The following is a 68,713-nucleotide window of genomic DNA, read 5'->3' as shown; positions in this document are numbered from 1 at the left end:
TCAGTGTGATCATATAAACTTGTCTCCATAAGAGAATGTGCTAAAAATGACCCTGGAGCACTTTAAAAAATACTATAATCTCTGCATGATGATTCCGGGTGGGAGTGATTTGTTTTGGTTTTGGGGTTTTTTTTTGAGAACTTGTGGAGTACAAGGGAGGCCCTAGAAGAAGAGAAAGGATGAAAATACTGCCTGCCTTAGGTATTAGAGTTCAACTGGCCTAACTTCCATAAATACTTCATCCATCTCTGAGGGATAATATCATAGGTTATTAGGCAGTTAGTGTATAGGCATGTAGATAACAATACGATAGAAAACAATTAAGCCATAAGACATTAAAATGTAATTTTAGCATTATTATTGTGTCAAACCGCTCTAATTTCCTTCTTAGAAAGGGCAACAGGCCTACTGAACAAGAAGGAAGCAGAAATGTGATATCTGTGCTTTAACAAAGCTTTTAGTTGCGTCCTCTCTAATTTTTCCTGCAGTATGAAAAAAGGTGTAGATGAAATCAAGGAACACTTGATACACATCTACTTAAATATTTCTCCCAAACAGTATTTATTAACAGTTTACTGACAAAGCAGGATGGCACTGCAGTAACATCCTTCAGGGATTTCTCATCCATCCTATTCTATTCAATTTTTCATTGAACAGCTTGGATAATAGAACAGGGAGTAAGTAAGCTTGTAAGATTTGCAAAAAATGTGGGAGGGGGCTGCAAATATATAGGAAAACAGATCAGAATTCAAAATATCTAGATAGTGTGGGAAACAGTATAACTGCAACAAGCTCATATTATGTACAGAGAAACAAGTACTACCCATGACAAAAATAAAACAGAGTATATCAGTGTAATATGATGACACTTTCACAAGGCAACAGGATTGCAGAGAAGGATAGAAAGGTTCAAGTGGATTTCAAACTAAATATGAGTCAACAGCATGAGGATGCTGCAGAAAGGCATTTTACATTCCAGGATGTATTAGGAAGTGTGCAGTATGTGAGATGCAGGACCTAATTATTTTGCAATCTTCAGTGCTGCTGAGGCCTCAGCTGGAGCATTCTGTGCAATTCTGGGCAATGCACTCCCAAGAACAATTTCAATAATTTGGATGGAGTTGAAATGAAATAAACAGGAATGATAAGTTATTTTGAAAATATGACTTACAAGGAAAGGTTGAAGGAATGAAGCTTGGCTTCCTCAGAAAAAGAAGAATGGGGGAAAAAGCATATTTTTAAATGCAGCATAGAGAAAGCCACAATCAACAGTTGCCACCTGAACTATAACAAGTAATTGCTTAATCTGCAGCAAAGAAGATGATGAAAAAATGAAGCAACAAAAAATCCCTCAATTTAAAGTCTAGATTAGATGGAATAGATTTATGGAGGTTGTGGAATCCCCTTCATTTGTGGTTTTTAGCAGCAGCCTCCACAAACATCTATCAGAGATGAGCCAGTTACCCATTTCCTGCCTCAGAACAGGGATGGACTGGGATGACCTTTCAAGGTCTTTTTCCGCCAATCTCCTTTTTTTCCCTCCTAATGCTTTCACTACTAGAGAACCTACTCCCTCTTAACTTGGCTGCTATAGGTTAGACGGTACAGGTGTTGTAGGCAGCAAAAGACTTAGAATATAAAACAAACTGCCATGTAAAATAAGAAATAATTCAGAAAATGAAAAAGTAAAGAATACAAGCTTTTGCAATTTTTAAACATAAATGTGTCAAAAAAATCCCACCAAACAAACCAAACCAGACAAACAGCCCCCAGATTTTTATAATGGCATATTCTATTAACATTTTTTTTAGCCAGCTTGCACATATATATCTTTGCAAAAGCTTTATTCAATACTCACTATATTCTGTTAATAATGATGGTAGAGTTGGCTGTCATATTGAGTGATACAATCAATGACATGGCAAAAATCATAGTACTGTGTTAAATTTAACTAAAATAATATTATTCTTGATTAATTACATTATTTCTTAAAATACAGTTCTGTTGTCCAGAACAACCATTTTATAACTATTAAGATGTTAAATGGAGATTTTTGAACTCTTTTAAAATAACTAAAGGTGGTATATTTTTAATCTGGCTTTATTTAAAGAGCAAAAATATCTATGAATCCAACAAAAGTGGTAACATGAAATATAGAAAAACAACTCACAGAAAAACTGTGAATGAAGCTCTGTCAGTACCTCAGGGTTATGATGGTATCATAAACCACATGACAGCTTTTCTCCTGTGCTTAAGATGCTGTCATCAGAAACCTTCTGTGTTTACCCAAGGTAGCCTTAGGTATCACTGTTACTGGTACTTAGATAATATCAAGCTATGCACATGAACAGAGGCATGAAGTGTCAAGCTATAGTTACAGTTGATCTGATGACACTTTCATCCTGAGAGCTAATGCCATCCCTTTTAAAGAAACAAAACCACAATTTGTGTTGAAGTCTTCAGGGTTACCTTTGAACTTTTAGGTGATTTCTAAGAGTGAATTTTAAAAAATACATATTTTTTTTTTCCATTTTTCATAACTACCAAGAAGGCCTCTTCCAATCATCTAAACATGAAAAAAAATCTGTTGCGGAATAACATTTTAAAATATTTATTTAAGATTACTTTCCTAGAACTCTAAAATGGTTCTGTTTTCAGGCCAAGCTTGTAGTTTACAAAACACACATAGCCTAAGATGGTTTTCATGTGTTCCAACCGATCAATCAAGAAAATCCAATTCCTACTACTGGCCTGCAGTGAGATAAAAGGGAACAAGCTGGTGAATCACAAACATCTGGTTCAAAATGTGGGATGTGTGGCCAAGCATGTTCTACATTACCAAGATCCCCATCAAAAACTCTATCAACCTTTCCGAAACAGCGTGAATTATCAAAACTACACTAAATGGCAAGTTATCCAAGATCAACGTAATTCTTGTGTTTGGCTCTCCCACTTGTGTAGATGAGTGTGCTTAATTCTGTGTGTGTTTCCCAGACACTGCTAGGTGAAAAGGACAGAGAAGGAATTCACTGAACTAGCAAGACAAGAAAGCAAAATGGCCATTGTTTCAGTTGGTGTACGACATTCATAAGGCAACTGAGGAGATTAGCTTTAATTTCCATTCTTGACACACAATTGCATGCTGGATTTTTACAATGCAGAAATATGAGCGGGAGGATATTGCAGGAACACCGACACATACTAATGACTCTCTTTTCATTTTCTGGATTGGGTTTTTGATTGTTCTGCATGCCAAAAGGTAGGCCTTTCACCCCTTTCCCAACCTTGTTTAAAGCACACAGAAGAGATATGAACTATACAATGTAAGAATTAGTGTAACTGTTTGGGAAATACTGAGAAGAAAGTACAATGGTTGTGCCTGTAAAACTAAGTTCTTTACATGCAAAAAACCAAATGTATACACCTAGCTATGCACTTTCTACCTACAAAGTGAAAGTTTGTGCATATAAATACATGCTTTTGTGGGTGCAATGTATGTAGAATTGCTTCTTTTTACACCAGCTCAAATTAAAATTGGATTTTAGGCCTTCCTGTCTTTCCCCCCCTCTGGTATAATACTGCATATAGAATGAGTATCATCATAAGGGAATTTGTTTGTATCACATCTTTTTTTTTCACCAAATTGTATTCTCAGGCTGTTCCCAGCAGCTGTTCATCTAATTCACCAGCAAGAACCATAGAATGTATTCAACAAGATTATACTGCTTTCATTTGTCCCCTCTGGAGAAGCAGAGGGACAGTAGAGAAATAGGAGAGGTAAGATTGTAATACATGACCATATAGGAAACAACAAAATTCTCACAGTCCTGCAACTCGGTTAGAACTTAGCTATAGGCAAAACCCCACAAACTGCCCTTTGATGTGTTAATTGAAATCTGTCTTTCCATGTGGTCCCATTTTCTTCTCAACACAAGGGAGACTAGGCGCTCTTGAGAAAGAAAATCTAAATGTCTGTCATACAGTTTTTCCTTGCCTACTTCAAGAACAAAGGGTTAAGGCAGGCATTGAAAAAGCATCCAAGAGATTAGATAAATAAAAATGCTTATGTATGTGTATATGTGCATATGATAAGACAATTCTTAGACATCTTCCCCTCCTTTCCTTGCTGCAACACAAAAGATGGTGTCAAGCTATTTAGGCCTCCTCCCTTTCTCTTCTACTGCAGCTTTCAGTAGGCACAATGCTTATTAGTACCACAACAAACAAGGATTTTGTAGTTCAAGTGAATCACATTTTATGGGGTGTAATCAAGGCTAAATCAAAAAAAGAAAAAGTTCATAAGTTAAGGACTCAAGCTGCAAGCCAACCCAGAAAGTAACAGCAGATACTAAACCATGCCATAGTATGCAGAGATTACATTGACTCTTACTGGCACCTAATCAAAGCAGCTTGAAGATCAAACTAGACACATTCATCTCTTGCTTGTAATTTGCTCTATGGCAGTCCAGCAGTGTTTCACAGGAGTATTAACGATCACAAAAGCTACAAATGGAAAAGAGATCTGCATGCTCTTCGTCCATGCAGGATTTTTTATTCTGTGGTTTTCACTCCTTGGTTCAGTATCAAGCACTGGTGTTTTTTATTGGTGGATTTGCCACCCAGTAGCTCTCAGTACACTGGTGTATTCTGCATGGCAATGTCAGATTTGCTGTTTTTTCTAGAAGGCAGAAAAAGGTTTTTTGCTGCACTCTCTCTTTAACTTCCCAATTCTCCAATAAATATTAAGAGGGTTGGATTCATCATTCTTGCCAGTTTTAGTAGGAAGCATTTACTGTCCACTAATATTTATATTTGCAGAGTTGTTTTCTGTGTTATGTTGACCCATAGCTGTTCTTTTAGCAAACAATCCATATTTGTTGCATATTTGTGAAAGTCAGTATCAGTATGCAGATACTGAGGAATATTCTGAGGATGTCTTTTGCTGCCTGCAAAAAAGTGCAATTTAAGTCCTCCATTATGACCTCATTTTGTGATATCCTCTATTTCCCATCTATATTATATTTCACTCCCCCTTTTTTAGATTGTCTCCAATTTGTTGGCCCCGTTCTGGTAATGAAGTGTCTTTAACTGAATGCTTTCAGTCTGGTCTGACAGATGTATGCCAGGATGAATCCAGTATCATAGTTCATATATTAGAGAAAAAGATCAAAACTGCATTGATTAAGGGACAGCTTGAATCCATAAGGCATTTCAGGGCATACTGCTAAAGATATTGCCTGTAAGAATAGGGAAATAGAATCTATTGCATGTCATATAAAAGGCTAAATATTGGAAACACGCAGCACATAGCCTGAAACATAGTAGCATGAAATGAGGCAGTGAAGTGGTCTTACTGTGCCAAGCTGAATATCTCAGGATGGTGACATATGATACCACAATGCAGAAATTTGCCCAGTCTTGGGTAAAGCTTCCAGAACCTTCAGACTCTAAAAGGACTCTGTCACCTCATACTATTGGTTCACTTCCTTCTGGTTCGATATACTTTTTTTTTTTTTTCCACTTCATTTTTGGAAATTATTCAATAAAATCCTTTTCTTCTGAAGTTCTCTCTACCACATGCACAAACTCCTTCAGAGTTTTCCTATTTGCAGTCAAGAAAGTTCAAGTTTCTCAGGGAGGATCACGGCAGAGAGATTCTGGGGACAGCTTTAGTCTTGTTTTACCATTTACAGTAACAAAAGAATTCCTTAACACAGACAACAGCCACTGCTGAGCATTAAGCTACAAGGCACCACTTGATCTGAGAGTCAGCTGATTCTAAGGGGCAATCAAGTACAGGCAGGGAAAAACTGACTGATGTGTCAGAGCCTCCTTAATTTGGAATAAGATACTACACAGTGCACATTATGGCTGCTATTGCTGCATATATGTATAAGCTCAGCATAAGATGATCTCCACGGCTCTGGCAGGAGGCACCCAGACACTATTCAGAGAAAGAACAAGTACTTCCATGTCATTAATGGAGCTGAGAGAAGCAATCAGAAGTACAAAGTAGAGATCCAATTTCATAGGGAGAGGCTGAATTAAATTTCAGACTACTCTTAACAGGTATCTGGGGAGCTGCAGGAAACTATTACACAATATAGTTTTATCTACAGGATTCATTCTCATGCAAACACATCAGAGTTATTTTCTTAGCCAACATCTAAACAGCCCTATCAAAAAAAGTATGTTAGTCTTACCTGGAAGATATGGAGTCTTCAATCCATGATTTGTAGGCAACATACTGGCCAAAGACCCTGTGTAATGTTGCTAATGTCCACAGGCAAGACCTGAGGAAGGAACCTAGTACAGAACTAGATAGAACCAAAAAAAGAGAGTTGAAAAATTAAACAGTGCCTTGAAGGGCTTTAAAAACTTACTTAGTTATAAATGTTGTGCTCTATTAACAAAAAGCAAAGAAGCTTTACCACATCTGACATTCATTGACCAGTTAAAAAAAATAAAAATACAAACCCCAAAGTTCCACAAGGAATCCCAACTCATCCTGAGTCTACCTCATTCAGGTATGAAGAAAATAATCTCAACGTAAATCCAGAAAGCTGGTGACTAACATTGACACAGTGCTCAACAGGATACTCACGGCAGCTATTATTGGCTATGGATGTCATTCCACGTTATCATCTTTCTACGCTATCACATTGATGATGTGCTGGCAAAAGCTATATTTTATACATTAGCTTTCCTAGGAAAGCACAAGTACACCTTAGGGGTAAAATTGTGATCCTACTGAAGTCAAGTAGCGAAGCTCTCATTGTTATAAATAGGGCTAGAATTTCACAGTAGGAGTTATTGTATGGAGAGATGTATTAATGCTTTATTTCTCATCTGTCTCTCTAGGGAAAACTTACTCTCACTTTTGCAAAATCTTATATAAGAGTCAATGCTAACACATAAGAAAAGCATATCTATCAGACCTGACCACTAAAAGACAATGCATCTCATTTTCTGCCTTCCAAAGATAGATTCACCATTCACATTCAACTGTCATAGAAACAACAGCAACGCCTGTCTCAGATCATGTGATTCAGTCAAGGTTTAAGGATCCTAGGGAAGCAAAGGGAACATAGTTTGCTCTCAGATTATTTGTTACTAGTGTACTTAATAAAGCTTGCTCAGGAACAGTCAAAATACTTGCTTCATTGCCAACAACTTAACCTTAAAGCGCTAAAATCAGTCGTAAGACTCATACAAGCAACTCTGTATACGAGTTGCATTTTTTCACAGAAAGTCCTACCCAATCTTCCTATCAGGCAATTCCACTTTAGGTAGTAAGGGAAGTGCCTAATAACACAGAGGGCTCCTTTAGCTGCTTGCATGCTAACAACTAATATAATTGTGCCTAGCTTTTTATTTTAAATGGAGACTACCTGCTTCCCATAATAATGGTCCTTCATTAGAAGACCTATTCCATCATGACTTGTGTGATACCTACCCAAGTTCCCAATGGGAGTTGTACTCTGGATAATAAATGTGACTTCTTTGTTCCATACAGATTTTGTGCCAGTTCTGTCTCTTTTTCACTTACTCTAGTCATTATTTTGATCTTCTTTTTGATCATAGTACCACATCACACTCAAAATCTTGTATGCCAAATTATTAAAAAGTTAAAAAAATATAAAAAATACAAAGAAGGAAAGAAATATCACATAAAACTTGTTCCAAATCAAGTTTTCAGATGCTCATGGGCAAAGGATAATCCATGGTCAATTGCACATAATCATTTATTTATAACATTATTTAGAAGCAAACAAAACCAAGACATTTCTGCACATTAATTTCTATTTTTTCATTCTATTTTTTTATGTATTTCTCTATTGTTTCCTGACCACATCTCAGGCATGTGTAAAGCAATATAACTGCTATCTATGCAGTTCTGAGATTTTGTCTGCATGGAGCTGGGAAGTCAGCTTGCTTTGTTTTGGAATTTTTATGTTGTTTTACATACATGTGCCCACAAATATGGGTACTTATGTTTGAGCAGGCATTAAAGATATGTTCCTTTCCTATAGCTTCTGAGACAGAGCTGAACTATTTCCAAAACAATTCTGTCCTCACACAGCCAAGTTTTGCCATTGCTGCAGAAAGATCTGTTGTTCTAGATGACCTATGTTTTCTTTCTGAGCTTTAGTACATTCCTTAAATACTCAAAATCTCATTCTTGGAGTGTCTAGAGAATATAGAGCAGGATATTGATGCTGATTATTTATTCTTTGAACAGGCAGATCAAGGAGCAGAAGACAAATGGGGAGTATCCTCCATCTCTGAGAATACACAGCATTGTTCTACTCTAGCTGTGAGGCTCAAGTACCAAAGTTACTGCTATGCATGTTATCACATCACCTTCCCTCTAACCCAACCATGAGATAACAAGGAGTTGATAAAAGAGTGAGATTAAATGATTATTCATCAGGATGGGACAATTTCTTACATAGCTTCATAGCCAATTACAGTTAAGCAGCTGTATTGAACTCCAGGATTGCAGCCATGCCCTTTTTGCTGATGTGACATATAAAATATCCGGATTGTTTGAGAATCCTTTGTAAATATATGGCTTTAGCAGCCCTTTAACAGGGTGCCAATAACTGAGGGTAGCACACATTCAGAATAACTCAGGAGATCCCAGACTCTGGCTCAAAAGAGCAATTGCAATGTTATTGCAAAGTTCCCGTAAAGAAAGTGTGAGTGCAGAGTTCACAAAGCCATTAGCTTTTTCCTGCTTTTCAGGATCACGATCAAACTATCAGCCTGCCTTAATACAAGGAAGGAGTTATTGCTATGAATAAACTCAGAAATGCTACTTAGGATCTGATATGTCTAATGCTGGCTATATTAAATAGAATATTAAATCCCTGTTACCTGTTAGTGATTATGGGTATTTTTCCACAAAGCACTTCCTGAATGTAATTCACAAACTACATTCATGTCTGATTTCAATATGATTTTGCTTTTGCATAAAAATCACAAACAAATCCCATAAAAATCACAAATCCCAAAACATTACAGGTCTTGTTAAATACCACCTTATGCATAAAGACTAACCTGAGAGATCTACACAAAATGGTGGAACAGAACAGGACTAGAATAGGTGTTTCATACAGAGGTCCCACATACACAGCAAGATTTCTTTTACACTTCTGATACAGTTTTTTGTCTGACCCCCAGGGCAAAACTTCTCATGACCACTATCTGCAGGAAGAATTTATTGTCAACTTATACTGTACACAAGAGGAAAAAAATGAGCTCAGTCCATATTCATACCAACCCCATAGCTCCTTAAGACACTCATTGTCAAAATACTATTATTCAGTAAAATGAGCTTTGTTTCAGGTTTCTTTATGGCAGGTCAGTAGTATCCATGTGAAGGCAGGCTTGCTAACCATTCAAACCACTTCCCTTCTTTTTAATTTCTCCCAGGAATGAAAACTATATTCAGCTTTTACTCCTTTGGCACCACACTCTGCCCTCATAGAAGATTACTGAAACATGAATTTGAGAAGGCTGTTTCAAGCAGATGCATGTTCCCATGTATAGGAACAATGTTAATTCCTGTCACTGAGCATCCAAGTGAGATTGTTGTTAAAGCTGCTTCTAAAGGACCAAGGGAATTTGTGCCACTCAGTTCAATGACTTTCATCACCTCTATCAGACTAAACATAAATGTAATATAACCAAGCCAGATTCCAAAGGTTAGTCTTTCATTTAGGCAAAATACTGGAGATGCAAAAGCTGTGCAGCATTTACAGGAATCTAACACGGATTCAATAAACCGCTTGAACACGAAAGGAACATCCTTTCTAAATGTAAATTATTAAGGTGTGATTTGAGTTCCTTAAAGATTACTCTTCAGTTCCCACTCCCTGTCTAATAAATGAGAACACAGAACAGCTTAGTGTCCTTTTTCAAAATTCTTTGTACTAAGTCATCCTGCTGCTTCTATTACAGGCCTCTTCTATAAGGAGCAGATACAGACTCTGGACTGCTTCTGTCCTGTGACTGCTGAACACCAACATTAATCTCTTACTAAAGCAGTTCTAAGAAGAACTGAAAAACTAATTTTAAAAAGTGAGTTTGACAATGCAGCAATGCACAGATACACTCAAGCTGCAGGATTTTCTCTTTCCTTTTCATTTTGAAATAGCTATTACATTTTCCTGTCTGGAAGAGTAAGATCACAAATATCAAGAAGGTAAAAAGAAAATGTAGCCCAAGAACACTTGATATTAAACTGATCAAAGTGTCAACAGATCTACCTGAGCAGGTATGTACAATAGCTACAGATCTGACTGAAATTTCTTTATGCTATCTTGTCTTGAGTGAAGCCAGTGGCAAAACTTGGTTCCTACGGGTCAGAACAATATTTGGGTCTTAGGAATCATGAGATTCCTATCATACTGTATTATGTTATATTGTCATATTAGAGATGCTTTGAGGGACTATATTCGTGCATAAATTAAACACTGCATAATAGTAGCTGCTGACTAGGAAGCTGCTATGGGCCCTTTGTGGTGCTGGCACATCCATCAGAGAAATCCGTAAGTATAGTTTATACACAAAATTTGCATTTTCTATGGAAATTTAATTTCATCACAACTCATACAGCAGCATCTCAGAATTAACAGGGATGACTGAAACTTCATGGACTTCAGACAAAGAGAAAGAAATGGCATTGAATTCCACAAGAAGAGAAAACCCAAATGGTAGTACTGGGAATTACTGCTACCTAACTGTGTGTATCTGCCTGTTAAAGATACAGGGGAATCATTTCCACTGGAGAAAAGAAGTACTAGCATTTCTGTGCATACAGAAAATATTTTGTACTTTCCAGGTTTCTTTTCATACAAGGTTCAAATGAAACATAGTAATTGGTCAAACAATGTTAAGAGTTTAAACTGGAATTGTTGCTACATGTCAGATAACCTCCAAGTCAGATTTCCTATCTCTGTCCCATCTCAGGTGCATTCTGTATTTTTTTTAATTGCACCAAGGTCTCATCCATTATATATTAATGGTAGCACACATGAAATAACTAGTGTTTTGAATGTTGTAGGTATAAAATAGACAAACAACAGTAAGAAGATCAATTAAAAAGTAAATAAACAACAGAACAGATACATTCTGTTGTTCATCCCGTGCAAAGACAGCACCCAAAATAAAGAGAGTGATAGTAAGGACTAGCAATCAAGTCCTAAATCAAAACCTTCAACATATTGTACCTAATTAAAAACAGGACTCAGCCCTGTCCAAAGAAGATGTTATAAAGACCCAATAAAAAAGGCTGGGTATTTTTTATTTACTAATTTGTCCCCTAGTGAAATAAAATGGGACTTTCTTGGGTTTTTTTTTGTATTTATAACAGGCAACAGACATGCACTTGTAGGTCACATATTAGGTACTTATCTTCTGGAGCCCAGAGATCTTGACTCCATCTACGTGATGTTGAGAAGCTCCACAAGTTCAGCAGGTGTTACAGAGCAACAGACAAGAAGCCTATGGCTAGGGGCAGGCTAGTAAGTACCTTTTTTGAGAAGTGTCAGTGTAGTCTTCCACCCTAGTTTAATCAGAAAGAGATTCTTCTCATCATCCTGCTGTAATATTGTCAAGAAATCCCCTTTTGTTCTAAAACCATCTGTCATTGTCTTACACCAGTTGGAAGGAAACTGATAAAGTTGATTTTGAGCTAGAAGCAAATAAAAAACACTCATTTCAAATTTTAACCGAAGTTGCTAGCCTGTTGTGGTTTTGTAACTCACACATGGCTGACTAGCTTTTAAAACCTCAAACTTTGCATGTTTTAAGTTCTCATAGAAAATGAGGGCACAGTCTCATTTTGAAGCTCACATCTTTTAGCAAGGTAATGACTTTTTTATTAACTAACCAATCAGCTGCACATGAACTACCATTGTACAAAAGCCCTGCACGCTGGATGCAATGGCTAAGCACTGTTGCACCCTGTTAAGAAGTTCTGTTCCTAGCCATTTCACCTACAAAAAATAGCTCTTGAAACACACTCTGGGTACTCAGGATGAGAGTTTGGTACAAAGTTTACAGAAAAAACCCTGTTTTCCCTCAAAACAGTCTTTCCTTTGTGCTATCCACTTGCTAGATATCCTTCTCTTAATTCAAAAATCACCAAGAATTTTGCCCACCTGGACTGTAATCAATCTGAGTAATGAAGCTTCACTTAAACTAGAACCAGGTACTGGTGCACCCCTGGGCTGTACCTGGCCTGCCAGAACAATTACCCATCAGACCTCATAAGTGCATTCAAGGACTTGCTTTCCTGCAAGATGTTGGTAGCTGGGTGGGGAGAAGGCCCCTGTGCCGCAAATGCAGATCTATGCAGAGAGAACCAGGAGCGAGTCTTGGCACCTCAGTGGCACCCCGTGCACTCAGTCGCCAAGGCCTGCCCTCTCAGAGAGGTGTGACACATTTGGCCAAACTGATGTAATTGTTGACTAGACAGGATTTCTCCTTCCCTGCCCCACATTTTCAGGTGGTGAAGCACCCAGCAAGCATTTCCTCAGCTCAGATCTACACAGACAGCACAGCATGCTCTCAAAATAAAACACTGAATCACCAATGCAAACCCTTGCCTTTTTAAGAAGGACCTCCTACTATATAGTACTGGATTATATAAATTTATCTACAGTGAAAGTGAAAGCACCTTTTTGCAATTCTGATTCTCTGCCATGGCATTTTGAATGTCAAAGGACCTATTTTAGCAAAGTTCCCAAACAATCAAAGTGTGCTGAAGTTCATCAGAAATTAAAAGAACCCACCAACCCATGTACTGAAAGCGGATAAAACATACCAACTGCAAAGGTAAAGTTAGTACAGAAGTTCTCTGATAACATTTATTCAGAGAACTGACAATTTCCAGGCATACTCCCAAAATGTCACACTCCTTACCTCCTGAACACAATAGCTAAAACCCAGCTGAAGACTTAAAATTCACCTCTTCTAAGGCTTAACCTGAGCTTCCTTCCTTAAGTTAGGTTACTCTTCTGTTCCCTCCCCCAAGGTCTACTTGTTCCACCTCCTCTGTATAAACTGAGAGGACATGAGCTATCCTGAGAGAGTCTGGATGCTCAGCAGAGACTGAAACTTGCTACTCCATTTCTTTTAATGATTTTTAAATTATTATTTTTTTGGTCATAGGAGCTAGTTTGTCAGGACTGTGTGTACAGCTTTGGTTCTGATAAGAGCACTGCAAAGAATTAAATCATTCAGGTCACCAGAGCTGCATACGCGTGTCCACTGTTCCCAGATTAGGGCTTTAAATGTTCACCTCTATATTTAGAAACCTAAAACCAAATGGCCAACTTTCCTGATGACTCAGCACCCATACTGACTGCAGAAGAATGTGGATCCCCAGCAGGCCCCTTGTATGAAAGTGCTCAGAAAGTCCAAACTTGAAAGTTACAGCTTATACAGTTTTCCAGACTAAAAACTAAAAGTCCATTGATAACTTTTCTTTTACTTCTGATCCCATACTATCATTGGTTTTAGGAAGAATTTCTAAGCATACAGACTTTCTCTTTTACCTTATATCAAATGCTTCTATAAAGAATTTCTTTTTTCTCATGCCTGGACTTTTCTTTAATTGGATGCCAGCCGATTTCCCCTACCTCCCAGCCTGCTGATGTTCTCAATGCTCTCCGTTTTATACACACACATGCACATATATGTATGCATACATGTATATAATCTAAGCCCTTTCGGCTTCTCTTTGGCAATAACTGTTCTGTTGCGTTTAGAACAAAACCAAACCAAAACACAAACAAAAATCAGGAAGCACTGAAGTACTTGGCAGCACTCTTAGAGAAATAAAAAAGGTCTCTCTAGGTTCCTGTGGGGAAAATTTGCACATTCCTCGCTGATTTCGCCTTACTAAGCTGGGGATGAAAATAAAGAGGCCTGAAGCTATCACTGTGCATGTAGTTACACGTGGAGATTTATGTTAAACTTTGTATTTATTCACTTTACGAACACAAATAGTAATACTTAGATAATGTAAGTAATATGTAAGTAATACTCACATTCCACTTGGGAATATCCAAAAGCTTTATTAATGTAAATCAGAAGGTAGAGTAACTGGAAACAAACACGTGAAAATTATATGAAGTATCACAAACATACACATAAAATGCTGGTAGCATAGCAGATAAAACTGTCCTTTTTTTGAGCTCATAGACAGCAGGAAAATCCACTTGAAACAACACTCAATTACTATTTGCCTGCATTATCATCAACAATTTGTGGCTTTCACAGAGTGCTATTAAGTTTGGTTTCTTTTTTAATCCGATGGACTGATTTAGGAAAAGGAGAATAAACAATTGTGAAAAAGACAGGAAGCCCAAAGCATAGTGTAAGTTTAAATTACACTGCTTTACTGGTATTTCCTTAGAAACACATACCAATATGCAAAGCCTTTTGGTAATGGAATAACACAATTTCTATGATATCTAAAAAGGCAGGGAAATATAAATATGAATTTTCACTTCCTGACAATGTGTTAAAAAAAGCCATTTTTTTCTTTCCTGTTTTTTTTCAAAGTCAAAATTTTGTTATTTTGGACTTCAAAGGACTGTTAAGTTTAAGAATAGGCATTCTTTCTCACAAGTACTTTCACAAAAGAAGGAGAAGAGAGAAACATAGGAAAAATTAATGGGTATTAAGCATATTATTGTAAACCACTTATCTTAATTCCTAATACTACCTGTTAGTGAATGTCATAGGATAAAAAATGTAGAATATCTTACAATAAAGTACAAACACAGATATGTGAGCATCTTAAACCCAAACAATATTTCAGCCCTTAAAGAAAGTAAAGAGCATTGGACAGGGCTATTGTCTCTGTGCAACTGATTTTGACTTCAGTATTTAAATGGTTAACATAGATGTTCTAACTGACAGAATATTTTTGTACTTCTAGGTTTGCATTTTTACTTGTACAAGGAATATTAGGGACCAGTTAATCTGGATTCTAATTGCAAACAATTAGATACCTTGAAGCAACTCCATGTCTTCTGGACTTACATTGACATAAATGACATGGAGAATCTGAGACGAAGATACAAAATTTTATTCTTTCAGATTTAACCCTGAGGCCTTTTATCAGCATTAATTGTTTAAAAGTAAAATAAACATTTACTGTTTCTATTACTCTGCCTCAAGTCAATTGATGCAAGAAGAAAAGAGTGTGGTTTAGTAGTTTGTTAACTATTTTAATACTTACATGCTTTGCAGATTGTGCCACGCAGTTTCTTTTTTCATCTGCTTTCATTTGTTATTAAAATAAGTACATGCAAAATAAGAAGAAACTAAAATCAAGGTTGTTGATGACATTGATTCCTTGTGAACTTCAGTAAAAAGAAACACAGACTTCTTGCCCCTACGATTTTGTTGTCTCTTTGTATAAGATAGATCAGGCCGTTTCCAATTTTAAAAACAGACTTGATTTCAGAGTTTGGTAACTATCACTGCGTATTTATTCAACTCACTAATATTCACACCTGAATAACAAGATGAAATATTTATCTAAAATAAGATTATGAGTGTTTGCTGCAATTTTTATCTCAAAGCAAGTCATGCTCAGTGACAATCACGGCTTTGTCACGCCATCTTTTATTAACAAAAACATCTTTGGTTGCTAGATCACAAAAATTGGAAAAGGATTAAATAATTGATTTTGAACAGCACTGTGTATCATCGTTGGGTTTAGCTCAGCCCCTGTGTAAACAGACAGTGTTGTCATTGAGAATTACACCCATTTTTGCCATGGATTAACATGCCAGGGTCTCTGTGAAATCACAGCTCCATTCTAAAGATGCAGCTTCTTGCTACTGTTATTTTCTCTTTAAGTAAAAGCACATTTGACTACAGGCTGCACTTGCAGGGATGGAGATTAAACCCGAGTACAGAAGGTTCAACTCTGCTCCGCTTCAGAGTAAAAACTGTTTCTCAGAGGGATTGTCACCCACATGTAAGTGATGGAATGCAAACCTCCTCCTTGAAATGCCTCACACTGCCTTTTCACTTCTCCACCCACCACTCTTTCTCATCCTCTCACTGTTGAGTGTAATCAATGTCATTGGAAACTAAGCTGCCCGATTCCTCAGAATGACATCTGACTACTGTGCTCTTAATAGGGTATGTAGCAAACAGAAGCCTTAAAATGGCAAAGCTTTTTCTAGTGTAGAATAAAAGACTAGTGGTAGGTTCAGATTCTCTACGCCCATCTACTAAATCCTACGCTGCACAACAACCCTTTATTCAAGTTCAAAGATGCAGCTCCTCCATTTAAAGAGCACTTGTTATTTGGGAGAAAATGGAAGCTAGAGTGTGTCTAACACTAAATAAAGAAAAAAGTCATGATGGCTCTGCAATCAAACCCTCTGATACAGCCAGTCTGAACCAAGCATAATCAATCAATTGTATGCTCTTTTAGCAAAATAATTCTTTTTATTCTTTGGGTTTTGGCTTGTCCACATGCCAGTTTACAGTGATATTGTTGTAAGTGACAGGAAAGTGTGGCAAGACTGATGTCTCCCTCTCAGGCACTGCACTGAATTTGTCATTCTATATAAAATACTAACTGCTGTATGATTGCTACAGGACTATATGTTGTCATGCCAATTAGTATGTTACCTTTTTTTTTTCTACTTCGCCACCACTCCCCTCTTTTCTTAATTCAGTAAACTGTGCCTACTAGACTATGTTCAGGTTTCTTCTCCAGCTCTACTGCTGTGCAATGCTAGGTAATGAGAAAGGTTGTAGGATTGTTGAGGTTTTGGGTTAGTTTTACTGGAGGCATTTTAAAATTGTAAACAGTAAATATGCAGATTTTCTCTTTCACATATATAAAATAAAAATGGAAAAATATAACCCAATTTTGGTAACTTACCAATCTTTTAGCCTTGTGAACAATGTGACTCCTTGTGTTTTTATAGGGCATACTGTATCAATGTAGGTTTGCTGCCTGCCAACGTGACTAGTTCACCTTTTTGTGTTGTGTAAAGGGATAAACTAGATGTTCTAAATAGTATAACATAGGGTTATATGCCATCCTCACATTGTCTAGTATCCATTTCCCTAACCTGCCTTCATATAAAGTTTTTTCATGTCTCCAGGAATTTTCATCACCTATTCGTACTGCATCTTTTTCTAGCTGAACAGGACACACTACCGAGAAGGCTATATGCTGGATTTATGCAGTAGCTATAGAGAATTCTATTTTAAAATCACATTTATAACTATCTAGCATTCTATTTTTACATCATATTTCTAAATTTTAACATTTTGGTTGTTGTTATAACTAGCAGCATATATCACGTCTATGTTTTTTATGAATTTATAAGCTCATTTAGTATTGATACACATGAACGCTCAGATTATTCTTTGAACATTTATTAAATTGTGTATACCATTAGTGTGTTTTAGCCATCATTAAACTAAGTCACTTGCTTTCCTAATCTTTCATGTTCTTTTCAACATTGTAGTAACCTGATCAATAAAATACCCTCTGAAAATGAGACAATCTTGTTGCCAACTAGTTTTTCATGATAACAGTTGACAAGGTATCTTTGGGCAAGTTAAATAAACAAAGCTTCATAACAGATATTAGGTTTAGTATTCTTGATGATGTACCCTATACCTCAAATAACCTAAATTTTCAGCCTCTTGGATGAGTGTTCCTCTGCAGCTGTGAGTGGGTTTTAAAATAATAAACATATTCCTTCTCTAAACTGTTATAATCCCAGAAAGCCTTCAGATTATTCTCCTATTTTCCTTTTAAATTGTATTTCCAGTTCATATAAATTCATTTAAACTCTATGGAACAGATGCAAGTATAACAGAGACTGAGATTGGGAGGCACTTCAAGGTGATAATCTGCAGATTTGGTCTTCATTGAAAGGGGGCGACATCAGAATATATGGAGTAAATTTAATTGTTTTACCTTGACTGAACACAATCAGGATGCAGACACTTCTGTTATTCTTTTGTATTTGCTTCCCAGGAGGTTAGGATTGTGGCTTCTGTCACTATAGAAAAAAGGTAAAAACATTGTTCTCTAAGGAAAAAAGCAAAAGCAGGTGTATCATAAACCTGCCTCACTGTTGCAAACATGTACATAGCCTATACAAACTACAACAAATGAAACATTCCATCTTTGTAATAAATTGAAATACACTGTGCACATATGGATGAAAGACAAAACCTATATAATCCACCAAGATGTGAAAATATAGTACCACTTGGAAGAAAAAGACTTTGAAGATAGGTCTTCCCACCTCCAATTCTTACCCCAAGTCCTTTGTTTACCCAGGTTACACCCTATTTCCTCTCTTTTTCTTCTTGGCTCCTCAATTTTATTTCACTGATTTTTCTTGGCCAGTAGCCTTACCCTGCCACATTGTCTCCTGATACATCTTCTCCCTATATGGTGCCCATGGTGTTCTCAGTTCTTCAACTCATTTCATCTTCATGTCCAAGCTTCCTTCTTACTCCTGTTCCCAGAGGAAACACTCAATCCTCTTGTCTGCCTTTGTGCTGCATCATCATCTTCCTCCCCTTCTGCCCATATGGCTCTTGCTTTCCAATTAGGCAAGCTGTTCTTCTAGTTGCTTAATGCTAGCAAAGGGTAAAGGACAGTTGCTGGACAGAGAAGTTCCCTTCTCAGCTCAAAGGCCAGTCTAGGCATGACCTATATGCCTGGACCACCAGGTACAACAAAGAATCTGCCAAGATGCCCACGGCAACCCATGTTGTTCTTACTGACTGTACACTTACTGTAACTGCATTTAGCAGATTTAGATTTATCCAATTTTTGGCCAATTCTCAAAAGGATGGCAACTGACACATAACTGGTGTAGAAAACCCCTCCAGTATCCAATCTTTGTTCCAAACATGGAAAGAAGTTTACAGATACTGAAACGCAAAGTGACCTGTATTGTGAGCAATAGTGGCGATTAATATTTTAATTATATATATGATTTTTTTCCAAGGCTGTTCAATCACCCATTACGAAGACACTCTATGAAGAAAGACAGTATGAGCTGTCTGCTATTATCACTGCCATTACAAACAGCATACCCTAAATTATATTTAGCTTAAAAGAATTTAAAAATACAGGAAATACTGCTATATTAATTTATCATCTATACAATTCATTGCATTCACACAAAAATAAAAAGCAATCTGGCCGGTACAGAAGGAAACAAAACTCTTTTGCTTTAATACTAGAAACAGCCCAGACAGCAAACTTTACTGCAAATGTTTGTGTATATAGCTCCTGTGGAAACTGCTTGTCTACTATGCACAGGAATAAAGGGAAACAAGGCATATGTCAAAGATGAAAGGACACTGCAGAACAGTGAATAAAGATGACACCACAAATCAAAATGAAGTAGCAAAATTTATGTGATTTCCACTGGTGTTTAATACAAATTTCAGGATGGTTTGTTACAATTTCTTAGTCATTATTAAACAGCAGAACCCGCAGATTTCCTTGTCTTTCACTTGCAACTCAGCTAAAGACAGAACAGAAATAACAGTCTCCAATACAAGAAACTTTTCCCTACTGTCACTAGAATTCCTGCTGTCTCCCAGTTTGCCCTGCATTTTGGTTGTCCTCTTCAGATTCAGTGGTTTTATAGACAAGGCACAAGCATCTGTCTTGGTGTTGCTGTAAAAAAAAAAACAAACAACAACAACAAAAAAACAAATAAACATTTTTTTATATGATTTGTTGTTGACTAGATACTTCAGAATTAGCCTAGGAAAAAAGGTTCGTTGCTTTCTTTACACCTCTCTTGTAGTTGCTTAAAATTACAAGTTCTAAACCAGTAAGTACCATTCTCATGTACCCCTGTATGTAAATGTACTGCAGTACCAATGGAGATGGGCAAAAAGTATACGCTATTGATAAAGCAAGCCAAAGCCAATGGGGCCAAAACTCAATTCTAACAAGATTATCTTCCCCTAACTGCCATTTACATTCACAAGTCTGTTTTACCAGCACAGGGAGTCATGCTGAACCAAAACCAGAGCAATTAACAATTAAAATGTTTGGTATTTATTTAGAGATTTCAGGTACATATCTGACAAGAGAAATAACTTCAGATTTCAAAAAGTGAAACTTACAGCCTTTTTCTATACTGGTATTGCAAATGCTACACTAGTGCACACTTTGTTTGCAATGCCTTAATTTCCTACCCCCCCAAAATTAATTAACAATAAGTTATTTTAAACTGCATTTCCTATATAGTTGTCTGCATCTCCCTTCTTTCTTTTACTTCAGTAGTTCTACTCGCCTTTCTTTTGGCAGTATTGTAATACTAATTTTCACAAATAATACAGATAATATGAAATACTTTAAAAAACATGTCTTCGCTTCAGCTTTTTGAAAATTGCAATGTCACAAAGCCAAAACACAGAAAGTTCTACTCAGATTCAAAAGTTCTTATTGGGAATGATGGCTCTGTCCATTTCCTCTTCTATCAGTCTTACAACTGTTCAGAGTAGTTACAGTTCACTTTAGAGTGGATATTCTACACTTACAAATAGTAGCCGATCTTATTACTTACTTCTAAACCAGGCACCACTATTCTAAAAGAGGCAGCCAATACTTGCACTCCAAGGTGTGGAAGAGAAGCAGCCAATTTTGCTCAAGGCCAAAAGAGATTTCAGGGTTTGGTTTCTTCTGATGTCACATTTTTGTTAAGCTAACAACACAGCATATTAAAATCTTGCCAGAATCAACATAGCAGTGTGAGAGCCAAAGCAAACGTTTCATTAGCTTCTACACATGGAAAATCTACATCACACACATGAATAAGATTGTGTGATGCTCAAGAGCTTATCATCACCATCACCACCCTGGAAAATTCTACAACTGAAAATGCTTTGCACTAGACTAAGAGCTATGCATACTCAGAAGTCACAGTTAATAGCACATGGTAGCAACCTAATTAAAACAGATACTTATTTATATTTCCCACAGAGATGCTACAGTCTCCTAGGGCTCGAAAAAAACCAGCTTACATTTTAACTTCTGATTTATATCAGAAGAGTTTCATTGCAGGCTACAATAATGCCATTGCTAACCAAACTTCCTGAGCCACTTAATTCATAAAACAGTTTCTTACTCTAATGGTAGTGCAGAAACACCAGAAATGCAGCACCAAATTCTACCTTCAAAGACTCCTTATTACACCTCATTCTGGGAACAGATCTGGGTTTACAAAATTAAGCTGGTCTCTCATCTTGTCAGAGGGAATGAAGATACTGAGCATCTAAATTTAGATCATTAATTTTTTTTCTAGAAGACAGTCGGTTCTACTTAGCTTACCAGATAACTATTTGCACAAAAATGGGTTGCCAGCTGTGACATGCTTACCCTTCAGACTAAAACAAAAGCAAGAAAAGAGACTTCGAGAGTGTCACTGTATTAATGGCACTCAAAGCTGCAAGCATGTTATAGATCACATGCATTCTATATCCTTGTTGAAGCAAGAGATTTATTTTATTTATTCACCTGGTTCTTGTACTCTCCTCTTTGTAGCTGAGTGATTGTAAATTTACATTGAAATAGCAGAAATGGCATCTTTAAACGCCAGCTCAACAGCCTCAGCATCATGGTCTGCATCTGAAAACAGTGTGTGAATTTTGTTTTTCTTCTTAAAAGCACTTGACATACTAGTGTAGTCCTATCCTCCTAGGGTCAATGCAAAAGCATTTGTCTTTTTTCTAAGACTCAAGCCCTAAGAAAGAAACCTCTCTCTGTAAACAACAAAAATATCCCAGCTGCCATTTTAGTGTGATTACATTCTGCATAAAAGTATTAACAAAATGTACTCTGGAGTACTCTTGCCCCTCCCTCTAGCATATCTGACATATCATAAAAATCATGCTTGTATTTATCCAGGCAAATTTTAACTATTTGGTTTCAGCACTGTTCTGGCATTTTGGTAATTCTTTTCTACATGATATTCAGTTTACAATCTATGGCACTTCAAAGTTATTTATCACTACGCTGTTACAGACACTTGAGTTTGGCATGTTTCTGATGACCATAGAGATGAAAAGTGGACACTTCAGAGGGATAAATCAATCAATGGAGGATGCCAGTCACTGACTGATCTGAAACCTATGCATACCACATGCAGTTAGTATGAAAGGATAACTTACATGCAAACCAGAAGGAGATTTTGTCTTCATTATTTATGCACCATAATATTTCCCCCCAAACAGGAAATACAGTTGCAAGACGCACAGTAGTTAAAAGACACATGACCCAGAAATTAACACAATAGTAAGAACAGATACTCCGTTTCTCTAAATCTCTCAAACAGTTATGTTTCTTCTAAAATTTTTACATATTGTGAATTTCAACAGGAATGAGTTACATGCTTCTACTTACTGACTACTCATATGCATGGAAATAAAATAGTACCTGACCACATGAATAAATAAATGCATATCTCTTTACTGTATATAAAGCAGAAGAAAGAAATGCCTTCCCTTCCCCCCGCCCCAATCATTTTCACATATATAAATTTACAAGAAAATCAGGAGAATGTTCTCAGTTCCATGTTTGCCCTTTTCAACTGATAAACACAAGATTTATGGGAAACATACATACCAAAATTTGCCTCAGTTTCTGGAGCTTGTGGTACAATTAAGGGCACCTTTTGATGTTTTCTGCAGAATCATTTGGAGACAGCAGCAATGGTTTTTGGAACTTGCTTTGAATCCAAACTCGCTGCATTTTCACTTGTTTCTTCCTGTTTACTTGTAATCGCCGATCGACTAAGTTCTGTACTTCAGTTAATCCAGCCAAGGTGAACATGTTCCATACCTCATCTATTTTCTCATATGAAGAATTATTATAATTAAAAAAATATATTTGTAGAATGTTGTAATTAACAACCTGCAGTTCAACCAAAGATGGAACTAAATCTGGTGTGAGATTTGAAAGATCAATGAAACTGCCTGCAAAATGTCTTTGTTCGAAATTCATTTTCACAGCTTTCAAGCTGTATTACAGTAAAAAATGTTACGTTGAAGCCCAAACCACATTGGTTATTATTCATGGCTTTCATAGGTCCCCTTTCTTCAGAAAGTTCAGTAGGCCAGAGTTGAGGAAAACAAAATGCCATTTGGTTACTGTTCACATATTATCAAGCTAAAGCTAATTCACCTGCCAAATGACAATCCACTCATTTATGCCAACGTAATTATCTCCTTCTTGTCAGTCACCACTGGAAAACTTTAAGCTTCTTTGTCATGAGTAAGTACAAGACATCTAAAATCTGAGAAGGTTCTTTGAATTCAAGTGGTTTCCCATACATGTCCCAGATCCACCTCACGTCTAAAATTACTCAGACTGGGATAAATCCTGATCCACCTCTATTGCTCAAAGCTGAGGTTGCAGAGCATAAAAAAAACAAAGTACTGTGATACTCACTTTCACAGTTTCCAGTAGCCGAGCTAAAATACACCAGTTTAAGCTGACTGCCAACAGAAGTAAGTGACTGGGTGGGCAAGCAGCCTCACAGCTCAGAGTCACCAACAAAGCAGAGCAAAAGATCAAAGCACTGCTGCCAACTGTCCTGAGCCTGCTTATCTCAATTTTAAGAAAGAAATCAAGTACCTCTTTAAATAACAGAATTTGAGCATACTATTAGACGCAAGATACTTAGACAAAGTTTCCAGTGATGTACTGCAAGATTGCTTACAGACAACAAACACAACAAGTGTACACAGAAGAGGAATTATTTTCTTAAAACAGTAAGCTTTGGGCTTTGTAAAAGCAGAGAATTAAAGAAAAAAGTAAAAAATCCTAAAATGAGCTTTTATAGCCCAAATCATCTTGAAAGACACGCAACCCTTTCAATAAAACTACACCATTTCATACCTTTGGTAAAGAAATATACTCTGGTTCCATCTCCTCGTACATAAAAGTTTTCTGATAAGCAATGACCTAAGAAATTAGAGCAGTAATGAAAAAAGATAGGTCACTTTTTTTTTTTTGCAAAAAGAGTTAAAATGAACAGCGAACTTCAAAAGCATTCAGGAATTACCTTTTTTAAAACGAAGCTGAGCTGTATCGTACCTTCCATAGTCTCGAAATAACAACATTCCTCCAGGTTTCAGTAGTTTAGCCAACCTATTTACAACACCTTGCATCCTTAGAAAATAGATGGGATACTGGTGAAATTTGCAAGCATAACTGCTTTTTTTTCTAAATGCTAGAAATATACATAGATTTCTGAAACTACAGTGAGAAGATGTGTCTATATTTACCACAAAAAGGCCAAGAACTAGTGAACAGCAAGAATTGTACAAAAAAAGCCTCGAAATCAGAAGTTTAAAAGGAACTGTAAGAGAATACAAATTGGAAAGAAAAAAGAAGCCCTTTTCCTTCACTTGAACAGAATCTCAAAGATGGATTATAACAGAGTTTTTGAGTATGTGGGTCATATTGGTCAGGCAGATAGATGACAATGAATGAACAGCTAGCTGTGTGCACTGGTGAGCTAGACTCAGCCTTCTTACTGTACATAGCAAAATCCAGGGCCTGAAAGGCAGATGAAAACATCTGATTTCTTTATGGAGGTACTGATCATACACACAGAAACAGTATCTCCATAGGTAATGGTTGAGGATGGAAAGAAAAAATCTGAGTAGCATCTCAGGAGAGGAATCTGGCAGAACTCCATCAAAGGATATTGCTAGTTAGATCAGCAAAGTCTGCATACTCCAAAATTGTGTATCTAACATCAACTCTTCCTTACCAAGATTACACCAGTCTGCTGCATGCATGATAGGGATAAGTAACATACACAGACTCTTTCCCCTTCACTAGACCAGAGCATCTTCATTCTCACTTTTTAACCTTACTTTGGAGCTTCATATTTTGCAGAGTCATGAATAATGGCTTAGGTTTGTCTCACTCTTTCAGAATAAACAAGGATTTAGGCTACAAAAGGCAGTCTGCACGCTTGCTTAATTCAACCCTTCCTCCTGCAGGGAAGTGGATAGACCATGTAGAAGATGTGGAGCCAGAGTGAATGCAAAATGAATGGAAAGGAAAGGCAGGATGTAGTATATGAAAAGAGCTAAAGAATTAAGTCCTACTTAACTATATAAAGTCAGCAAACCATTACTGTGTACTGTGAACATCCTTACACCACCCCTTATCTATCAAGCAGCCCTACCTCCTTGCCCCAAGAAAGTTAGATCTCCAGCACTAATGCAATTTGGTCCTTATGCAACAGCAGCACAGGCATTTTACCTTCATTTTTAATGGACAGAATTAGGATGTAGTTCAGCAGAAAATAATATCATGTCTACAAACAAACAAAACCAAAAAGCAGCATACACTTTTAAAGCACATAATTCCCTGAGAGGAGGCCAAGTGCTTCAAAAGTTGTCCTCTTTGCCTATGCTCAACACAGACTTTGCCTATGCTCAACACAACGCATGCTGTCACAGACACACAGAAAAGGCAGCACCACCTAAGATTAAGAGACTGTTCAAGACAAGTATTACAGACTTTTCCCATATCAACCTGAGTTTTGTGAATACAGAAAATGTTTACATGCACAAAATGTGAAAGTGCTTTGAGAAATATCATCTGTATGACTACAGCACATTAATAATACAGCTTCAAGAAGTTCAATACCTTACAAATTCTGCAACCAACTTTCAGAGGGATTTTCTGGCAGAATTTAAGTGTGTACAAATGGGGTACAAGAGTAGCAATTATCAAAACCTAAGCACAACAGCCTGAAGAGAAATCTCTAAGTAACAATTGTGCTGAATACAAATGTGTCCCTCTTATGTATTTTCCAGGTCTCCAAAGTACTTAAGTTCTGCATCATCATTTTCTTGGTTTTCTTTTTCATTTGTGACTTTCAAAGTTTCCAGAAAAAAAATGTGTACTGAGCAAGATGAACCTGGATTACAGTTACCTTTATGAAGTCATTTTAATTCTAGGAGATGACAGTAATGACTAACAAATCTTTGGAAAGCGGGTTTTACAACACAGGTAATTACACAGAAACCTTCATGTGTGTATACACACACACACAAGCATCCATGTCAGCCTTTAGATTATGATATAGGGAGGAGAGGAAAGAAAAAAAAAACAAACAAAAAAAAAAACATCAACAAAACAGACAGACAAACCAAACACATTCCCAAAAGGCTAACAGGAAAAGGTCCACAGAAATTCTGACAGAGCATCTGATTACTGCTTCTACAGGCAAAGCAATTGAATGAATGCATCTCTATTGTCCAATTCCTTCCTGGCAGTATCACCGCAGTTACAGAGATCTGAAATCTACTGCTTGAATTGTTTTTGAAATCTGGACCCAGACTTTGCATGACTCATGTGCTCATCTCTGAACAAACAGGAAGAAGCAATATCCTATATGGGAAAGATTTTTCTGCAAAGCTAATCATTAATAACTCAGGCAGGGAAACGGTTCTCAGACTTAGGCAAATACTGTTGTTTGCCAAGCCCATTTTAATGATGTTCTTAAAGTAAATGTACTACAGCATGTATTTCCCTTCATATGATCTAGTTAAAGGAACAGTCAAAGGAGTTTAACTTACATGCCCTCTTTTGCATTTTTCCCATTAAAAAGGGCATTTGCACAATCAGGCAGCCTTAACAGTCATAAAGTTTTGTTCATTAGACATTGACAGGCATTAGTAACAAGGCTAACAGTACTCAGCATAACATTATGCATGAAAATTAGATCAAGTTTTCTTAATCAAAACAAGTTACAAAATTCAGAATGCATTTTGGTTTAAAAGGCCTGCATGTAAGCATTTGTGTGTGGATAAATCAGCAACCTAAGTCTTTATCAACATATTGTAAGATGTCAAATCAAGAGTGTTTGGTTTTGATCACTAAAACCAATTTCCTTCTAAAAGACTAGATGTCTGGTTTTTTTTTTATCATAATTGCCTTGAATCACTGTCACTTTTAATAGGGATGTATTAGTTACAATACACCCTTGTATTTTGATGGAGAGGGGAGGCTCGCTAACGAATTAGCCTGACCAGGTTTTCTCTTGAAGCCTGAAAATGGGAAAGAGCATTTAGAATACCTTGTTATAAATATATATATATTGCAGTTTTCTAAATAATATATTAAGGATTCATTATCTTATTTTGCTATTCTTGAAAACCTCTGGTGATAAAAGAGATTTAACCCATTTGCTTTGCCCTTTTGTCTTCATTTACCTGTCAGGATGAATAGTAGAAAGCACAAAGACAAGGAGAATGACATCCAGGATCTCATCTGGAAAAGGATAGGGTAAAGCATCATCACACACATCATGAACAAAGGCAGAACACCAGGCTGAATTGTAGGACGAATGTGACTGTCAGGAAAAAGATGAAAAGAGACACAGAGAGAACAGTAGTAGTTAATACGTTTACTGTGACTCAAGAAACTTTTTTCTTCAATTTTCAGCATTGTAAAACATCTCATATAAAAGTCTATTCTGCCTGGTATCATACTCAAGCTGAGAAGCAGGCTCACTGATGGTATTCATTCCTCTCCACATACAGTAAGACTTTGTTCTTTGGAATATTGAAAACTTCAGTTAAAAGTTGTCAAAGCTATTACATTCTTTTTTCATGAAGACGGCTTCCTGGCACCCTCCTGAATTACAGGCTTACAAGTTACTCTAAAGCGAGCATATGAATTACCTTTACCAGCTCCACTGCTCCTGAAGCAAAATCACAACAGTACAGAAATGTTCCAGGTGTATTGCTAAGAAAACAAAACCAACATGAGTTAAAAAATTATTATTGTAAAAGATGAAAGTCTACATCAGTGTTCATGGAACTACAGAAGGCCCTTTAGGGTTCTCCACAGGCTTGATCAAGCATGTCTTATTGATGTCTACCACATGGAAAGCCACATAGGTTGTAATGAACCAATAGGGCAGACAAATTCATAAGAATACCAACAGGCAGCTAGTATAAAAAGGAGAATTATAGCCTTGTCAGGGAGGAAGTGAAAAGGCAAAGAAAGAAGGTCACAGAGGGCTGTCAGGATTGATGACAATGTCCTAGTGTTGTATTACATAAATGCACATTAATAGGTCACATTTTCTTACAGAAGCACTGCTTTAAGTCTCTATCATTAGCCCCTGTACACAGTTTAATTAGCAATATGATTTGGGCAGGGGTGGGGGTGTTGCAAGTCATCCAGTTCTGTAGACGTTTGGGTTCCCCCATGCCACCTTGCTGTGCTTCTAATTAGATTAAGCAAGCAGTATTGGTTGTTTCCCTCCATTATCCCCTTAGTTTTGTCAACCAAGATGAATAAGAGTTTCCTGAAGCACTGTTTTCTCTTCCTTTCCCATCCAAGACTAAGCCAGCTGCAAATTTTCTCGTACTATTCATGAGATACCAGTAACTCTTGGGAGAATTTCTTTTTACCTTAAAAATATATATTTAAGAGAAACTGAGCAACCCCCTCAAAACCGACCAAGGGATGAACTCACAGCCAGCTCATGATCAATTAATCTCTCTTTAAAAATATTTGAGGTTTTGGACAGATGGCTTCATTAGAAAGCAAATCAAACTCTGACAGCGTCTATAAGATCTCAGTACATGCAGCTGAGTGACATCTCTCTGAGAGCTCAACAGAAGAACTCTTGTGGACCAAAACATATTCCATCCTTGCTGCTCAGCAAAAGTTTTAACAGCTTTGTGCCTACCATGAGAGTTGAGGAGTTTAGATATTTATCATGGATGAGGACAAGCAGCCAGGCTTTGGACCCAGCCAGTCCCTCAGGAAAGGTTAAGCTGATGACCTAATTGAATTATTAGGATGTTATTCTATTTTTTTTTTTTTACAACAGAATAGGAGCTATGTAGAAGGTCAACTTAAAACAAAGACACAGCTTGATCTGGATGGTGATTTCATGATGCATTGTATCAAAAAGCATTAACTTAAAATTTAAGGGGGACAGGGAGAAGCAGTTTAAAAGTTACATTACGAACCTAAGTGGAAATTTTTTCTGTAGCCAGAGTACACTCATACTTGATACTGGCTTCTTTTTATAGGTATACAGGGGTGAGTTTTGTACTATTAAATTCAGAGTAAAACCAACTGTTATAAAGCCAAGGCTGCTAAGAGATGTTTCCATCAGGTCATATACAAGACAAGTGTGTGAGTTGTTCAGTGAGCAAGTTGTTCAGTGAGCCAACTGATTTGATTGATCGAAGGATTTGCACAACAATAGAGATCTCCAAGAAAAATATCTAATGAGTGGATTCTTAATTATCAAAAATGCCAACCTATGACTAATGCCTCACTAATGTGATGAAAACACAGAAGTTTGTCTCCTCTTTTTTAATACAGCCACATGATAACTTTTATATATATATATATATATAAATCGTTATTTTCCAAACTTTTCATATGAAACGGGGCTCCCCTTTCATTACATGCTGACTAAAGCAAAGCATTTGTTGTGGGATGAAGATGCACTGCTAACACTGATAAGTTTCATATACAAGCCTGGTGCATCTCTTGATTCCTCCCGCTCTGTTTCCCTATCTGCCAAGTGGAGTATTTTTGTACAGTAGTGATGCAAGCAATTAGAATTCATTTATAGAATAATGAACTCTGTTGTATTCAAGCTTTTGGAGGCATGAATAAAAGAAATCTATTTCAACCCTTGATACATACTAAGCCATACCAATAAAACCTTCCTGCATACATGGAAGGGAGGACATGCTGTCATAACAGCTTTTTCTAAAACAGGAAGATAAGTGTATTAAGATGTTTCAAGGAATTAAGTAACGCAAAGCAGGACTTGTACCTGCCTTGACACTAAAACCTGAGCAACATGACAAAGTGTACTAGCCAAATTCAGAAATAATACAACTTATTACCAGTAGATCGTATGCCATTACCTACTGTCTCTGATTTTGGCTTTTTTTGAAAAGATACCTAATAGCTTTACAATGGCATATAAGAAAAGAGAGTATTCACCTGCCCAAGATTAACTATGAGAAATCGGTCTGAATACACCTGAAGACAAACCCTGTCAGCAAATATGGTCCCCCAAAAACTAAGGTTGACCAGTATGAGGAATATCTTGTATTGATGTTACCAGCATTATCTATGATCTGCAAACAATCCAAATTTCAGGGCTGGAAAACAGTCCACTTAACACTTCCTGCAGCATTGGTCTAGCACCAACAACTGAAGAAAGTAAATAAGATGAAAATAGAACTTTGACATTTGAAAATCCATACATACCACTATATACTACATACCATAGAACTTTCAAAATATAATCCATACTACATACCATAGAACTTTCAAAATAGGAAAGACACTGTTTCCAGCACCACAACCAACCTAAAATCAGAAGAGAAACAGAAAGTTAAAATAAATGAACAAATAAGACCTCCTATGTTTTTTATTTTTGTCTTATTTTTGTCTATTGGTAGGTAGGACCCATTAGACATGAAGGTATGTTGGACAGAAAAGGTATAAACATATCATACTACAGTTCTCAAATCACTTCTATGATCATGTTTCTTCTGTATGTCTTTCTAAAATTAGTGAGGATCCACCTCTCCATCTGCACAGGAAAATGCAGTATTCTTGCCCAAATTCACCATTTGGCAAGAATGCATCAAGTACTTGCACTTTAAGAAATAACTTTCCTTAGGAAATTAGAAACCCAGCTTCCAGTGAAAACTGACTCAAAATCTAGCCCTAAATTCTGATTTGGAAGAAACTTTATGGGGAAAACAAAGCTCAGATCCTAGGTTTCTCTGAAAGTTTCTGCCATAAATGATTGTAGTCTGTCAAATTCTAAATGTTTACTTTCTTGATACTTACTAAGAGTCTTTACCAGGGTTTTGAGAATTAAGTGGAGTTCTACATGAGGGGTAGGAACATGTGCAGTGCATTACCTCTAATATTCTGTAAGTGGCATCACTACCAGGGAAGGATTCAAGCCTGCCAAGTTCTTCTCCATCGTTTTTACCCTGAGGATTGTCAGTAAGAGACTTTGCTTGGGTTTTATTATATACATCTCCTTGTACAGAAGTAGAACCACCTTTGTAACTTTTCTTCAAATATTTTTCTCCCTCTTCAAACATTTCATCTTTGTGTGAAAACCTGTTGGTACTCTTTATTTTTGTGAGTTCTGAAGATCTTTCTTCTGTTTTCAATCTTTCTCTCCTTTTTTCTGGAAGAATTTCTGGAAACTCCAGGAACAGCCAATTGCGATCCTTGAAAAAGTTATTTTTATGAGTCTTGTAAAATTCATTCCAATATTTACTGGCTTGTCTCTCATATTTATCTGAAATTAAAACAAAATAAAAAATTAGTGAATATGAGCTTAGCTACAAATTACTGTAAAGCAACACGGAATTTGGACCCCAAATTTACATTTTAAAAATCCATTGTTTTCCACAGTGTACACATTGAAATAAAAACATATGGATTTGGGGTCTGAACTTAATCTGTACCCAAAATAACTCCCATGAAGGTTTAATTAGATTTTATGTCACTTAAGATGGGGCAGACAGGCTTTCTGATCGTCTTTCCCTCCCAGCTCTCTAAATGTAGTGACATAAAGGAACTGCATCACTGAAATATGCAAACCTAAGTTTCTAAGACATGCTTTCATGTCTCAAATTATAAAAACAATGCATCTTTTCAATTAAATGTTCTCCATGTTTTTCCTATTTAAGTACTATTAAATTGAAATTAATTTAATGATTTATGAAACTCTATGAACAATTGCAAATTTGTGAGTAGCTAGTCATCTCTCAATAAAACCATCAATTAGAAATCCAGTTCTGTGAACTGGAGTGATAAATGCTACCACGTAGCCAATAGACAGTAATTCATTCTTAACCATTCAACAATGCAGTTTTGACAGAAAACAACAATACAGTCAGAAGCAACATACTGGCTTTCTTACTTTCAAAACACTTCAGAAAGTCTTACAATAGACCTTTGTTTTAACTTTTAATTCACAAAACATTCTAACTGAACATTAGAATGACAAAGAACAGGACTGGAAGGGATTTCATGCAGTCAGGGAATTCATACCCCTTCTCCATGGAAATTTGTTCAACTTGTTCTTAAAATACCATCTTTCATACAGTTTGACAACTTTCTTCGGTAATATATTACAGTCCTTCACCATCTGTACAGTTAGAAGCCTTTTCCCATAGCTAACCTGAAATTTTCTTATTGCAATTTAAGTCTAGTAATTGTCCCATTAACCAAACAAATACAGCAAAGACCTCTTTGTAAGACCTCTTTATTTATTTGAGGTCGTTTACTATGTCTCCCATAAACAATCTCTTTTCTACATTGTCTAAACCTAACTCTTTCCTTTTTGCTACAGAAGTCATGACTTTCAGACTTCTGATCATTTTCATTTTTCTCCTCTAAATACTCTCCAACTGATTTAGTACTTTCTGTTGCTGTATTCTGGTAAAGGCATTATCAACACAGAGCAAAAGGACTATTTTACAAGGCTTACAGGCTGTAATCGTGTTTATAACTCCCAGTTTGCCATTTTGCAACAGCATGACACTGCTGATTCAGCTAGTGATTCACCACAACCCTCAGATCTTCTTCTGTAAAATGACTACCTAGCCAATTGTTCCAGAAGCTAGTATTTTTTTTCAAGGAATTATTCCTAAGCCAAATATTCTGCATCTATTTTTAGCAAATATTTGTCTTTCAGATCCTTCCTCCCCGCATTTGTCCAGATCTTTCTGAATCCTAATCTCAACCTTCACCATATTTGAAACATCTCTTCACTTAATATCATCTTCAAGTAGTCCATTTCCTGAGGTCACTAATGAAAAAAACAAGCAGAACTGGACATGGAACAAAAAATTTCCATGCCCAGCACCACTTTCCATTCTGAAACAATCTTTCTAGGCATTCATTCACACAAAAGCAGTTTTATTATCTCTTGCTTGCCTAACTTGCTTATGAAAATGTCAAGCAAAGCAAGTCAGAATCCTGACTAAGGATAAATTTCAAGACGTCTGCTGTTTTTTCCTTATCCCCAGGGCCTGTAACCGTCTCCAAGAAGGAAATCAGCTTGATTTTACATGATTTATTCCTGAAAAATATTCGTTGGCCAGTATTCATCTCCTTTGTTCTTCCAAACCCAGTGTCTTGCAAGCTCTGGATTAATTCTTCCAGTATTTTTCCAGGAATTGAAACTCATTATCTGACTCTTCTCTTTTACGCCCTCCCTTTTTAAAAAAGTAAATATTCTCTTTTCTGCTTTCCCAGTCATCTATGTACTCTATGGATGTACTTTGTAACATGTTCTTTCTCAGTATAAGAACAAGATCTTTCTACCTTCTCCCTAGCACTAACTGTGCTAGCCACTGGACTGCAGCTAACTCTTTCAAAGGAAGGCTGATAAAAAGATAAGAATTTCAGCTTTCTCAATGTCCCTTTTGTTCATGGTTTTCCCTTCCTCATCCCTCCAAATCTTTTTCTTGCTTCCCCACCTCCCCATTCCCCAAGCATTTACAGAACTATTTCTCATTATTCTTGATACCTCTTGCTAAGTGTACATCATATAACGTGTTGCCTTTTTTATTTTGTCCCTACCCACTTACACTGACCCAATCGTTCTTTGAATATAAAGGCACAGAATAAATATATGGTGAATTTCTCCTAATACTCTCGTTTAAATCTTAAAATACTACTTCCTAAATCACTACAGCTTTTCAGAGATAAACAAGGCTGGGAATTATCATTAGAGGCACAGACAGGCAGTGGGAAGTGACAAGGAGGTGGCAGAATGCCTTGTCCTAGAAATCTGCATAATTTTCTTAAATTTAACATTTAATACATCCAATTGCATTATTAAAGGGCAAGACCCAGCCATGCAGAGTAATTGGACAGATTGGTTTTATATTATAAGTGCAGTGTTGAGTGAGGTCATATAGACCACATTTCAATAGTGCAAGTTGCACATTCATAGACTGCTCAGAGTTGGTATAAAAAAAACCTGCACAACTTCCACTCAAAAGGTTCTTAAATCACTATCATCTCTTGTTATAGTCATTAATTTTCTACAAGTCTGGTCAGACTTGTAGACTGTATTTAAATACAGTATACATTTAATATTTAATATTTTAAATAGACTTGTATTTAGATTCCCATCAAGTCTTCCAGATTTCAGAATTGAAGGAAAGCAACGGCTTTCCTGAAGGAAAACAACAGCCTTCCAAATTGTGTTAGTATGGTATTAGGTAGGTTCAAGGAAAAGGGCACTACTTTCAATTCTTTCACTGGTCACTCCTGCAACACAGTGTAATAACCATGCATGCAGTTGTATTATCCTTTTTTTGCTTCATTCTGCATATTTAAGTAGCCCGACTACTAAATTTTCCAAAACATGTAAAAATGACAAATCTAAAACTTAAGGCCTTCAGACGAAAAAAAAAAATCCTTACTTAGTCAATAGATTTTTCTCTAACAGAATCTTTTGACACTAGCAGGCATGTTAATAAGTGAATCAAATCCCTAAAGGTAGTACCATGAGTTCATTCAGTTTAACTTTTCTTGTTTTAACAGGGCTCACCAGAATAATTGATCACTATTTTAGTGATATAATAAAACTGTTGAAATCTGTCTTCTCTTTTTCCCCTTGCTGCAGTTCCCAAAGCCCCAAAATAACCTGCTCATTACCTTCAGTCTAGCTCATTGTTTACCCAAATAGGCCAAAATGTACTTCCACTTGCAGAATGAAGCTGATGCTTTCTGAAGGGACACTATCAGCAATGCTCACCTATTCAAGTTCTAAACAGAGGGGCATTCATGAGAAATGTCTGTGGATTCTTGTATTTCTTGGCAATAGACAAATGCCTGATTATTCAATTTCTTGCCAGCACAAACTAAGTTCTAACTGATTGTAGATGAAGAAAGATTCCATGAGCCACATGGTTACACAGCTTACTTTTTAATTATGAGCCCTTTTTCAACTTTTTATACAAACCAAATGAAAATATTGGATGTAATTTAAAAAAAAAATTCTGTACTCCTGTGTTTAGGTACAGGATGTGAGAAGCAACAGAAAAGGACAGGATGACTATCCCAAGGTATTTAACGTGATAAAGGGCACACAATCCAAGACACATTCACAGGTAATTCAAATGAACTTCAACATGTGCCCTAGTTACACCAATGAAACTGAGCACAGGATCATAATGATACCAGCTAATTTGATAGGTTCAAGACACACTAAGTAAACTGAGGCCAAGGACATCCAAGTAATTGTTCTCAGAATATTTTTCTAATAAAGGAACAAATTAAGAATCCAGTCTTCTATGTTACTATCAAGTTGATACTCCATCTTTAGCATACATAACTATCCTACAGTTTAGTCTAAGTTTTAGTTTGCCAGCTTGAACCTAGAGCTACCATTCTTCAGAAACGCAGAACATTGTTTCCCTTCTGAAGACAGGCACAAAATTCCTTAATAACTTACAGAGCAAACTCCTCATGGTGTATTGGAACACCTTCCATACAAAGTGAACACACTGCTTCCTGAATTCAGCACTCCCAGCTCAGTCTGGCCAAGGCAGCAAGCCAGGACCAGCTGGGACCAGTGCAGCTTTCATAGCACCTAACTGAAACATGGCGCAATGTACAAACACTAGCTCTCTAAACAGTCCACAGATCACTAAAAAGCATTTGAACTTGGGAACTTTCATCCCCAGCATCCTAGCTGGCTGCAAATTCTTTCCCTTTGATGAAGTAACAGTCCTATGTAACAAGAAATAACAGTCCTGTGTAGCATTCAGAAGAACTGCAGAACTCAGGACTTGTAACTGCATCATACTGATGTATTTGTTTTACATAAAGCCTATTGCCCCCCAAAATACAAAATTGCTCAAGTAAGTAACTAAAATGCTAGAAAAATACACTTTGAGACAATCTTTTGAGGCCACCAAAAAAAAAAACACAAAAACAAACAAAAAACCAAAAAGAGGGCAGGGAAGAAAAAAGCCCACAATGAACAAATTTTGATATGAAAAATGTACAAATAAAAAGAGTTCCTGGATTTGAAAGGATCTTTCCTTGCTTGAATAAATAGTATTTTAAAAGGAATTTTTAAGCTATTAGAAATTTGTTACCTTGCTCTTCCCACTGGACTTTCACAAGTGAGTTCTCTGTCGCTTTTTCCTTGGCATTGTCCTCTTCTTCTCGTGACCACTGCATGTGATCCCTGCAAAAGAAGATTTCTTCAGTTGAAGAACCAGCCTTTAAATAGGATTTCCCATAACATTTTTTTCCCAGGTAAAACAGTGACAAATGAACTATACTGTCTTAAATACACCTTTTTTTTTTTTAATGCAAGCAAATGCCCACAAGGAGACTGACAGAACACACACACACACACACACACTAAGTTTCAGTGTATGATAGATAAAAATGAATTACTAGTTAGGTAAAACTGAAGGGATAAAGAAAAATCTGCTAACTGCAAAGAACCTGAAGTAGTATGCTTTTTTTTTCCTTCATAATCTTATAATGGTCTGGGTTGGAAGAGACCTTAAAGATCACCTGATCATCCAGTTCCAACCCCCCCACCATGGGCAGGGACACCTTCCACCAGACCAGGTTGCTCAAAGCTCCATTCAACCTGGCCTTGAACACTGCCAGGGATGGGGCAGCCATAGCTTCTCTGGGCACCCTGTGCCAGTGCCTCGCCTCCATCACAGTGAAGAACTTTTCCCTACTATCTAATCTAAATCTACCCTCTTTCATTTTAAAGCCATTAAGAAGATTTAACACATATCTTGCCAATTTAGTACACTTATAGGAATGTATTTTGAGTGTCCCATTAGAATTGTGTTTAGCTGGATATAATAATAGACCTATCAACAAACACCCTGATGGAAGAAATTTTTCACATTGCTAATGTTTATGATGAGGAACAAAGGTCATTTATCAAAGCAATCAGCTGCTCCTGAAAACAGAGAGGATAATCCACTTATTCAAGTGGAACAGGTGGAATTGATGAACAGGATTTTACTTACTTGGGGAATAGAGATAGGAAACATTTAGAAAATGAAGAATGAGATATTCATAAGAAAAGACAAGCAGCACTTCAATGGTTCCAGAGTCTTTGCTATCTATATTTGTGTAAAGTGGTTCAATAAATGTTATATTAATCTATTAAAGGGTTGAGGAACCAAGCCAAGATCTGACACTGATGACTAAACAGCCTTTCCTGCAGATTCTGTGTTTGGATCAGGCCACAAAGGCAATGCCCAAAAATGTGCTGCTGGCAGCTTTTAAAAGCAAATTAGCTGTCCCTATAAATTGTCCAATTTGAACAGCTTCAGAAATCAGATAAAATTAGATAATATAATTCAAGTAATCTATTGGATCCTAATCCTACTGAAATCAATTAACTGAAAGCTTATGACTAAAATTCCTTTGGTTACTATGGGAAAAGGAACAAGGTGCCAACTTGAAAAGAGTTGATTGTCTCTAAAAGCTAACAAGCATCTTCCTGTTCCATGCTTGGTGACATACAGATAATTTAATTCTTAGACCCTCACTGTTCCTCTTTTGTTAATTGTGGGAGACTAATTGGTATGTATTTGTCTGCTTGCCTCAGACTTGATTTCCGCATTTCTACTGAAATATTTCTCATTATTGTCTCCAGCAGGTTGCCTCTCCCCTTCCTGTATTTGTTCGTATAGCAAATGTTCCTGTGCAGTGTCAAGGCTCTGACAGACGTGCTGTAGTAGAATAAAACTGAATGACCCAAGCATTACCAGGCAGCTATTCCCTTGGAAAGACTTGCTACTCTCAGTGCTATCACTGTTTTTGACCTTGCCTATTCCAGCAAGCTAAAACCAAGCACTATTTGGATTACAATAATATAAAGTCAGCCCTTCTGACAGATGACTTGCTGTGGTATAAACTTTAGCTGATAAGTTTTAATCCATTACTGTGTGTTTGTCTCTGTAGGTGCCTGAAGTCCTCCATCTTCATCAATAACATTTTTTTCCTTTTTGTCCCCCTTGGAAATTCATAATGCTGAAAAAAGACCTTTGGCTCTTTCCTAGAAATTGCTGTATAGAAGACCCCAAACAACAGGACTGCAGCAACACTTCTTGATCAAAATCTGCAAAAGAGTGGACATAGCATAGTTCTTATGCAAACTATTTACATAGTTTGGATGCTTCTAATGAGGCAGCTCCTTCAGCAACACAAGTTGGCAGGAACGCAGAAGAATTCTAACTACATAAGTGTTTAAATATGGAAGTGTTTTTTAAGATGAACACTGCTAGCAGTAAAGCAAGCTATCCATTCTAACCACACCAGAAACTGTTAACATGAGTAGGCCTGACATGAGATCAAGCAATGCTACTTTCAGTTCAGCTTATTCAACTTAGCCCTTTTCCATTAACTTGTTTGCTAACATAGGGTTTAATTATCTCTGAAAACTAATACATGAAAACTATGTCAATTACTAACCTGAATAGAAGCAGACATTTCTTGCTCCAGTGTTTATCATCATTCATTATTTCTCTCTCAAAATGACAGAAAAGCACCACAGCAAGTATCTAAAGCATTAGTTCCCAAATTTAATTTGCTTAGTATTCCTAGCAGCAATGGTAGCAGCTCTTGGCTCCCTTCCAATCCACCACAGGCAAAAAGAAGGATGCCACTTTATGAAGTACGAAAGAGTGGAAAACAAAAAGAAATAAATCCTTATACATCAATACTAGGGAAGATGAATATGTTATCCTCACCCTGCACGATCTACTTAGCTCAACCATCATGCATCCTGATCCCCCTTATCTCCCTAGGGAGAACCATGCCAATTCTGCAAGTTTCAGATCCAAGGACCTCCTCCCACTTCACAACTAGGTTCTTGATTTATCAAGACCTTCACAACTTCCATGCAACCTCCACTCCAACTCAGTTTTACTCATTTTCCCTTCTGAGCTGCATGGATTCATCTGCAGATCCACTTTCTGAGCAACACTGTTCCTTTAAATCCCACCTTCACATTCCATCCCAACCACCTGCATCAGAGCCTGACAACTTTGTGTTAGACTGTTACTAAATGCTAGAAATAAAAACTGAAGCTACAATGATCAGTTATTTGGAAGGAAATTAAAAAATTAAAACTGAGTCTCATCGAGGTACAATGTTAAGAAAAAGGCCACCCTTTTCCTGTAAAATCTTTTTCTACCTGTATAGCCCACATTCGAATCAGCATTCACACAAGTAAGGGATTTTTCCACCTAGCAGGAGGTACCAAGTCCGAAAGATGCTCAAGAACTACACTGCATATAGATTTATGACACCAAGATACTCTCTTTTAACGCAATAACCAGTCAGCTTCCTTGCCCAAGGAACCTACAGAATCATGGAATGGTTTGGGTTGCAAGGGACCTTAAAGATCATCTACTTCCAAACCCCCCCGCCACAAGCAGGAACACCTTCCACTAGACCATGACTGGTTATCATTAGCCATATCCAGTGTCTTTTCTAAATTTTGCTGAATTAAATCCTTGTTCTCAAAAATGGTGTGTGGCATAATTCAAAAACATTTTAAAATTCTGTAGAAAATAATTTCTTGTATAGCTTCTAAAATCTCCACTTCTCTTTTCATCAAATATTCCTTGTTCTTAAGTTATGAACTATAGGAATAAAAAATCCTGGTCTTCCAAATATCTTTGGTAGATATTCTTCTACTTTCTACATAGATTTAGATATTCTTCCATCCTTCTAGCACTTCCTGTATGACTTACTGTTTGGTATTCATCTCCATTCCACAGTCAAAAATCCTAGCCTTTTCAATGTCCGTTTTCCTGCTGTGTTGACTAGCATTCCCGCTCTTTTCTGAGCCCATGTTAATCACAAGAATACCTTTTAGTGAGGGAGCTGTACTGTTGTGAATCAGGGCAATTCTTATTCTTGTTAACATTTACATGTTAATGTTTTCTCTGCAATTACATCCCTTATTTATGTTAAGACACAACTTCTTTTGACACTTGTGCACTGTATGGAAATCTCTGCTGAACTTTCTGTAACACCTTCAGTACACCTTCAGAAGGACACAAGTAATTTACGCGTTCCTTTCAAAATGTGTCCATTTTAGAATACAGGACTAACCCGGTATGCAACGTTATTGTATCTAACTAGTAAATTTCTGCCATTATAAATAACATGGACTATCTTACCTCTACGCTGTCTTCTAATACATTACTGGATCTGTAACAGTATTTTGTTCAGCAGCTTTTTAGACAAGTCACCAAGCACTTGTAACTGTGAGGTTACTTGTGACAATCTCAAATTCTCTCATTTACACATATATTCTGGCCATCCATTGTAACACGCACACCCACACACCATTATTCATCATGGTAAATAATATACAAAAAAATATATGAAAATCAGCATTGGAAAAATATCTCACCACATGTTATGCTCAAAAACCTTAGAAGGATCAGTTAAAATCCGTGATCCAAGTGGAGCAGTTGGTCGTCTACTACTTTGGTGCCTCTGTTGCATCTTGCTTTTCTTCAGACAAAAAGCAGAAAGCCTTGTAATGAAATCCATTTTGTTCAGAGACCTGAAAATACAATTAACTCAAATTACAGTTTTGCTGTAACTTAATTGTTTATGTCACTTACATGAGAAACTGGTCAAATAATCAAGCAACAATATCAGCTTTAGCAATAATCTTTTACTATAATATCAATTTAAAAGCTTTTTAGAAAATAGCAATATCCCTTCAGCGTGCTGAAAGCCCAAATAATCCCAAAGCAGGCTACTGGAATGAAACCAGTTGAAATATAACTGACTTGGTATCATTTCAAAGACCTGTCAGGCAGGGCAAGGAGAAAAACCAAGAAATACACAGTAAAGCAACAAACCAAGTCTGACACTGTACATTTACAACAAGGAAGAAGAGATCAGTAAAGTTCTAGTGGGTACATACTGTTATTGAAATTGACATTTTTCACCCCACTCACCAGGTAACAGTCTTCAAAAGATTTCATTCCAGAATTGTGACTGTGGCTTTACACTTATAGGTAAAAAAGGATTATATTTTTTAAGTGTAAACATTATGCCCCAGAAAGGCTTCCAAAATTTCTGCGATGAGTTCTCCTGATCCCTGCTTAAAGTGCCCTTTGAAATGAATGGCTTTAAATGTTAAGCTTCTATTTATGCAAATTATAATGTGCTTGAGATTTTTCTACTACATGTATAATTCTGTCCCATATTGCTTTATTTTACTGGGAATCTTTTCATACAGTATTAAGAGTGAAAGATAAAATGTGTGTGTAGCTACTACTAACATTTTGTCTTGTTAGGCTTTTTTGGAGGTAGTTTTTGCATATTCTCATTAATGTTGGCTTTCTAGGAGATGGGTAAAATGAAATACCCCTCCTACGACTTTTACCCTGATGTGCCTTTGTTCTTTTTTCCATTCCATTTTTTTACGAGTGCCACTTCTATATAAACCACACATACAAATTGGAAATACAAAATGTTGTTACAAAAGAACAGGCACAAGACATTATTAGAAAACATTCTGTGCAAAGTGGATACAAAATGAAGATTTTTATCTTGAGGAAAACAGTACTACTTGATCACAAGTCCTGTACTGTGAATAAAAAAAGATTAATTTGTACACATCAATACAAAGCCTGGCAAAGGAACCACTTCGATGAAATGAACAATTGCTCATTTAAGGTGTAGTTTTGAATGAGTCATGCTTTAAAAATGGCATTGTTTGTTCAGTTTAAGCCTACAGAAAAAAAAAGGGGGGGCAGGAAAAAGATTAAAATTTATTTTTATTTGTCAAAATTTAAACAAAGTGGGGTTTGCTTTTGGCTGTCACAGCCAAATAAAAACACTGATAAATTTGGGCTGCTGCGGCTGTAATATTAACCGGATATGGAGCATCAGCATACAGTGAAAATGTAACATTCAGTCCTATTAAAACATTAAAACCTCTTCTAATGTTAACGAGTTCATTATGGCTTTTTTTTTTAAATGCGGCTCAGCAACAGTTTATACTTTAATTACTACAAACTGTTTGTGCTTTGTCTTTGAAAATATGTATGCATTTTTCATAACATAATGCATAATTATTAACATACATGGGGTATTATGAAATAATAAGACACGAAAATTAAGACATCATGACAATTTCTGCAAAATGTGTTATTTACATAAAGGCAATGTTCTTGAAAACAAAAACAAATAGAAAATCCCCCCAAACCCCAAGCCACAATCTGATCTAAAATTATTATTATTAAATTATAGAAGCGTCTGGATAAAGATTCCATGATTACATTGCAAACTGTTTACAAATCCTCTTCCTCCTTCAATCATTCAAAAAGATCTGAGTTAGTATCTTGCATTTCCTGTGCCAGCATTGATATTCAACATTAAACACAATGATTCAGCTGCTAGGCTAGTCACATAATTTTTCTTGGCTTTCTAAATATCTCAGTAAGAACATGAAAAGATGCACAGATGGGAACTATAGTCAGATGACTAAGATGATCTTGCATCAGTAAAATCCAGAGATGCAACTCTTTTTATGAGAATGTGATCCTTTGAGTGATAATTGCACAATTTTAGCTGATAAATTCTGAAACATCAAGAAAATGCAAAGGGTAGGTGGGGGAGTTAAGTTTACTGTTGCTTCCAGTGTTAAATGTGAAGGAACCCTTTGGAGACATGCTGTATATCCCTGAAAGTGTGACACATAGATCATCAGCCTGATCTAGCTACTAAAAGTTCAAAAAATATCTAAATGACTTGGATACCTAAATCTCAGAAACCAAACTTTCAGAAGCCAGTCTGTGTTTGATTGTTTCTCTAAATTACTTGGTTAATGAAAGGCCAAACACTCTTTGTCACATATGATGATCCCACCCTGGAGCCATGACAGCAAGAAGTGTTATCTGAAAGAATTAGAGGTTATCTCTTTGTTCAGAGCCAGTCAGAAAGGCTCTAAGTTTGATTGTTAATCAAGGCAATTCAGCCTTAGTCTTTACAGATAATGAAACTGCATTATATTAAAAATGCTTGTATTTTGTGGCAGCATAACTATCTTCAGAAAAAAAAAACAACAAACCTTTAAAGAAACAACTCACTTGGTAACATGGAAGCAACATAGTAAACTTTTTTTCCCCATGGAGTACTACCTTTCAGTCATTCAAATTTTGTCATGGTTACAAACATTGATAAGGGCCTTGGCTGAGTTGAGCAGCTTTAAGAGAAGAGCCTTGAAACTCCTCCTATCCCCAAATAATCTAATACAACACCCACCCTTAGTACAGCTTTTTAAAGGTGGACCAGCAGAAGGAGGTATATACATTTTTTACCAAGAACCCAACTGAATGAACTTACTGGACAAAAACAGTCTGACATTTGACTGACACCCAACTACAAAGCTAACAACTTCTTCCACCCCAGTCACTAAGCCTACTTGTAGGGTTTCTGTTAAAAAGGAAAAAAAAAAAAAAAGCCTATATTAGAAAGAGTATGCACAGCTTATGTTACATTTCTGGTCAGAAAAGTATTCTGGAAACAATGAACTTCAATACAATTACTTCTGCTTAGCACTTGGAAGCTTATCTACACAGCATTTGACAATTAATCCCCAACACTCTCCTGTAAAGCACAGCTCATCTGTTTTATCACCAAACACTACAAAACCTCAAAACACCTTACAGTAAACAGATGCAAGAGGCAATCATAGGCAAATGATTTCATGAAGTAAAAAATTCTTCGAAGATAATGGTAACACAGAAGGTGTAATTATGGATTGCCAGTGATTGTTTTTGAAATACATACATATTAATATTTCGTAATAGTTCAAATCGAGGGGGGGGAGGAAACACACTTTACTGTCAACGAGACTCATTCATTAAGTGAATGCTTAATGCTATTCTGTTCTGCCAAATGACTAAACATGCCCTCTTGGGGCTTCATGACTCCTCTTTCAATGGTATCATATTGTTTCAAATGTATTTTTAAGTATATTTCACAACTTTCCAAACTCAGCAGATCTAAACTCTCAATTGTTTTTCCTTCCTCATTACCAGGAATGATGCAGACCTCCCTGTGGGCACCCAGCAACTTCAGTAAAGCTACTCAAGAGCACCGACTATGAGAGGAAAAAAAAAACAAAACAAAATTATTTTTATTTATTCTGACTCCTGTAGACACAACACAGGTAACACTGGTTAAAAGGCAACAGCAGATAAAAACCAACCAACCCCACCAGATATGATTTTAACCACACCTACACAAACGTTGAGCAAGAGGAGCCTGCTCCTACACTACCTGCCAGGCAGCCTGTTAAAAAAGGGCACAACAAAGAGAAAATAGTTCATACAATATTAGAGGGAGGGAGAGAAAGACATAGAACTGCTCATATATTGAAAACATTTACTTGAATCACCATATATGCAGAAGATCAACAACAGAACTTGAAGGTACATTATTTGGGCAAAAATAATGTATGCAGGTACTACATAATCATTCTGAAGGTAAGAAAGCAGACAAAGAGCTATCAGGGACAAGCAGAGAGCTAAAAGTCCTTGAGAGCTTAAAATATATTATGTAATTTCCTAATTTTGCATTCACTGAGAATTGCTTCTTGGCCGCTATTCTCTATCGTAATACTCCTGTTGGCCAGGTGTTTTGTTGAAACTGCATCATTCCAATTTATAAGAGATGTTCTGACTTTGCTATCAAAGACTATTTTGCCTTTTCAAGGAAGTGTTTTAACATAATTAAAACCACTTCAATTTGTGAAGAATAGTTTTATTCCAACTGAAGGTAAAACTATATTTTTATATCCTAGAATCATTCTTGGAATGGAACTTCTACTTTTCTAATTAATCTACTTATAATAATAGTTTCAGTGTTAATAGTTCTACTGTTCCCTATGTCCTAACACCTATTAAAGGCACACTCTGAAGCAGTGTAATTATAAATATTATTGACTAAAATAATTGGAATAATAGAAATTAAGAAGATACCAGTCACTCTGTGAACTTTCTTAAATACTGCACAACATAAAGAGGCAAATTCACAAATAATTCTTCAGGCTACAATCCTGTAAATACCTGTACACTTGTTTAATTTTACAGACAAGTTGTATTTCCACGTATCAGTGAATGTTTGTACGTAATGGAATTTAAATACGTAAGTACTCTGTTCAATCCTTTACCTTTTCCCTTCATTTTCCCCCTTTTCCATGAGGTAATTCCCGTATTTCCCATGTTGTTGTATACAGCACGATACAACGAGAAACTGATTTATTAAATCAATCTACTCAAGTTTAACACCAGGAGGAAGCCATTCAGTGACAACCACAGCTCAGAAATAAGGCTTCCCAGTTAACCTGTGCACCCTCTGCTGGCGCGTGCTTACATGGGAAGAACAAAAAAAAAAAGCAAATGAAAAAAAGCTGTGGTGACTTTATGTATACACGTACATACATATGCACAGTGAACATACATCTAGGTCTCCAATTAGATCTTTCAATTACTTAAACTGTTTTTCAACCTTAATTTCTACAAAACACTGAATATGTAACTGTATCACCTAACAAAAGATGATTTGTCTCAACACAAAACATGTTTTTCTGTTATTAAAGATGCTGAGCACAGAGACAGAGCAACATGAATTTTACTGCTATCTATGATTTACATTGAAGAACCTGCTTCATTTACACCCCTGCCAGGCTCTAGATGTCCACATGGGCTTTGCTTAGAGGCAACCTGCCCTGTCAGCTCTGATGTCACTGGCAATGTTGTTGATCCTCCTCTGTGGAGGTGTGACTGCAGTCACTGTTTTATATGTTTAGTTCGCTTCATCCAGTTATCTGCAAAGCACCAGAAAATGACAGGAATCTGTCTTTTGTCACAGTATCAGCAAAGATTAAAAGTTTCGCTCAGAAATCCTGAAGGACAGACATGGAAATATAAAAGATCAGCAACTTTCACATTACCCCATTTGGGTGCCTGGCCTCTGGGAAGGAAGAGAAACTAGTTTTTCCACAGACTTCAGTTGCTCCACTGGCCAGCAGCTGTTGATGATTGTGACAACTTCTGGGACATCGTTCTAAAAAATATAAAAATGAAGTGTCATATATTTCAAGAAGTTGCTGATGTCTGGAGTTTTAAACAAATCCCTTCATACAGACACACACAACCCCCCAGGCTCGGATACACCCATCCAACACGGAGGCGGCCAAAGACACTCGCTGCCGATACCACATGCGCACTGCTGCGGCTGCTGCTTGACGGAGAGCGCCGTAGGACCCCCCGCCTCCCGGCAGCCCCTCGGCCTGCAGCGCCCGGTCCCACCACTCAGCTCCGAGGCGCGAGAAACGGTTAGTCTGCAGCAGGAAGACATTACAAGGCAGGAGATACAAGTTCCCACTTTTACTGGACTATCACTAACAAAACTTCCTGCCTTTATTTAAAACAAATGACCCGTAAAAAGCTTCCATTCACACACGCCGACGCGCACTGCCTTTAGTTCAGTCCCTCAAAGCGCAGCTCGGCCCGGGACACAGCTCCCGGTGAGCGGGCGGCTCCGCGGGTACCGGTGGGCGACCACTGCCGGCGTCTCCCACCGACCTCCGCGTAACTTCCCTCCTCCTGCGCCGCGGCCCCCCGCAACACCCCTATACCGCGGGGATTACGCTGCTCCCGCCCGCTAATTGCGGGCAGCCACGCACCACCCCGCAACACCGACCAGGCCCGCTCCTACTGACAGCCGCAGCGCCTGAGGGAGCCGGCCGGCCGGCTGGCTGCTGCGGGGCATGGCGGGAGATGCAGGCTGTGCGCCCACGGAAACTACAATCCCCGGCGGGCCGCGGGGAGAAGGTAACTGTGTAGGGCTGCCGCCGGGCGTTCGCTATGGCTCGGCCCTGTGGTGGTGGTGGTGGGAGGCACCGTGCGTACCTGACCCCGCCCCGGGACGGGACGGCGCGGCGGCAGCGGGATCCTGTCGGAAGGCCTCGGTTTGCGTCTCTGGGGAGTCGGAGAGTGAGGGGCCTTTTCCCGCTTCGCTTCACCTCTCGGCGGCTGGGCTTGGGCCCTGCACGGCTGCTCGCCCCGCCAAGAGCGAGCTACAAGTAGGGGCTTACGGCGCGCCTGCTCCGAGGCCTGGGAATGTGCCCGCAGGCAGCCGCCGCCGCCGGGAGGAGGAGCAGGGCCGCTCCTAGGGCTAACAACGTCTGCCGCCTCCTTACCCGCAGGACCCTTGGCTTTTACGCTAGAGATGCTGGCGTCGCTCACAGAACAAACCTGGGCCTTCTCAGGCAGATAATATGTCAGGTAATGACAATGCTTTCCGATGCTGGCCGCACCCCTGCGTGTGCCGGCTGCCAGCCGGGTTGGGCTGAGCGTCGGTCAGGTGTTTGAGCAGTCCCTGGTCCACTGACTGACGCGTTTGGGAAGAAAAACGGTGCGGTTTTGCTGAAGGGTGTTATAAATACTTAAACTTATTTCATGAGGCTCAGGCCTAGAACTGTAGATAGGACTATGCTGTGGAAAAAACTAAAGAAGCACCTGTAAATCTGATAATCACATTAGAAGTAGCGTTTTCCATCACTTATTTCATCCACGAAAATGGCTTATTATTTAATACCCATATTAAATTCATAGTGTTTCGGGGAGCATCAGTGTTAACTCTGAATGGAGTTCTCGTGACAAAATAAGATAATCAGTAGAGGTCTTCAGGTAAACACTCCCCTAACGTGTCAGTGAAATCTCTGTTACAGGATAAAAATTAAAGCAGTTACAGAGTAAAGTGAACTCGACTTTTTAATCAAAACGATTACAATCACTGCCATGCAGTAGCTGATAGAAATGCATTGAAAGTTAATATGAGGAAGTGAGTTGGCAATTGTGTTGTGTTGAAAATAGATGTATTGGAAGTCAGCTGAAGTGTCCACTTACACAAATAGATCAATGGGCATGCAAAGGTTATTGGAATAAAAATCAGTATGCCTGACTTACACAAATACTTTTGGTTTAATTCTTTTTGGTTTTGTAAGACTGGGACTGTTGTTAATAGTATAGAGCTTCTAATGTCTTTAATGAATGCAAGAAACTTTATGTGAGCAGTTTCAGGCACTTTTTGCAAGTAAGCACATTTTTCTGTCTTTCACACAAAACACCAGAAGCAGAATAGAGTCAAAGGTTAAATAAATTCAATTAATTACATATAAAAGAGTCATGTACTTATTTACATTCTGAGTTTTGTCCTTGATTTTAAAAGTTGCCATTAAAGTTTAGTTGCTAGTTTTAATTTCAATGCAGGCAAAATAATGAGAAAATATCCATTACCCATGCTGTCCATAATAGCTAATAAAAGAAGACTTTGTTTCTTTAAAAAGACAAAATTTCCCTATAAAGGTCTTCTAATTTGTTTTGAAAATACAAATCAGATTTTCCTTTATGTATTCAACAGTAAAGGTTCAATTAAAGTAAGTTATTAAGCTGCAGGAGCTAAATATTTTCTGAAAGCAAGGTTTGTTACAAAATTCGTCACTGTTCTAACCACTGTCTGTTTCAGGAAAGTACTAAATTCAAGAATGTTTGGACAACTCATTCTGCATCTCCTATTGCATATGAAAGAGGAAGAATTTACTTAGACAATTACCAGTGCTGTATTAGCAGGTAATAAATTTACAATTAGAAGTTACCCCAGGTTACAGTTTTAACACTGTGGTTCTGTTTTGGACATTTTGGCAGTTTTACTCATCCAAATAGCGCCTGTGAATTGAGTGGAATTTGTGAAAAAAAAAAAAAAAAAAGCCTAACCAGGAGAATAAATATTTTTTAAATTATACTCGGGTGCCACTGTGACTTAATGTGACACCTTCTGTGAAAGAAAGTCTGACCTTCCTGATGCTGTATAACTTCAGCTTTCAGAGCACTTTAATAAGGGTGGAAGTTTATCACCATTTTATAACTTTGCACTAAAAAGCCAAATGAACAATAGTTCTTTGTGATCTGCTAACTAGAAGCGTGCTAAGAATGTATCACAAAATCAGCCTATGTAATAAGCTTGGTATTATGTCTACAAATTCTGCATTGAAGAAGTAAATTATTGTTCATGTAGAAGTATGGTGTGTGCAGTAGTTGCTGGTTTTTGTTTTTGCAGATCAGTTCTCTGATCTGATGTACTCTCCAGTTCCATGATCAGCTGCAGAGACACAGCTTAGGAGGCAGCACAGCGCAGGGCAAGGTGGAGGAGGGAGTCCTGCATACACCAGTCATTGTCCTTGCCCATCCCTCCTGTGAGGGAAGTAGCAGGGAATTGGAGAACTGCAGTGTTGAGTAAGTTGTGAACAGAACAGTTTTGAGACAGTGTCATATGGTACATAAAAGACAAATCACTGTCGCTGTAAACCACTGAAAGTTAATTAATCTATCACTTACAGCGGAGATCCAAATTTACTTAGCCATGTTTTGTTCCTATGCTTTCCAGTGCTTTCCAGTACTGACTTACCCTGTCTAACATCTTTCAGGTTTATCTTTGTCTCATCCTCTCCCTGAGGGGAAAAACTGTGCACAGTATGAAGTTTTTATTCTAGTAGTAGGGCTTCTTAAAACAGTATCTGTGCATGACGCCTTTGTGTTATGAAAGGCAACACTGGAAGTGCTGGAGGGGAAGGTTCCAGGGTGACTGTTAGTTTCTAGAATATGCTTTCTTTTTAATGTGTATCACTAAAGTAAGAATGTTACTGTTTGTTATTTAAAAGCAAGCAAACAAACAAGACAACCTACAAACCACAAAATATAGTGAAGGTTAGCTTTTAAATATTATGTTATACTAATTATTGTTTATCAGGCCTTATTTTGAGAGCAATTTCAGGTTATATTTGCAAAGTAAAAGTAAGATGTTTAGACTTCTGACCTGCCTAAAGAGAAGACAGGATTTATGAAACTGCAAAGTGCAAAATGACTTGTTTATAGAAAGTCGTTTATAAAGTAGACTAATGATTAGCAATCATTTTCCTCCAGCATTGCACAAGAGCCAAGAATACTTTATCAAAAGCCAAAGTGCTCTAAGTCAGAAAAAATAGAAGATGCTTTATTATTGGAATGCCCACTGGTAAGAATACTTTTTACTAGAGCATGGTTGTGCAAAAACCCCAAGTTAATATCTTTCAGCGAAACCTACTTAGAATAGAGTGTTCTTTCCCTGCAGAATACTCTCTCATTGCTTTTATGGAGCTAGGTCATTTAAGGTTTGCAATATGCGCTTATTTATTTTGTCTGCATGTTTAGAGGTGTAATAGTGCATTCAAATGCTTTTTTGAGAGCTTTCATGGAAGATTTTGAAGAGTGCCTTTATGCTTATGCAACTAACTCCTTTAGAACATAATTGCTGTTTAAACTTTTCTTTATTTTTTAATTACCAAGGGCAGTTTGTATTCCAAGCTAAAGGTAGTTCTAGTTTTTACCAGCTCTGTTGACATAGAAACCCCAGCAGATATACTGGAGACCCATTGAAGCAACTCTGCCCAAAAGCTGTTCTGCTGTTTCTAGCTAATAGGTTATATAATTTCCCTCCTCCTTGAGGAAGTTTTCTCTTATCCAGTGTTCACAGAGCTTATGAATATTATTTCCATCCTGGAGTTGCCTGAAAAAAAAAGCACTATGAAGAATACCATACTTAGCAGTTACAGTTGAGTTACCACTGAATGTCTTATGCTTTAATACTTGAACAGTTGTCTCTTGAAGACTGGTAGCAGTTAGATCAATAAGCATTTACATGTCATTCTTGCAAGGCAAGGACATTTTAAAGGGTGCCTTTTCCAGAAAAGGTAACTGCCTTGCAAAAAGTATGACAACAGATTAAGTGATAGCCAGATAACTATTTGGCACAGACATGAGCTTAGAGATCCTGATGTGATTTAACAGGCAGCTTTCTGCCTTTAGTTTTTGAGGAATGTGTATTAATTTTTGTTTTCTTCATACTATGTCAAAATGTTATGTATCTTCCTGGTACAAACTTTTTTCTGGTAACCTTTTCTTATGTAGGGGGAAATGCTACCAAGTCTGTCGGACTATAAATCTTCCCTGATAGTCTTGACAGTACAGAATTGGCTTCTACGTCTCTCTGCTGATAGTGGAGAAGTACTGGAAAAAATATACCTAACGGGTTCCTGTTGCAAGTTCAGGTATTAAACATTGACTAGGCTTTATATAATTGACAATCATTAGTACTGTACTGAAGAAAGAGAATCATATTTATTTTAGGACTATCCTATGGCTGACTTCAGGTTTGCTAGTCTAGCATACTACCTGGAGTACTGTTCCTGCATGCTGTTTTCTGTAGAGGAGTTTCAGCAGCTTAAGCATTCTGCTCTCAAATTTAGTATCAAGTTTCACAAAAGCCACACAATCTAGGCTACTCTTGGCTTTTCTCTTCCAATTTTACAGTATTTAATATTGGAATAGCAACATACCAGGAGAGGATCTTTAAGAGCTGCAGAAAGAACTTCATAAAATATAAGAAACACACATTTAAAATTTAAGCCATTTTTAACTTGCAGGCATCTTTCTCCATAGGGTAGCCATTTTCTTCTTTAAAAGCTGAGCAGTTACTGCTTATGGTAAACTGCGTCTTTTTTTCAGTTCTCAGAAGGAATAATTTTCTTTAGAGTGAAGGATAAGAAAGCAGTGATTGATGAAGGGAAGGAGAAAAATTAAGATCGTGAATGTTCATAGTATCGGATTTTTTCTCACCATTCTGTATGAAATAAGCCATTCCTAGTTCCATGCGTTTTGCATTGTTGCAAACATCACACATCTCAGGCACCCTTCCCAGTTTGCCTGGACACAGGGGTTTGCCTAGTTACAGTAGCTTATATTTTATGTGAAATAATGTACTTATTATTAAATGATTTTAAAATTATTAAGAGAGGCTCTTATTGTCACAAACAGGTATCTGAGCTGGGATATTCCTCAAGAGCTGATGGTTGTAAAGTCAGCTCAGAATAAGCTCCCTGCAGCAGCACGGCAGGTAAGTTTGTTGAAAAACTCTGTCATTCTTAAATTTTTGGAAAATTGATCAAAAAACATCTGCAAGGACAAAGATGAAGACATTATGCTTTGTTTTATGGTAAAAGATGAAGGTGTCCTACCATTAATAAGTACCTGAAGTATGATAATTATATTGTTGTTTTTTCCCAGGCAGGTATCCAGCAGTCTGTATTGTTCTATCTTGCTGTATTCCAAGTTTTGCCTCTGTCATTCATTGGAATGCTAGAAATAAACAAAAAGGTAAGTTAATTCCTCTATTATGATATAATGTATAATACATAATAGGATATAATTGTGACCTGTGCTGTAGTCATTTGAGAGGCATAGTTTAGCCAATTGCCACCGAATTTCAGAAATCATAGTTAACAGCGTATAAAAACATATTGCCGTGAAACATTAATTAGCAGTAACGTTGGGTTTAGGTCTCATAGGGGTGTTGGGGGGAAGATTCTTAACTTGAGTGACCAGAAGAGAAAATACTTATGCATTCTATCGGGTTATTCTTTTTATATATAGGAAGACTTCACCCTTTACTTATAGCAGTCATAAGAATCAGGGAATCCTAAAGTCTACAGACTCACCTCTTTAAAGGAAGATAGATGGGCTTCTGACCCACTACTAGTAATAGTCTGAATTCAGTGTGCAGTTATAAATGTTTCAGACTTGTATTATCATTGATGCTGAATGGCAAAATATAAATACGTGTCTTGCTTTATCAGACAAGAATGAACAACCTTTCTGAGGCTGGTTTGTGACCTGTAAGTAAGGGTGGATGTATCAGGAAATCTCAAGCCAGATGGCAAGTTTTACCGTTCTGTCAAGAGAGCTCTGGATACAGCTTACAAATGGAATAGTGCAAACATGGAAACTGTCTTCAAAGCTCTGTGACCCAAGTCTCATTTGGGGTCTAGAGCTATTACTGGGGTTTGGCTGGTGCTGGGGTGGGTTGAGTTGAGGCTGTAATTGAGACTAGGCTGGCAAGTGAAGGAGTGGGTTAAACATTTTTCATTTGCGCCCATGGAAGTTTAGGGACACTCTATTGTTCTGTTCAAAGTTAGTATTTAGGAGTGGAAAAAATGTTACCAGTATCAAAGGTATTCTCAGTCTGGTTAGGAATGGCATGCCAGATTCATCATGGGCATAACAAGTGAAGCATCTACACATCTACTTCCTCAGTTGGGCCTGTACGGAGTACTTATCGGAGTAATTGTTACAGCTAGGAATAATATCAGGATAGAGTTTGGGATTTGAGAATACACCCTGCAGAGGAAGCAACCAGTGAATACAATGCCAAGCCTGATACAGATCAGTGGAATGTTAGTTAGGCTGAGGGTTAATGTTTGAGACTGCAGAATGCACCTAATGCATCAGCTTTACTGAGATGGTACACCACAATAAATTCTGAGTTCAGACTAGGTAAGGTCTCAAGTTTAGAGTTGCAAGATTATCAAGAGTTTGTTTCTGGAAGACACTGGGACCTAAGCTAACAAGTGTACTGAGGAGCCATACGACTAAGTGAAAGGCAGGATCTCAGGAGTGAGGCTGTCTTTTGGGACCAAACTGATCACAAGACCATTGATAGTGTTAGGACTTAGAAGTATTACAGCTTTAGGGTGGTGGTTTTTTGGTGTTTTGGTTTTTTGTTTTGTTTGTTTTGGGTTTTTTTAGTTGTTTTAACTCTGTTCTAAGAGTTTTTGACATAGTGATTCAGAGTAAAGAAATGAAAACTAAATTTCCAAGCGTCTCTATTAAAAAAAAAAAAAACAAAAAAACACCAAAACCCCAAACTGAACTTCACATGTTGTTATTCATTAAATATTCAGAATTGGTTTGTTGAATTTCAGTGGAGATGTGTTAAGCAGTGGCACAAATGAATACTGCATAATTATTAAAAGGAGTATGTCAGCTTTTCATGTATGTGTCTAATTTGGATTCAGAGAGGATCCTGTGCTCTGTGACAGCTGGATACTGTAGTTTTAGTACAGCTGTACACAGTCATAGAGCCATGATTGACTAGTATTTTACCCAGGTGATGACGAAAGAATGAAAGATCCGAAATCAGTACTTTTAGATTGTTTGCTTTGCTAACATTCCTGTGGGATGCTACGTAATATAGTCTATTCATATATGATAATAACTGGATAACATGATATGAAGATATACTAGAATTGATTAGAGAATTAATCTGCTTCCAGAATGTGGCTAGTCTTACTCCAGGTGTTACTACAGTGCAAACTATTACAGGAACTCAGCAGAGCACCCGAGTTACAGAACACTTCATGAGCTAAAACACTGCTCATAAGGTTTGGTCAGAATAAAAAAGAAATTGATTGCAAAATTTCATATTAAGTATTTTCATTGTCTCTCAATTATTTTTTCCCTAATAGAATCTTTTTCTCTTCCTTTTTTTTTTGTCCAGATATTTGGTAATAGTGTGACGGATGTTGCTGTTTCTAATGGAATACTGATTGTAATGCATAGCATGGGTCTGGTCAGGCTCTATAACTTCCAGGCTATCTTGGAACAGGTAATGAAATATGAAATCTTTCATATAGTCATGTTATTTTTGGTCAACAAATAAATATTCATGTAACACCACGTGGGAATGTGGCAAAAGGATAGAGTTCTTGGCTGAGTCTATTTACAGTAGGAAGATTTGAAAGGGTTACACTATCAGAAAATTCTACCCACACCAGTTACAAGTGGCTAAACATAAGAGATACAGGTTCATACAGGCACTTCAGCACATACAGAGAGGAGCTATGTAAATGCCAGACCAGGGTGTGCTGCTCTGTACACACCTAGTCTGTAGTTACAGGTGAGTGTTAAGGCTAGAAAATGATGGGCATGGAAGGTTGTTTGATCTGAAACAGAACTGCAGTGAGACTTTTGAGTTTATTTTCTTCCAACCAAAAATCAAATGTTAATTCAAAAGTAAGACATAAAGCAGTATTTAACAAGATCAAGAATGCAGTAGTAACAGAGTAGTAAAACTAAATGGCAAGTAAGTAAACCTTAATAAAACTAAAATGTTTTGATTTTTGTTTTTTTTAGTTCATGGAACAGCCATTTGATCTGGGACATGAATTCAACTGGAATGGTCAAGTGGGAGTTGTAGGAAAGTATCCATTTGGTCTTCCATGTAATGTTAAAATAACAGGTATTTACTATCTTTGTATTATCTTGGCTGGTGGCTTTTATGGATTAATTATTACTTATTTCACACCTAGAAAAAACATTACAATTACTCTACTCATTGTGAGTGTATCTGTAGCTATATTTCTGGGTTTATGTGTTATTAGAAATGTACTTTGCTTGACTTCTAATTACAAGACTTAATTACGTAGGATTTAACTAGAAAATTAGCACAGCAACTAAGCTATCTGAAAAACTTCATAAACGATGCTTGAAGTGGAAATCTCTATCAAGAACAGTTGTGCCTCAGGACCAAGGACAAGCGGAAATGCTAGGACTGGTGTTAGTAGCACTCAGAAACAATATATGGTATGTAAGCAGAGCATGTAAGAACATTTAATCCGACCAGCAGAGGGAATTCAAGGAGCCTGAATACGATTTGTCTTAGTTGCATTTTGATAATTCTGAGTTGTCAGAAATGTGCCATTTTCAATAAAATTAATTACTGAGGAGAGAGCAAATTAAGTATTGAAAACAATTCTTATGCCTCAAATCAGTAACTTTCAAATGTTCTGATTTATGTAATGACTTTAATTTCTCTGAAACCAAGCAATCGTTTCTGTTAGTGCATTTGAGATTAAAATTTGGTGCTAAGAATCTTAATGACCAAAGACTGAGACTTTCTTTGAAACTTTTTTTTTCAACTTACTTCCAAAAAAAACAAAAGAAAAAAGTAGGTTTTACCAGTAGCAAGTAGTGGTTTTGTTTCTTTAACTTTGAATGTTTCTGTATTAAATGGTTTTTACAGGGGACTGTCCACTTAAAGCATTCTTTTGATCATTCTGTCTGCAAACAACATCAGATAATAACAGTCAAACCAGACCAGATTAACGTAAACCTGAGGAAATACACAAAGATAAAATACAGATATACATAAAGAGGTCTTTCAGTTATAACGCAGTGTTTTATCAAAACAAAGTAATAGGCTGCTATAACTGATGTGACAGGTTCTGGAAAGGGAAATTTCTCCTCATTTTCCTCTCTGTCTTGGTCTGCAAAACCACAATTTAATGTTAGGGGCCCTGTGGAAAACATGCTGTGGGAGCTTAATAGGAAACCTAGACCAGATTTGCTCTCATGTCTTACAGATCATTGTATTTTTAGTTTTGAGATCTAAAACCAAGGTACTGGAAAAAACATTTCTGATCTTGAATCATATTCAAGAATTTGTAGTTAGGAAGTTTTGAATTCATGACAGACGTTTGGCATGGCTGCTCTTTGCAGATAGTTACATTCCTGTGGTTTTTGAGCTGTTTTCTTTTAAGAATGCAATGGCTGACTGACTGTTCAGTGTAATGTAACGTTTCAGTGAGTGAGATTTTAACAGTTTCAGAGTTTGAACTTTGATTTGAGGATGTCATAAAAACAGAAAGTAAGATGCTTTGCTGAGATCTTCTCTTTTTTTTATGTTTAGCACAAATACTTGTTAATGCTGCCAGGAACAGCTTTATGGCTTTATGTTTAGATGAGGCTGGAGAGTTTTTAAGGAAGTGGACAAAGAAGCTCAACTGGAGACTGGAAACAGGCAATGCTAGAGAAAGGACTTACAAGCAATTAGAACAGGGAGTGTTGAGCAACAGTAAGTAACACATAGCAGGAAAGAGGGAATTGAAGCAGCGAAGTCATGCTATCACAGTGGTTTATGTGGCTGTGATTTTGCAAGTCTTTGCCAAATGAACATAAAAAGAAAAGCATATTTAGCAGCAGCCTGCACTGCTTAGGACTGAGTTATTATTGAAATGCATTTAAATCTATCATTTAGTCTACCTGCCAGAATTTTTGAGGGGCCTTGCTCTATATGCTTTATTTAAAAAGTCAATAGGATAAGATGTTAACAAATTTTATTGACCCATTTTTCATTTTTCATTAGGTCTGCTTATGCTTGCTTCTTCAGCATTCTGTACATTTGCAGCAGATTCCTCAGTTTTTTTATAACCTGTACTTTGTATATCTTGCACGGAATCTGCCATTTCCTGTGTGTTAGTCCCAAAGATGACTGGAAGACAGCCACTTTCCAGCTTAGGAAGGACTTAATTTCCATGGGCAGTGAACTAATTTCTTTCAATTTAAATGGCTAAGTCGTTGTTAACATGAATGAAGGAAAAACAGAGAAGCACTCTGTAAATGTAATTTCTGATGTCATGTGTCACTGGCTAGCACCAGTGGCTAGGATCTGGATAATTATCTAGACTAAGCAGGACAAGAACAAGTCAAATTTTGGGTGAGACCTTTGGGACACAAAAGTCCAGATAAGAACCTTGTTTTCTTCACAGCAGTTCAGCTTGGGTTTTTATATTCTGCCTATTTAAATGCCTGTTGTAACTGCAGGTTTTCTTCACATTTTACCAATTTATTTTTTTTTCCCTAGCACTTCTCTGTAGTGTTAGAACAAGGTGATCTTCAGTTTAAAATTGATTTAGTCGTAGCTGCTGTAGAAATTGCTGTTATTTAGCTAGTTGGTAGAAGTTGTAAAGCTCCATGTGGTCCACTTCGTTCAAAGATGCTTCTCTCACTTAGTACACAGAAGACTTGTAAGAGTGGCATATTATGTCTGCATAATTTATCCCAACTGATCTGAAGGGAAAACCGGATACCTTTTGCCATTAATTACAAAAATTCCTAGATTTATATTGATTTTATTGATTTTTATGAACTCGGCTACAGATTGCACTCTTTGTGGTCCACACTATTTTGTTGTATTATGGAAGATTACTGCCTTCTCAGACCTTCATGCTGAACTGCAGATGTATGCCTGCGTGCTAGGTGAGGTAGCATAGCTGGTTCTAGAAAAAAGGCCACAGCCAATGTATTTCCAAGAGTCTTCAAAAGTTCTGAAGAATTAATTGCTTTATCGGCATTTAGAATTGTAAGGATCAATTAAATTATGATTGTTCTACTACTAATGGTGTTAACATTACCAAATATTTGCAGATATCCCACCTTTGCTATTTGAAGCATCTTCTCTGGAGAATGCATTTCAAATTGGAGGTTACCCTTGGCATTATATCATCACACCTAACAAGAAAAAACATAAAGGAGTCTTCCATATTTGTTCTCTGAAAGACAATACTTTGGTAATATGTTCAGATAGCACCTTCTCTCAAATGTATGTGTATCACATTTGTCTTCATGTCTTCTGAGTAGTGCTTGAGATAACAATGCCCTTGTTTTCCAGTATGGTGCTCTCATAGGGATCACCCCACAGTGTTGCATCTACTGTCCAGTGGAGTCGTGTGTAAAATGTTCTCTTCTCAATTATTAGTGACTCTGATATTTCATTCATTCCAGTATAATCTTAGCATTATTCTCTGCTTAGAAGTTAAGGCTAAAGCAAAATCTCATTACCTGATTCCTTGCATGGTAACCTCTTAACGCACTTCTGACTAGTCAGCCTACAAATGGCATGACTAAAGAACCATTTTAAGAAATTGCAGAATAGGTTTCTGTAATATTTGTAGTTTATCCCTGATTTGTACCTTCTCTCTCTTCCTAGAAAGGTTTTATTACCCAGTTTAATCCAGCATTCCTATTATTTGTGTTTATGTACTATTCGCATATATTCTTTCGTGTGAGCTCTCCATCACAGTTTTTATTTGGGATCTGGATATGACCTGAAGATACTTCTGTAACACAAGCAGCTTCTAGGCCTGTTAGTTCAGGGTTCTTCACTAAAAAAATTCTCATCTGTAAATGTCCTCATCTCTTTTGCTAGCCTGACCAAATCAATGATCTCTTATTTTCAAAACAGATCTTTCATAACAATAGCTGAAGATCAATTTTGATTCAGAGGGGCTTGTACAATCCTTTCTTGCCTAGCTTTTTTCTGTGCGGGTTCATACATTTGAAAATTTGAATGATCAAGGTCAGCTAAATTTAACAACAAAAATCCACTGCCAAAATCCAAAGATTTTGATCAGCTTGCAGCTGAAATCCCAAGCTGTTCAAGGCTTATATGCTCCACAGATAATTTGTACAAAAGAGGCTGAGCCTGAGGTTTGAAGCTCAAGTCAAACCTTGTGCTAATGCTTTCCTTTGTTTTGACGTATCTCATGTCTTCGACACTCATGTTGATGGACATGTTGAAGTGTTTGCAGAGTGTACGCTAAATCTTGATTTTGTTTAGTTTCAGGAGAGGTAGGACATGTATAGCTGTGGTACAAGGTTATTGCTTATTGCAAATGAAAGTTGAAACTGTTCCATGGAATATCTTGAGACTTGGAACCAACTCTGTTGTTGTTGTTATTACTGTTATTCCACTGGCATCCTTTCTGGTCATGATTAGGAGCATTACTTAAAAACCTTCAGAAGTATGTGGATAGGAGCTCAGTGTTTCCTCTTTAATTAGATCTTTGAGACTTTCAAAATACTAATATTAGAGCTTTCCCTTCCTTCTTCAGGCAAAAAATGGCATCCAGGATATGAAATGCTGTTCACTGGAACCTGACTGGATATATTTCCATCCAGATATGTCAGGTAGAATAATCCACGTGGGACCAAATTTGGTAAAGTACGAGCTGTTTTTTCTCAGATCTTATTTTACTAGAGGAGAAATTGTGTAACTGCATAAATTCATTAGTTTGAAAATTTGCAGGCCAAAAGACTCATCAAGCCCTAGAAACTGTAGAATTTATTAATCTGTCAGAATCAGAAGTTCTGGTAGAAACATGCAGATTTCTGCACATGAATATGGTCAATGGCAGGCAACACTAGATTTTGTTATGAAAAATGATCAAGGACCACTCTTAAAATTTTACTGATAACTGAAATGGAAATAAATTATTTTTTAATTTATTTCTGATGTTTTAATATACCTGTTTTTTTAAATTATAGAAGTGTTGTAGGTGGATTATAATACATGACTTATTTTGTAATTTCTGTTTTTTTTTTGTAGGGTCTTGAAGCTTAAAGAAGTTAAAAATAATACAAATCAGATGGAGATTACAGAAGATTTTACAGTTATGGCCAACAGAGAAAACTGTGTGAGTTTAGAGTCTGAGATCGCCATGTATGATTTTGAGCGATCCAAAGGGGATTTGTGTATGTGATTAACCACTGTGGTCTATGTTTAACTCAAAGCTTATTGAAGGACTTTAAGCTGAATGGAAAAAAAATCTGAAAGCAGTAACACTTTCAGGATGGCTTTCTGAAACCTCCAGTCTTTTCTTTAGTTTTCAGTATCCTTCATTGTGTGTAGTATAGTCATGTATCATTGACATAAAACATACTTCCGTGTACTTGAAAGGTACTGACAGCTTTCCTTCAAAAGAAGGTGCCACCAAGTGATAGTTGTGTGAATCTCCGATGCTTGGGTAAATCGATCATGCAAATGCTATAAATGTTTAAAGTCTCGTAACTTACGGGTAAGTCTCCATAAGACAACAAGGACAATACACTGCTTCCAAAAGTCTATTTCTTTTCCTGGCCAAACGCATCTGTCACTCCCGTGTGATGGATTTGGCATTCATCTAACCCTTGGTGAGCTGAATCAATGCACTAAAATAATAGAATAATAACCTAGTGGAAAAGGTAAGTACTTTCTTGCTTGCTTGTTGTGTTGAACTGGAGGTGGAACAGAATTGAATCATCAGTGGATGAGAAGAGTGCAGAAAGGTAGAACCGAGTGGCAAGGGTATGATTTAAGCTTCCTAATAGAAATGAGCTGTTAAATCACCCAGATTGTTTCCTGAAATCTTTTGTGATAGAAAATCACAAAGACAATCTAAATGTCAAAAAGGTTAAAGAGCATACTCAAGAAGAGTTTTTGGCAGTGCATGGAACTGTAATATTGCTTCAGCACACAATGTCTTGTCTTACATAAAAGCAAGTTTTGATAGTTTGAGTACTTAAAGTCCCTGGAAGTTAGCGGTACTAATTTTGAAGCTTCTGCAGAAAAAAGCTTGTGTATTAACAATCTGCACTGTACTAAGGAATGAAACTTCCACTGAATTCAGAAACTATAAGCTTTGTCATCTAATGACCTTCATACTTATGGGGTTGTAGGGTTTCTTTAGATAACTTCTGTTGCAACAAGAGCAAAGAAATAACAAGTACTAATCCCGCCTGTGCTGTGCCTTTTCTTTTTTGACTTCTATTAAGACTTTGATACCCCAATTTTGAATGTTTCTGCTGTTACTGAAGCCCAGTGGAAGCAGCTGCGATGGTTTAAGATGCTACTTTCCCCATCTTCTGGAAGTAAAAGTTTAAGAAACAGATTGGTGATGACTTAGCTGTCAATTGTCGCTCCAGCTCTTTGGCTGCAGATACTTCTGTTCTGAAAATTACAGTAGCTGAGAACCTTTGCCACCTTTATACGGGACTGAGAACCTTTGAATATGAGTAAATATAAATGTAAATGATACCTCAATGAAAGCTCCAGAGTTCATGAACCCTCATGAAGAAGAGATAGCAGCATTAGAGCCATGCATAGCTAATGAGTAAAACAAGACTGGAGAGATTAAAACAAGGTCAGGAAGCAAAAGATGTGAAATAGATACATTGTCAAATAGATAGGGAAAAACTAAAATGATTCAAAGTCTAGAGCCACTTTTTTTCTTTTTCTCCAAAGGTAAATAACACTATTACTGTAACAGCTTCTGGTCGAGTGGTGAAAAAGCGTTTTAACCTGCTGGATGATGACCCAGAACAAGAGGTAACTGATGTAGTGAGTCAGAGCAGTTTATGGATTAAGAAGTTTAGCTAGCCAGAAGTCATTCTTACTTCAGGTGCAGTGGCTGTAACCATTAGTTGTGTTAATCTTTTGAGTTCTTTATTCCTCCGTCTTTGTGACTGTCTTTGTCTTCTTAACTTCTAATAACTTATTTTCCCTTCTTTGTCTGTCATCTTTTCTCCTTGGTTGACATTTGTGCTTTGGCATCAGTTTTTAAGAACTGATCTTATGCCCCATGATACTGTCATAACTCCATGCAACTTCTGTGGCATAGAAATGATATATTAGTGTGATGAACTTACTTCTTCAAACATTTCTTTTAAATATTCCTTTTAAAGCACTTTATGAAATGAAAGAAAAATATTTCCGTTTCTTCTCTGCTTTAGGTTCCTCTAGTCTTTGATATAATATCTCTAAATTATGTTTTTCTCTCACAGTTACTTTGATTGGATTTCAGGATAAGGTATTTAACATTTTAAGTAACTGCTTCTTGAGTGAAAATACCATATGTGTTGGTGCTGAGTCTTCAAGAGGTTATGAAGAATATTTTGTAGCTATCTAGAGCTGGAGCTGTAATTGACATAAGCACAACAGTTAAAATTCATTCATTTCTGGCAGTCACTTTTTTCTTAATAGATTTTACTATGGTAAAAATACAGGACAGTCCAATATAACCCTTAAGATTTGCAATTCATTTCTATCTACTTTTTTTTTTTTAAAAACATAATAAAAATTAGAGTCTGCACTCTTATTTTTTCCCTACTGCTACACTTTGTGATTCCAATAGATATTTTTTTGTTACAGAAGAAAACAATTGGCTTGAGTTTAAAGAGTGTATTATGAGGTTTATGACAGTGAGATAGAGGCAATTAAGGCAGTTCACAGTCTTCACCTTTTGATCTCAGTTCTTCACTGCCATGTACTCTGTGGAGCGGGAGAGTTCCAAGAAGAGCAAACAGGTGGTCATGTGAATGGAATTACCTAAGATCCCTATCCCCTCAAAACCAGTCACAGTTTTAAGCTATGCTGTCTCTGTCTGCTTCAAAAGAGGGCATGGAGTTTAAATGTTTCTTCTGCCACTTTCAAAGGACTCTTTTCTATTTCCTGTATGATATATATAAAATACTTGCACATCAGGATTTTTCTTCTAGGATCACTTTCTCCTCTCCTGTCTTAAGGAATTTTGCTGAATTACGTTAGATAACTCATGTTGGGAAAGATGTCTGTTGGATATCAGGCTGGCAAAGTTTTCTTTATCCGACCAGAAGACTTAACATTTTTTCCAATTCTGCTTCCACCTGAAAGAAAAAGAGCTATGTAATTTAGGTGAATTTGTTTGATTTGTAAACTTGAGGTTTTGTTTTTTCTAAGACATTCAAAATTGTGGACTATGAAGATGAATTGGATTTATTATCCATTGTGGCAGTTACTCAGATAGGAGCTGATGGCAGAGCACACCTCGACTTTCATTGTAATGAACGTGGGATTCGACTTAAGAGTATTCCATTACTGGAGTCCTGGGATGTGGTGAGAATTCCTGTCTTTTATGTTAACACTTCTCTAGACCCATTTACTTACCAATTCCTGTGTGATCGTTACATATGTTTTTGTTCCCCAAGGGAAAAGGAATAATGGTGTGAGTATAGTGAGTTCTGGAAACAGAGACTGAAGACTTTTTTTTGTTGTTGTTGTTGTTTGTTTCTCATTTCAGACTTACAGTCATGAGGTTTACTTTGACAAGGACCTTGTCCTGCATATAGAACAGAAGCCTAACAGGAGGTTCAGTTGTTACGTTTACCAAATGGTCTGCGATACTGCAGAAGATGATGAATGTTCAAGCCATGAAAAAACAGAAAAGGTTTTTTGTAAAAAAGAAGGGAGAATTTTTGAATATATTTAAGCCATGTACAATTACAGAGACTTCAATTTGGATGTTATTTAAGGACTTCATACATCTGAAGTAGTCAACTACTGTTTTTAAGGCAGGATTTAATCTTAACATTTTGTACTACTGCATAAAGTTTTGTTTCTTTTTTCCCCTGTAATATTCATTGCACACTTGTCCATAGTCCATGGTGCTTTTCAGTTCATCATTAATGCTAGATGCAGCATTTATTGCTTCTCTTCAACAACTGGACCGAAATACTGGATATCAAGGAAAGATGCGGACTTACAGATCATCTGCCATCTGCAGCACTCTGTTTTATGAAGTTTCACCTATGCCACTTTTAATACAGACTGTTAATTAAACAAAGTATATAGAACTGTATAGGATACATTTTATATGTAGTATGAAAATGGCAGTGTTACCATTAATCAGCTTACACAAATTTCTTCTGTTGGTTTTGTGTGAGAAATAAAATCAGTTAAGTTTTCTGGTTACATTTGGTTTTGTCTAAAGAGAAGTATTAATAAATTATGTATTGTTACTGCCTTTTTTATATATATCTTTGTTTCTATATTTGTATATATATATGTAACACCAAGCGATTCTCTGTTTTATCCTGTGTCAAGGCTCAGTTGTTCAGTATGAGACAAAGCTACCCCATGTCCAGCCTGATCATTATGTGAAGCCTGTCACATGGGATGCATGAGGGTTCCATGTGGTATATTCAGATTCTGCAGAATGCAAGCTTTCATTTTAAATTAAAAAAAAAAACAAAACAAAAAACAACACAACAACAGAATCCAGGCTGTAGACTTCATGGTTGTAAAGTGTTTCCAAGTGCAAGACAAGAATGGGCTGAGAAGAGCAGCTCTTGGAGGGATGACCAACGGCCTATTTCTTATTACCATCACCATTGTCATCAGCATGGTAACTGTAAACCCAAATACTTATTTTCACTTCAAGTTTTACTCATGAAGAGTAGATCATTCTAGCTGATGCAACAGTGAAGAGCTCCAGATCTATAAAAATTACCTATTGTGAGTTTTTATAAAAAGTGAAATGCAATTGTGGAAAGAAAAAAGCAACACAAAAACAACATCTAAGAAGGTAGAACAGCAGACATGGAAAGCAGCAACAACACTATTTCTACCCTAGCTTCCGTAAGTTTTCACTTCTCCAGGAAAGAGCACCTGTCCATTATCTGCTATTTATATAGATATGTAAAGAAGATCTGAGGCTAAAAACTAATACTAATCTATACTCTGATCAGAAGATCCAGCTCTTAAGCAGATACTGATATTTCATGCTCATTTCTGTTTGGATTATTAAAGCAGTTCCTCCCAAAGCAAGCCATAAAAGCTTCATTTTTTATTAAGTAGTGCAAGTACTGCTCACGGCAATCAGCTGTAGTGTTGCAGTGACTGTTGTTTTTAAAATAGTGCAGATATTTCCAGTTATATTCTGCTAAATTAACAGTTATACATTGGGATCCATCTTGAAGAATGCAGCAAATTGTAATGACCAAAAGGCAGCCCAGGCTTTGAAGAAGATTATGGGACTTGTCTAAAAAATTCTGTCACTGCAAATACATACTGTGTTGCTGCACTGCAGGTAGTGGCAGATGTGCTATCCAGGAAGGTTTCATGTAGATATATTCATCCAGAAACAGGAGAGATGTTTCTCTAAAGCTATTTAAGAACAAGGAATCCAGAATGACCATCCCTGAATACCTCTATGAGTGTATTCACAGCTGGGACACACCAGAGAAGCAGAATCACTTATGGGTTGTGCTTTTCAATATGTGAACAGCAGTGTTGTCTTCTGTTCTTCCATTTAAATGGGAGGAAAATCCACAAGCTAGTATTTTTATACACTGTGAAAAATAACCCTCTATCCAAACTAAACACGAATACCAGTATGCTTGGTGGCAGCCAACCTCAATCAACAGCTTTTATGTCAAGTTAAATTTTTAAACAAAACACATCCACCAGAAAAAGGTAGTATGTTACTTTGCCAGGAGATTTTGTATGTGAGCATTTTTCAAGCACTGTTGCGGACATGGCTGTACTATTGTGCAGTATCCAATTCTTCTGAAATTTGAATAAATGCATTAGGTCTGACCTGTAGACCTACAGATTTATGTCCATGTACAATGATTCTAGAGCACTTATCTTTCTCTTTTTCATAATGTAAATTAGGTACTTGGAAATCTCATACACAATCTGAATAATTCAGTATGCTAAAGAATAACAGGATTTGTGAAGTGGAGAAATTCTGAGGATTCTCATGTGGTTTTCATTACAGAGGAATAAATATTCTTGTGCACATGCCCAGCATACTTATCTTTGCAAGCACCAAAGTGTGACATTAGTATAAGAAAAGAGAAACAAAATTGATTAAAAAAACTAGAAAATTGCTTTGAAAAACTTCATCAAATGTAGTTTACTTCCCAATTATAAATTCAGAAATTAATAAAATACAGAAGACAAAAATTCTTCACTTTTCATAGGCAGTACCTAACTGCCTTATGACAAGGAAAGCCATTTACTGCTAGTTTTCTGTTTTAGATAAATCAGACTAAGGAATTATTAGTGTGGAATTCTGAGTTCCCTTACTTCCTGTGTATTTCAGGGGTGCTTAGCACTCACTCATGTCATGGCTTCCAGAGTGTGCCGACACAGCCTCAAGTAATGACATCAAATGCAGTTTCAACTGGACCAAGGGCATACTTGAACAGATTGAAGCTGAAAATCTCATGCTTCCGTTATTATCACTAGCACTAGATGCCCAAGGGAAAAAGAATATATGCATATACTCATATATATATAAATGTAAATATATATGTATGTGAATTATTAACATGAGTAAAGATTTTCAAGTGTGTATTTGAAACATTTAATGGATCTTAGCCTCTTTTTGCCAACATTCCCAATTAGGTAACTTCACCCAAACATTTTCCGTTGTTCAAGTGGAGAAATGTTTCTTTATTCTTTTTTTTCCTGGATATGTCTGGTTACTTTAACAGCACAGTTTCTTGCTCATTTTATTCTCATTTTGGTTTTTATTTTCCTCTTGTTATTGAGAAAAATACCATTTAGATTACTTAACAGTAACTGAAGACTGCCAAAAACTCACCAGCAAGAAACTTCGTTACGGAACTGTGACAGCTATCCCACGCGATGGAACAGCTAATAAACAAATTAATTTGCTTTCCAGTTACGATAAAGCCTGCAATTAGGAGTATCTGCCAGAAAGGACACCTGTAAAGGGTGGCACATAGCCTGGGTGTTTTCTTAAAGAACAGTTGTGAGGAACTGCTGTTAGCTGCTACAAGCAAAGCCCCTGGGCACTCTGCCTGCAAAAGTGAAAGTGTTGATCTAGTAAGTAAAGAGGTCATCGACTAATGAATTCATGTTGTGTTTCACCTATGGTTGTTTGATACAAGCTTTCTGTATGTACCAAACTAAATGATACGAGTGAAAAAGGGGAAGATACAGTCAAAATGTGGTTTTCTAAGGCTGAACCACGAAAGAATTTATAGAACAGCAACTGCATTCTTTCATAACTGCCCAAGTATTGCTAGAGTCACCAGTACAAAACCTTTAAAGAGCTCTTTTTCTGGAAGTTGTGTGAATTGATTGGATGTGTATGTAGCAATGCCTCATTAATAATAATTGCATGGCATATCTGAACCTTCTCTGAACCTTTTATTTATCTCCATGAACCGGAGAATTTTAATTAGCTCCTGCTACAACAAAGAGTTCAGGCATTTCCTGCAAAGATGTTACTTTTGAAGAATGGATGAACAGTATCACAATTGTCAAATAGCCCTGTGCAGACTTGCAGAAAGTTTCTGTGTATAGACATGAATTCCAGGTGTCTCTCATCATACACAGGCTGAATTGGTTATGAGTACTAAAAGAAGGAAACAAGTATTCCAGTATTTAAATAAATGTTAGAGATATTTAAGGGAGCATCTTTGTTTTGCAGCAATTTCACAACCTCAGATTTTCAGAGAGGACCACTTGAAACTCTCCGCTTGCTAGACTTGGCATTTACGCAACTGTAACTTTAGTATTTATTTCTGCTTTACTGAAGTTACAAAATTATAACCAAAATGACCTTGAGGAGTGCCAAAAGAATTTTCTGTTAACACACTCTAATGATGCATAGATGAAATAAATTTAAAGTAGTCAAAGTGCTTGCTTTGAATAAAAAGAGATTAAAATGAACTGCAAAAGTAGGCATTTTGTCTTGTTTTGTTTTGTTTTAAATAAAAGGAACTAGGTATCCTACCAGAGTGGAGATTTACAATGATACAGTTGTTAACAACTGCTTTGGTTGGTATAGCTTAACAACTTACTTAGTAAGCTGAGAGTACAAATACCTTATTCCTGCCTGATTGGGGAAGGAATATTGTCTTCTTAGGAATATTATATTTTTAGGTAAGAGTAAGTGCATATTCTTCTCAGGAAGAGATAAAGGAAGCATGGAGGGGGAAGGTAAAATTGACTGGAATTACTCTGCAGAGTGGTTCAAGAGCTCTGGCTTACTTGAGATGTTGCAGGAGAAGCAAAGCACTCCACGTGATCCACAGGATTGCAGGCTCACCATCGAGTCCCCAGTAACAGCTGCTTGCCAGAAGCCAGATGGGAAAATTATTCTGTTAACATGTTTACTTGGATGCCTCACATTCAGACTCATACATTGGCAGTTTTCCTGATTATCTTCTGGACCTTTGGGTATGTACGTGTGTTGCCTGCCCTTAACACGCAACTTGCAGCGTGATTGTGGCATATTTCTATGCT

At 37.0% G+C, this 68,713-nt stretch overlaps 2 protein-coding genes across 7 annotated transcripts; one reads left to right on the top strand and one right to left on the bottom strand.

The window, feature by feature from the left end:
• Positions 1 to 19,422: 19,422 nt before the first annotated feature.
• Positions 19,423 to 47,463, bottom strand: METTL8 (methyltransferase 8, tRNA N3-cytidine). Of its 5 annotated transcripts, none has more exons than XM_062604676.1 (12): positions 47,346 to 47,463; positions 46,095 to 46,207; positions 40,527 to 40,682; positions 36,214 to 36,305; positions 30,994 to 31,385; positions 30,381 to 30,430; positions 27,757 to 27,820; positions 27,286 to 27,425; positions 24,111 to 24,217; positions 23,945 to 24,010; positions 22,670 to 22,890; positions 19,423 to 19,711 (listed from the first exon to the last, which is right to left on the bottom strand). In XM_062604676.1, exons 2-11 carry the CDS (start codon positions 46,097 to 46,099, stop codon positions 22,706 to 22,708), a joined length of 1,257 nt encoding a protein of 418 aa, XP_062460660.1. In that variant the 5' UTR covers positions 46,100 to 46,207; positions 47,346 to 47,463; the 3' UTR covers positions 19,423 to 19,711; positions 22,670 to 22,705. The 5 variants fall into 5 exon arrangements, with proteins under 5 accessions (XP_062460660.1, XP_062460659.1, XP_062460662.1 ...); XM_062604675.1 differs by lacking the exon at positions 47,346 to 47,463 and adding an exon at positions 46,862 to 46,882; XM_062604678.1 differs by lacking the exon at positions 47,346 to 47,463 and adding an exon at positions 46,729 to 46,779.
• On the top strand, positions 47,072 to 64,448 carry DCAF17 (DDB1 and CUL4 associated factor 17). 2 transcript variants are annotated; one of them, XM_062604673.1, is made up of 14 exons: positions 47,072 to 47,430; positions 48,674 to 48,777; positions 50,128 to 50,218; positions 51,151 to 51,290; positions 52,057 to 52,135; positions 52,306 to 52,395; positions 54,575 to 54,682; positions 55,210 to 55,315; positions 58,282 to 58,424; positions 59,748 to 59,857; positions 60,242 to 60,329; positions 61,916 to 61,999; positions 63,389 to 63,544; positions 63,729 to 64,448. In XM_062604673.1, exons 1-14 carry the CDS (start codon positions 47,266 to 47,268, stop codon positions 63,915 to 63,917), a joined length of 1,653 nt encoding a protein of 550 aa, XP_062460657.1. In that variant the 5' UTR covers positions 47,072 to 47,265; the 3' UTR covers positions 63,918 to 64,448. The 2 variants fall into 2 exon arrangements, with proteins under 2 accessions (XP_062460657.1, XP_062460658.1); XM_062604674.1 differs by lacking the exons at positions 50,128 to 50,218; positions 51,151 to 51,290.
• Positions 64,449 to 68,713: the final 4,265 nt, after the last annotated feature.

Source organism: Pezoporus occidentalis, unplaced genomic scaffold (assembly GCF_034315485.1).
Source record: "Pezoporus occidentalis ecotype Australia unplaced genomic scaffold, CSIRO_AGI_Poc_V1 ctg88, whole genome shotgun sequence".
Classification (NCBI taxonomy): Eukaryota; Metazoa; Chordata; class Aves; order Psittaciformes; family Psittacidae; genus Pezoporus; species Pezoporus occidentalis.
Note: the sequence above shows the minus strand (reverse complement) of the source record. Positions and strands in the feature narration are given on the sequence as shown.

What these genes read in the sequence shown, in the direction of transcription:
- DCAF17 (XM_062604673.1), top strand. Translation starts at nt 47,266, where the DNA reads ATGTGCCCGCAGGCAGCCGCCGCCGCCGGGAGGAGGAGCAGGGCCGCT. An exon ending in TACCAGTGCTGTATTAGCAG is followed by an intron (nt 48,778 to 50,127) that starts GTAATAAATTTA and finishes ATTTTCCTCCAG; the next exon opens with CATTGCACAAGAGCCAAGAA. An exon ending in ATGTAATGTTAAAATAACAG is followed by an intron (nt 55,316 to 58,281) that starts GTATTTACTATC and finishes AAATATTTGCAG; the next exon opens with ATATCCCACCTTTGCTATTT.
- METTL8 (XM_062604676.1), bottom strand. An exon ending in CCACTTACAGAATATTAGAG is followed by an intron (nt 30,431 to 30,993) that starts GTAATGCACTGC and finishes TTCTGATTTTAG; the next exon opens with GTTGGTTGTGGTGCTGGAAA. An exon ending in TCAGCTTCGTTTTAAAAAAG is followed by an intron (nt 24,011 to 24,110) that starts GTAATTCCTGAA and finishes CTAATTTCTTAG; the next exon opens with GTCATTGCTTATCAGAAAAC.